This window comes from Papaver somniferum, chromosome 2 (assembly GCF_003573695.1).
Source record: "Papaver somniferum cultivar HN1 chromosome 2, ASM357369v1, whole genome shotgun sequence".
Classification (NCBI taxonomy): domain Eukaryota; kingdom Viridiplantae; phylum Streptophyta; class Magnoliopsida; order Ranunculales; family Papaveraceae; genus Papaver; species Papaver somniferum.
The window spans coordinates 39,149,295-39,221,383 of NC_039359.1; positions in this window are offsets into that span (position 1 = coordinate 39,149,295).

Genomic DNA, 72,089 nt, shown 5'->3' on the forward strand with positions numbered 1-72,089 from the left:
GTGGTGACTACGATCTTCCCGCCATCGATATTCGATCTAAATCTAAAAATTACCCGGTGTGGCCATATTAGGCGTCCCGCATACGCTCCAACCTCAGTCATGATGATACTCTCCGAAAGGCAGGCATCAATGAAGCTATATAATCGTCTCTTAAGCGGAAAGTAAATAGGTGCATTCGCGATATAACGCGGCTTTTCTGCCGCTGGGATCCTCCCGTGCATACTCTCCTCACGGTGTGCGGGGAAGCCACTGTCGTTTTAGAAGACGTTGTCGCTCTTACAGGGTTTCCGATTCATGACAGTCATTCATACGATGAGGTGGTCGTCTAAGGAGCGCTGAACGAAGAGGATAAATAACTGTGTACTTATTTGTTGAAGTGTAAAGATGATTCCCGTCGTGAACTAGTGCAGAAGAGTCAAGCGCCATTGGGGCGAGGCGGAGACAAGGAGGCCACTGGCGCAGGTAATAAGGGGGAATCTTCGTCCGCTCTGAAAGGAAAAAACAAGTGGGTGGAGAGGAAGGCTCCTCCTAAGCGCCCGTCTGAAGATCGCCTGTTATCTAGCTCCATCCGCGCTTATGAGCCGATTCACGGTTCATCAAATCCAACGGGAGCTGGCCCTGAATGGTTTTTTAAAGTCAAACATCGCGCTTCTTTTTCTCTTTGGTTGAAATATTGGGCTCCCCAGATAGTTGATGGGAAAGATCTCCCCCCCAAACGCAAGGAGAAGAATCCCCGTGTGGAGCTAGCTGCATTCATCTTGTTTTGGATTTGGCATGACGTATGTGGATATAGTCCCCAGGATACTATCAAGGGTAAGCTCGTGACAATGGCTGTGTTGTTGTCTCGCGGCGTCTCTTTTCCGCTGGCACCGATGTTCTTAGGTGGTTTGTACCGCCATCTTGATATGTTATGTCAGGATCTCCTCCTGCCAGTCTCCTAGGGTGGAAACCCCCCCTTATGTGATAGAGGAATACTTGAATATACCTGAGTGTAACTGGACTGAAAGTAGTATAAAGAAGAAAGTCAGGCGGGAGGCGAACCAATCGTCTACTCCGCGCCCTTGTTCCTCTGCTAGCACCGTGCCTTTGCAGCCTCGTTAAAGCCATCGGAGGAGCGCATCACAGCCTCTCGGGGACATGGGTTGCAGCCCGACTCCTTCGTTCGTGGATCAGCTAAGGAGCTTAGGGGTTAGCCTCCCCATAGGATCTGGTTGGGTGTCATTTCTCCTTCATATACGTGCCAGGGGGAACCTCCGGTATCTCGTAGTGCCATGATGCAATCAATGAGCCCTTCTGGGTCCAGCCGGTCAGTTTTTGGTGAGTCCCCATCCCACGTGGCGTAAGCCGTTAATGATCCTGCAACTAACTCCATATTTAATACGTGTATTTGTTTTTGTTATTCCTCTCTTTTTTCCTTTCTCTCCTCTTTTCTTATAAATTTAAGTTATTTTGCGATGGTGCTCATTTCTTATTTCTGAGGCTCCACTAGTGGCTCTGAATCGTCTTCTAGTTCCTCGGCGTCTTGTCCTAAAGTCGCTGATACTCCTCTAGGCTCGTCGGTTCCCAAGGTTGGTTTTCCCTTTCCGCTCTCTCCTCTTTTTTTTCTTTTTCTTTTCCCCCTCTTTTTTTTGACATGTTGTCGTTGGTATTAGGATATGGGTAAGAAGCGAAAAGAAACCACAAAGCCTGACATGGATGGTTGATGCGTGTCGTGAGTGCAACAAATTAATAATCTTATTTCCACACAATTGACTGGTAATATAATGGAAGTAAGGATCGTTCCCACAAAGAGAAGTGAGTTTTAATTGTCAAAGTGTCACAAAGGGGGGGGTGGTTGTTTTAGATTGTGAACAAAGTAAATAATCAAAGCAAATAAAGTTGTATTGTAATCAATAGAGAGAGATATGATCGAGGAATCCTTTGTAGCGCCCCCAAAGCTAGCAGCTGACTAATCCAACAGATTAACTAAATAAAGAAGCACTAAGAATCTAAATCATTTACTTAAATGTTCAATTAAGAAATCTGCTACAAAACTTAACCCAAAACTAGCCCCGCTCAAAATTATATATAGAAGAACTCCTCTCACATGATACATATACGATAGTTATTCGGTTTTCAAAAAGAATATACAACATAATAAATATAACAGAAGTAATCTAACAAACATACTCGATTCCTCGAAGCTTTCGCTGCGCAACTCTGATCTGTCTCTGAAACTGAAAGTGTGAATGGGTGAGCACATCATCCCTAAAAGGGATGTCCAACAGGAATAACATTTAACTTTAAAGAAATCATGATCAAAATTCGGAAAACAATACATGTTTTCCCTAACATCAAAGTGACTAAGTCACTGGAAATGCACAAACAATGTATATGGAAAAACTCCTTCTTCAAACAATGTACTATATTGAGTGTCGACCAATTCCTTACACACCCTATTAGTTTATATTAGTGCCAAATTCCACACCTCATAAGCATAAAAGTTGAATTCATGTAGATATAAATGAAGGAGTATATCCTATATACCACACGTGGAAATTCTCATTTCCCATAACAATTCATAGTGACAAACATTACAAGTCCTTTCCAATTCATGGAAAGAATCAACAGAACAATCATAATACAAACTAAACAATGTATGAAATGCACAAACAGACAATGCATGAGTTTGTAAAACATAAACCTTTGTAAATGAAACAACAATGGTTTCGAAAGAGTTAAAATAATCCCACCTCTTTTGATGACAAGCCACGCCTACCTCGAGATCAACGATCTACTGGTTCATCCTTTGAAGAAATTGTTGTTAATAATTAACTGTTAATCACACAAAAACTCTAAAAATCTAGCCAAAATGGCTCACACAAGAATCATACAAGTCTAACTAATGGTTCTAATCCCATTATGGTATCTCATTCTCTACCTTTAACATAACTAAGAGTTTACTAATCCAATTAGGTTGGTTCTATAGTCCATTAGCTAAGTCTTAAGAATGTCTACAACTTTGTAGAAGAATCCAAAGGCTAATTCGGACCATAAGGGGTCCAAAATATCAATTTAGGAAAATAGAGTCATCCTAGTCAACTAACAGTCACTAACGGTCAAACTGACAGTCCAAGGTCAAATTAAAATTCAACGTCTAAGTCTAGGTTAGAGTCTAGTCAAGGTCAGGTCAAGTCTGGTCAACTGAGTCCAAGGTTCACTGAGTCAAGTCGGGTCAACTGAGTTAAACTGTTTCAACTCAGTCAGATAACTAAATCATCTAAAAAGAAAACGAGTCTGACTGATTAATTTCAGTCAGACAAGCCAAAGGTTCTTACCATCTGCAATTCTTAACAACAGTTCAACTTCATTCTATTTCATTACAACATTTACAAGATAATATAGCTTGCCTGCTACATCAATTGCAAGCCTCACTGAAGCTACAAGATAATCTTTACATCCATCAATACTTGATACACATCTCAGGCCTAAGATCAGTCTTCAACTCTATCTCAACACTTTCAAAATCACTACCTTAATTTCTGCAACACCATATGTATCAACTTACTCTATACACAACCTTCTTACAAGAAGTTCACCTGCACAATTAGACTTCAACAACTACGACTCAGATTGCAGTACAAAATAATCTGCAACTCCCTGACTTAAACAACAACCTTGCAACTTCATTTCCACCATCTCTCCATGAACATCGACATCATTATCACCACCAAATCATAACCTCAACCATCTTCAGCTTATGCACATACCCATCATATCCGTTCCCCTATACAGTTCATACATTCTCTACCATCATGATTTCAACAACAACATATCCTATATTTCATCTCAATACCAGTTCTAACAATTCATTCATAAATCCTCCTTATAATTCATCTTAACAACAATTCCAGCATCATTATTGTTCTTTCCTTTAACTCCTAATAACACCAGTTCACTTCCAAATTCATACCCTTATCAATCTCAGTTCAATTCATACTTATCAACCATTTCATAATTTCAACAATTGAAATGAATAACTTATCTACAATCACATAGAAGAACAATTACATCAATTTAGGAATGCTCAGGCAATTGAGTTCAGGTTCTTCTCCACCTGATTCAATTCATCAACCTCAAAACAGCTCCACAAAATCTAATTAACTCCAACCATTTCCTCAATTATTCAAATCCAGTCCTTAATTCTTCTTGTTCATCGCCAATTCAAACTTAAAACCAAACTACTGAGAGATCCTAGTTTCAAAAACGACTTCAAATCCCTAACTTCATCAAACTCGAATTACTCCTGAACTCTAACCTTAATTCATTCAATCGATCAATACCCATCTCAAATCCCTTTCTTAAAACATCAATTTCATCTTCTAATTCATCTTTGAATTCTTGTAGAAACCCTAACTTTTCAATTCATCATTGAATCAGCTTCAGAACTTCACAAGAAGACCAAACCCCTTTGTTCTTCATCACCAACTACCCAAATCATTCTTCAATTAACCAATTCCTTCATATCTTGAACCTAAATCGAAACCCTAACTTCGATCTACAGCAACAACTTAATCTTCTTCTTCTTCAGAGTTGATCAACATCAACACCACCCTCATCTCATCATCAACATCTTCTAATTCATCTTCTCTAATTCATCGACCGTCTCTCTCTTTCAAGCCAACTCTGAATCACACGCAGAGAAAAGAAGAACATGAGAAGAAGGAAATAGAAGAAGAATGGAGAAAGAAAAAGAAAAGAAGAAAGAATAAGGGAAAATTAGGCTAAGGCCCAATCCATGGATAACCCATAATATGAGGCCCTTAATTAAAACAAATTTAAACTAGGCCCCGAGTTATTAAAGGACATCCATACCCTTTTATATATTGTCAAGCCCATAATTAAATAAAATTTAAAATTTAAGCCCAAAATTATTAAATGTAGGCCCAAAATTATTAAAATACAGTGTGAATGTGTAAACAGAAGTTACACATGCATATGGCATGTGTATCCAGAAGTTACACATCCTTATGCCATGTGTAATGCAAAGTTACACATCAAGAAAATAGACATCAAAAAGAACGCATACAAAAAATAAATGTAATACTTTAATATTCATTTATTAATTTCTTAGCATGTGTAACTAGAAGTTACACACGCATCTGTCTAGTTTAATTGAGAGTTACATATGCATCTATCTAGTGTAATTGAGAGTTACACATGCGTCTGATTTGTGCTTTTATGAAGTTTAAATCTGTGCCTTTCCTTCTTGTCTTCCTCCCTCCAAAATGCTTGCATATCTGCAACGAAATAAACATCCATGTATTAGGTTGGATGAACAAAAAGCAAAAAAAGAAAAAAAATATTAGAACGAATTGTAAGGCAAAATTATAGAACAAAGATCACAGAAAATACACATGATAACCTATCTTAGCATGTGTAACTGGGAGTTACACATGCATCCGTCATGTGTAATCATCAGTTACACATCCATATCGATGTGTATGCAGAAGTTACACATCCTCATGAGATCGGTTTCTTCACAACACAATAAAGAAACTTGAAAGCAAGTGAATGTATCTTGAGTCAGAACCTCATTCTGCATCCAGGTATGAGTAACAAGCTATAATATACGCAGAAAATGACAGAATAGGGTCAATGCATAAACAAATCATTATGTTGTCCATACACTACTTTTACTATGGACTTGTTATGGACTTAAACTGGTTAACATATCTCCACTAGTTAGTCCTACATTTACTTAAACAAACCATTTCCACTACTTACCTATAGACAGAGATATATAGGGGCATCTGGATTTGCTCGCAGTAGCATTAACTTATCACCTCGATCATCATTGACAACAAGCCGCTCATTTTTATTGCTTCAGGAACAATTGCTCTAAATTCTCAATCACTAACTGAACCTGAATCATTCAAAGCACAAGTAACTACTTAGGTTTAATCATACACAATACTACTACTTGTGAAAGACCTACTAATTTGGTAACCAATTGTGTAAATACTATATGTAAGTAAAATATATGTAACCTGAAGTTACACATTCAATCGGCATGTGTAACTAGAAATTACACATCAAATTAGCTTGTGTAACTAGAAGTTACACATCTAATTAGCATGTGTATCTATAAGTTTCACATACTTTTGCATACCAATAAATACAAAAGGAAAATCAAACACAATCAGCTAAAATTCCCAATAAAAATTTAATAGATGTATTATGTTACAAATAAGTCTCACAAGGTAGTAAATTCAGTGATTGTTAGAACAATCAATCTTAACTAATTAAACTACCGAATTGCACGCCATAATACTTTTAGTACTGCAATCAAGTAATCTAAAGAACACTGTCAGCTGTATTTTAATCTGATTTATTGACATAGCGCATACTACTGAGAAATGATGACAGAGTTAATCCATAAGTACAGGTCTAGTTAAGGGTTCAGTGCAGGCTGGAAGCCAAATAAACACTATGAATACTGAAAAGAAAAAAAAAATGTAAATTATTATGTATAACGTACCATATCCAGAGTGAAAACCCCTCAATCTGGCTTTTGTCATTCTCCGTGCATGATATGGAGAGTGAATGTGGTTTGGTTTGCAGCTGATGAATCCATCTTTAACCAACTTCATAATGTGTTTCCCTGCACAAGACAACACAAAACCAATAAACTCAACAAAAAAATAAGCATAACGTAGATAGAAACCAGTAGATCCGCATAGCATGTGCAACTAGCAGTTACACATTCGGTTAGCATGTGTAACTATAAGATACACATTCAATTAGCATGTGTAACTTGCAGATACACATGCATCTGAATTGTGTAACTAGGAGTTACACATGTATCATACTTATATATGTCAACATAAAATCAACAAATTCATACGATACATTAAGTGGTAAAGTAACTGAGTCCATAAGACCCTACATAATATACCAAAAAAAGTAATGTTCATCTATTATCCATGTAGCAAAGCTTGCAATTTATTCTATGCGGCTATGCCTCGTTTATAATAATGAACCTATATATCTTGGGGGAAAATGGTTACCATCAAAAAGTTCAGGTACTTGGGCAGAAGATCATCGAATCCATCTGAGATGAAGACACGTCTGACGTATAACTTCAAGTTGGACTTGTTAGCATTGTAGTAACTCCCATACAGATCATGAGGAGCCTTTGGAGGAACAAAAAGAACAGCCTTGAACTCAACATCACCTTCATCACTAACTTGACTTGTTCCAATCAGACCAAACACCAAAAATCCTGCCAAATGAGCTATAATTCATGTCTCATGCTTAGGTATATGAACAAGCAAAGTATGAAATTTTTCTTCTGAGCCAGCTGACTCAAATCCAGAAATGAAAACAAACAAAGAATCCTTCCAAATGAGCTAATCAGTATTAAGAACAAGTAAGATATGATCTCCTGAGAACAACAATTATTCCTTATGATACAAGAAGGAACACATGATTTGACGTGTAAATAACACACAACCCAAGCTCAGCAAGACCACAGACAAAGCAAAACAACTAAGCATTTTTAAGGTTTAACGTCAAACTCTATATAAGAAGTTGCGTAGAGGAAGATAGAGATGAAGTATTGTACTGTCACTACGAGTTACACATGCATTTTGTACTCAAACAAGAAAACACCCCAATAAAAAACTAAAATGCCCTCCTCATTTAATAAATTGAAACAGTGAAATCATTAAGATGGACCATATTTTCAGTTCCAAAGAGAACAACATACTTTTTTTTAATCTGATTCACTACATGTCTAATAGCCATTTTAAATTTTGCGTAATGTGACTGTCTGACTGAGAGGAGGTAAACATTTACTTACTATCCAATGCGCACTCTTTCAGTTACACATATCAGTTTCCTAAACCAAAAAGATCTGTCAGACTATAATTAGTAGTAATATCTTACAAAACATGAACAAATCGAGAGGCTACTCTAAGATATGAATGCATTAAGTTCATATATTGTTAACAGACATCAACCTAAGCCTTATTATCTCAAATTAAAAATTAAAATCAATCCTAATAACTAACTTACCTGATTTCAATCCCTATTTTTTCACTTTACCTAGCCTGCAGATCCTCTACATACCAAATATTCACCGCAAGCAACACAAACAAGTTATTATATACAAATTGACATTGAAAACACCGCCATCAGCACCAATATTGGCTCCAAATCCTCATCTATAACCTGCACTTCCTCCACCACAACCTCCTAGAATCACAAACTTAATGGAACAGTTGAAACACTCTGCAATTCCACCACCACTGCTGAACATGACACCTCCACTTACTTCTCCACCACTCAACAGGTCAAAAATCCCCCACTAAAACCTGCATCTGCGCCACCACCACCACCTCCTCATACTCAGCATGGCTAGAAGCCAACAAGTATCATTTCCAGTAAAGGTTTCTTCCAACATAATCAAACTATGGTAGAAGATTAAACTTCCAGTAAAATTGAAAGCATAATTTCGATTAGATATATAGTTTGTGTCATGAAACTGCATCTGTTGTTATTGTTTAAACAATTGAAAATAAATTTCGTAAAATTATCTATCAAGAATAAAATGAAATTGAAAATTAAGAGTGGTTGAAATTAAAATTAAAACTATGGGTAATAGAGACGATGATTTGCTGATATCAAATCTCAAATCAGTTTATAGATCGGAGCTACAATTATATTTACGTCGATTTTGATGAAGAACAGATCTGAAATATTTGTTCAAAATTCTTCAAAAAAATTACATCAAAACAACCAGAGTGAGTAGATGTTGTATATTAAAGATCCAAACTCTGATCAAGGATCAAACAACGAAATCGAGATTCGTTTTCATATTTTTTTCAAAACTTTTAAAATCAAACTTCAGAGATTTTGATTTCAACTCGAGATTGATAGATTAAAGCTCTTAATTAAATTAAAAAGGATATGAAAAGATTAAACTTACTTTGGTTCATTTTTCTAGATGTTTCTCTTCGATTGAATTGAATCGAGTTTCTTTATGCTCGGATTTAGGTTCGTATCATTTGGTTGATTCTTCTTCAGATCTTCTCATCACTGAAATCGCAAGAACACGAGTTGTTGGCGATGTTTAACTGTGTGAGAACTTGATTTCGAGAGAGAATAATTGTTTCAGATCTGGAAATGAAGAGAAACCATTTCTGCAGGAGATAAACTCGTCTGGAAGAGAGAGAGACGAAATCTGAAAATGAAAAGAATCTTCTGATATTCCTCTTGTTTATATACAAAAGGGTAGTGTTATCATTATTAAAATCTCTAATAATTAATTATGGGCCAGATCCGAAGAAAATTTGATATTTTCGGCCTAGTAATATCATTTTCTTAAAGCATGGAGTTGATAGTGGATGATCCATTTAGTGGGGCTTCTATATATTGAACCCGTATAGTAGGGTGATTCTAGTATTTTTCACTAAGAGAAAACTAATTCTCTTTGATCGATTTAAGGAGATAAGACCAAAAGGAAACACTAGGACACGCACTTGATTTGATAAGGGAAGCCACAACGTGTCAATTTTGCATCAATAGTTATTTTCCATGAAATAACGATTTTACCCTTCATACTAAATCAAGGATATCGTCTTCGTCTGATATCCGATTGACATATTCGAGTAGTCCATTCTGCGTAACTTTTCGAGACCTATTCAATGGTACTATTTTCGTAACTATATCATTGTTATATTAATTCCTATTAATTAACCTTCATGTTAAACTAATCGAGTTATTATCGGCTAATACGTCTCTTGACTAGTCTAATAGCGTTGACGAGCTTGAGGGTCCTTACATCCTTCTTTGTATATAAACCGTCAATGATTTATTATAGTTGCATACTCGTCGTTAATCATATATTATCATCAACCGTAGAATAACATCTAGATCAGTGCTATCCCCTAAATTCCTTATATCACTGGATACGGAAGTTCTCGCCAACCAGATTCTATTCAACGAACCACCAAGTAGTATATCACTCAAGGTGTAATCCAATCGAATGCTTTATCTTTTGTGAATTTATAGGTGTTGATAGTAATTTTTAGCTTAGGGTTAAAATCGTAAAACCTTAGTCAAACAGTGACCTCACACTTTAGTAATAATGTCGACCACTAGCACATTTATTGAACTATTCAACATGCCTACGTAAAAATTACTGGGGTACCTTCTTTTTTATACACTATATTCCACGGCAGAACCCTCAATAATGACTGGAAACATCTCCGCGCCAAGGCATGCCAACCATGCCAGCTGCACCACAGTGCCAATGGAATACCATGCCAGCCACATCTACGCGCCAAGGCATGGCAACCATGCCAGCCGCACCACTGTGCCAATGGAATACCATGCCAGCCACATATCCACGCCAAGGCATGCCAACCATGCCAGCCGCACCACGGTGCCAATGGCATGCCATGCCATCCACCCACAATTCCGCACGCAGCCGCACCACCGTGCCAATGGCATACCATGCCAACCACATCTCCACGCCAAGGCATGCCAACCATTCCAGCCGCACCACAGTGCCAGTGGCATACCATCCCGGCCACATCTCCGCGCCAAGGCATGCCAACCATGCCAGCCACACCAAGGTGCCGATGGCATGCCATGCCAGCCACATCTCCGCGCCAAGGCATGCCCACCATGCCAGCCGCACTACGGTGCCAATGGCATACCATGCCATCCACATCTCCACGCCAAGGCATGCCCACCATGCCAGCCGCACCAAAGTGCCAATGGCATACCATTCCAACCACATCTCCGCGCCAAAGCCATGCCGGCCCTACCACATCCCGATGGATGCCAAACGAAGGGTTGCAACAATCAACGGCTACACTTCCATCTGAAATGCAGATCTCAGCCGTCCAAGTTCGCCACCTAATGCATGGAAACTTCCGTCCCAAGGCCAAATCTCACGGTTTTGCCAAAACCCTAATTTTGGCCGCGCCTAAAATATGCCAAAGCCATGCCGGCCCTGCCACATGCTGCTGGCTGGAAAACGAAGGGTTGCAACAATTGACGACTACCCTTCCATCTGAGATGCAGATCTCAGCCGTCCAATTTCGCCACCTATCGCATGGCAACTTCCGGCCCAAGGCCAAACATCATGGTTTTTCCAAAACCCTAATTTTGGCCGCGCCTAAAATATGCCAAAGCCATGCCGGCCCTACTACATGCCGTTGGCTGCCAAACAAAGGGTTGCAACAACTAACGGCTACCCTTCCATCTGAGATGCAGATCTCATCTTTCCAAGTTCGCCACCTAACGCATGGAAACTTCCGGCCCAAGGCCAAACATCACAGTTTTGCCAAAACCCTAATTTTGGCCGCGCCTAAAATATGCCAAAGCCATGCCGGCCCTGCCACATGTCGCTGGCTGCCAAACGAAGGGTTGCAACAATCAAAGGCTACCCTTCCATCTGAGATGCAGATCTCAGCCGTCCAAGTTCGCCACCTAACGCATGGCAACTTCCGGTCCAAGACCAAACATCACGGTTTTGCCAAAACCCTAATTTTGGTCGCGCCTAAAATATGCCAAAGCCATGCCGGCCCTACCACATGTCGCTGGCTGCCAAAAAAAGGGTTTCAATAATCAACGACCACCCTTCCTCCTGAGATGCAAATCTCAGCCGTAGAAGCTTGCCACTGAACGCATGGGAACTTTTGGCCCAATGCCAAGCCCTAATTTTGGTCGCGCCTAAACTATGCCAAAACCTTAGTTTTGGCCGCGCCTAAACTACGCCAAAATCCTATATCGGTCGTGCCTAAGCCATGCCACTGGTTGCAAACGAAGGGTTGCAACGATCAACGGATACCCTTCCTCCTGAAATACGAATCTCAGCCATACAAACTTGCCACCAAACAATGTCACAATCTCTTGGCCGTGGTGCCAATTCTTGGCCACGACGCCAAAACCCTAATTTGGCCGTGCCAAGAGCATGCAAGCGCTGCAACCATGCCGCTGGTTGCCAAACGAAGGGTTGCAATAATCTACGGCTACCCTTCCTCCTGAGATGCAGATCTCATCCGTACAAACCTGCCAACAAATGACTCGTGGCAATGTCTTGGCTGCGATGCTAACTCTTGGTCACGGCACCAACTTGGCTGCGATGCTAACTCTCTGGTCACGGCACTAACCTGACTACGATGCTTATTCTTTGATCACGACACCAACTTGGCTAAAACGCCAAATCCTTTGGCCACGCCACACGTAGAAACATGCTACACGTTTTCCACGAAAACACTCGAGACATCAAAACATGTCACAAACTGGGGGATGCTCATCAGGGTATTGGTCTGGCGGTTTACAGCGTGCGGCGTACACTACGCCCGTTACAGGAAAGTGTCATAAGGGTGAGGCGGTTAGTAAATACAATAATTAATGGTGAAACGTTTCCTTCATTATGGAAACATCAATTCTAGGTGTTACCCCTTACCATTTTCTTCTATTTACTCAACCGTTTCCACTTCTTACGATACCAGGGTAAGTTTCGTTGCGACTTGTATAAATAGGTCTCATCTATTTCCACAAAAGACAAGTTTTGGTCAGGAGAATACAACACTCATAATTCACTTGTTAGCTTTCCCATCTGTTAGCTTTACAATTTCTGATACAAGTCGTCAAACAACTACTCTTCCCGAATCAACTATTCTGGTCTCAACACTCTCTTCGCTTCCCTCCCTAGACCAACCCTTCTCCTTCACTTTGTGACCGAAGCAAGTCTGGAACGGCTATTTCTTGGTTTAGGACGGATTTGTACAGATTGATCTCTCGAATCAAAGTACTCCCTTGTAGTATATTGTTTAGGGTTTAGACTCGTTTCTCACCCACACACTCGTTATTACCAAAATCAGCAGAAACTGTTTTCACCCTCAAATAATTGGCGACCACAGTGGGAGATTAATCTCTCGGTTACAATATAAATTTCCGATTACCGATTTCATTCTTCAACCCATATATCAAGGTGGTAGAAGCAAACGATCCGCTCGAGGATCAACGACTTAGTCACCAAACGACCCAGTTACCAGTTATCACACGACAAGGAGTGACTGGGGAATTTAAGATGGTAGAAGCAAACAATCCGCTCGGGGACCAATGGCTTGGTCACCAAACGGATCAGTTATCAATTATCATACGAAGGGGAATGACTGGGGACTTCTTTCGAGCAACACGACGTCGCCAATAAAACGCGGACTTACGCCCTCGGATCCATTTTGTTGGGGGGGGGGGGGGGGACCTTAAAAGCAAGTAAGTCTTGTCATGCAAAATACATAACCAATTACTTTAGGTCTCCGCATTGAAACCAAACACCATGTTATTTCCAAATTTACTTTCCACTGTCATGCAACATTCACGGTTCCATGAATCTCCTGGAATTTCTGTGCTACTTACAGTCATAATCAAAACAACATTATTCTAAAACAATTCATCCCAAAGAATAATCCAAAACCCTCATAGGCAACAATTATTTATCAACCCAAAAAATCCAGAAAACCAAACCATAAACTAGGATTTTCGTTTGCCTTTTAAAAAAAAAAACCTTAAGCAAAAGAAGTTTAGAAGACAGAAGTACATTCAAGGGAAGCCATTCAGCAATGGCTTGCTCTTCATAGAGAAAGCCTCCTTCGTGCTTTGGAGAGCCGCCCGTTTCAGCTTCAACCTTTTGGATAACCTTTCAATTTCCGCTTCCTGTTGTTTGATCACATCCGCGGAAGGGCCTTCGATCGCCTCTGCTTGCAACTTTTGGGTCTCGGTAAAACCCTCAACAAACCATGAAGCGTTTAACTTGTAGTCTACGCACGTGTCACGATGGAACTTCCATCTTGAGATTACATCCTCGGAGACGGTGTGGCCAGTCACATTGCACATGTCGTCAATCGAAGATAAGAATCCGCTTCAACTTTCGCTTCAGCAGCCGCTCCGCTTCAACGTCCTCCAGCAGCGGCTCCGCTTCAACGTTCGTTTCAGCAGTCGCTCCGCTTCAATGCCAGCTACAGCAGCCGCTCCGGTTCAGCGTTCCCCCCATAAGCTGCTCCGGGATCCGAAGACGAAGCTTCAATGTTTTGTTCTATAAGTTTCAACAAGAACCGAAGCCGCTACAACGCCTCCTTCCTGCCAAGGTTTGTGCCCGTGTACGCCGCTCCTCCTTCCAAGGATCATGTCGTAGCCGCCACTCATTATTTTAAGGATCGTGTCGTGGCCGCCACTCCTTCCTGCCAAGGATCGTTCCACCACACTCCCCATGTCAAGGATCATGATCACAGCTAGCCAATTTCCTTATTCGTGGCCGCCTTTTTATCCACCCCTTCAAAGCTCGTGGTCATGGACGGTTTGCCCGCTTACGCATCCAGCCAACCTACTTTGTTCCCACGACGATGTAGTGCCTTCTGGTCACATCTGCTGCCAAGAACTGTTGCCTCTCGTGATACCATCTAGAGATTCACCGTGGAAAAATTCACTACGAAGATGGAAACATGTAAACCACACTTTGGGACTGAGGATCTATACGGAGTCCCTTCACTGTCAAAGATCAGAAGACACGGTTAACCACGACAAGGTCATCTACTCTTCAAGGATGTAGCATAAGAGTACCATCACCTCTCTGTCTAGAAGACGCCTGCAACACTTTACGAGGCCGCGGTGGATCCCAAGCCTGCTTAAGAGGAAACAACTTCATAAACCGAAGAAAAGTGCGACTGGGGACTGCTCATCACATTCAATCCCGACGACCATCAAAGATTCATGAGAATATTTCGTCCATGTAATATTCTAAGCATCCCAGCGTCACATACAGAAGAGTACAATGAGCTTGTATCAAATCCCGTGGACATGGATTCAAGGCGATGCAATGAAAGTATGCTACACATGGGGACTACCAGCATGGGACGCTTTCACTCCCCTCAACAAGACTCCAAAATCACGCCACAAAGATATATTCACATATTCGGCCGTTCCATCAGATCTAACGGAAGTATAACTGGGGACTTCTCACCGCATCCCATTCCATACGATAGTCCAAGATTCAGAAGATAGTTCGAAGGATGTCGCTTGGAACAAAATCCTTGAAGACTTGATAGCAGCACATCGGCAACATAACGCCTCCTAACTCATCTATTTCATCCAGTGGCTCTGGAAATACAAACATCCACAACATATTGTCATCGCGATCAAAAGTTCCAAGCACTGAACAATCTAAAGTCAAGGATGGACCGACAACACAACCACGATCTCCAAGATTAGCCCTGACATGATCGTTTCCGAGCATATGTTTCAGCCATCCGTCCCAAGAATGCAATGGAGTTTAGTAAATTTTGGAATCCACTTGAGAAACACTACAGACGAAAGCACGGATCCGGACGGGCAACATAAAACAGAAGAGGTCGATACCTCTTTTCATATGGACGGAATTTCTAGAGTTTGCACAAAATAAAGATTCCTTCTTGCTCCATGAACGAGAATAGATGACCGGGTGCGACTATGCTACCTCGAGCCCGCAACATCCCTCCTGAATTCTTCCTGAGTTTTACTGTCGGGCTGTTTTCACCTCCTAAACGAGCCCAAAACCTAAATGTTACTACGTTGGGGAGATGGGAAATTCTTTTCCGATCGGAATGGAGGGGAGGACCATCAAAACCCGAGTTCGTACGATATTTCTACAACGATTTTAGTAAGTGGCGCCAATTAGGGTTTGGGCATGTCAAACCCTAATTTAGACAAATTGCCAGGCGCCATCACCACCGTTTGGTAGTTGAAGTTCCAGATCCATCACCACCGTTTGGTATCCGAAGTTCCGAAACCAGTTCCCATCCTTCCACGGAACTGAAGCTAGTCGTCATCCTTCCATGGAACTGAAGCCAGTCGTCATCCTTCCACGGAACTGAAGCCAGTCGTCATCCTTCCACGGAACCGAAGCCAGTTTCCATCTTTCCATGGAACTGAAGCCAGTCGTCATCCTTCCAAGGAACTGAAGCCAGTTGCCATCATTCTACGGGCCCGCAACATCCCTCCTGAATTCTTTCTGAATTTTACTGTCGGACTGTTTTCACCTCCTAAACGAGCTCAAAACCTAAATATTTTCGCGTAAGGAGATGGGAAATTCTTTTCCGATCAGAATGGAGGGGCGGACCATCAAAATACGAGTCCGTACGAGAATTCTACAACGAACTTAGACAAAGTTCGTACGAGAATATTCTCGCGTAGGGAGATGCCAAACCCTAATTTATACAAAGTCGCCAGGCGCCATCACCACCGTTTGATAGCCGAAGTTCCATAGCCAGCATCTTGCGTTCTTTCCAGTGATAGCAGCCTGCATCCATTCCAGCGCCGGCAACCTACATCCTTCCAGCGCCAACAACTTGCATCCTTTCCAGCGCTAGCAGCTTGCGTCCTTCTAGCATCAGCAGCTTGCATCGTTTCCAGCGCTAACAACTTGCGTTCGAACATCCTTCCAACACAAGTAGCTTGCATCCTTTCCAGCGCTAGCAGCTTGCGTCCTTCCAGCGCCAGCAACTTGCTTCCTTTCCAGCGCCAGCAGCTTGCATCATTTCCAGCGCTAGCATCTTGCGTCCTTCCAGCGCCAGCAGCTTGCATCCTTTCAAGCGCTAGCAGCTTGCGTCCTTCAAGCGCTAGCAGCTTGCATCCTTTCCAGCGCTAGCAACTTGCGTCCTTCCAGCGGTAGCATCTTACTCCTCCAAGTGTAACTTCTCCACCCATAGCCGATTACACCAACAGTCTGCATACTGAGAGGGAGCCAACAAAAGTTCAAGCCAAGCCTACGCCAGCGGCTCCATATCACGCCAAGCCTACGCCAGTGGCCCCATTCCAAGCCTACCAACGCCAGCGGCTCCGTTTTAAGCCACACCACGCCAACGGATTTCCAAGCCAAGCGAGAAACCACCTCTACCACTCCGCGGCCTAGCTAGCAGCACCACGAGTAGAGTCTACGCAAATCCACCAACACAAGAATCATGAATTCTCCTTACCTCCCGAAAAAGGTAAGACGGATCTTCCTGACCATATCTTCATAACTTGCCGTTTCGATTTTGTCCTTGTCTATCACCATCTTATGCCTACCTCGTAACAAAGCCCCTGTTCCGAGCTAAGAAGGGGACTTAAAGTTGATGGTGGTTTTTAGCTTAGGGTTAAAATCGTAAAACCTTCGTCAAACAATGACGTCACACTTGAGTAATACTATCGACCACTAGTACATTTATTGAATCATTCAACATGCCTACGTAAAAATTACCGGGGTACCTTGTTTTTATACGCTATATTCCACGGCAGAACCCTCCATACTGACTGGAAACATCTCCGCGCCAAGGCATGCCAACCATGACAACCACATCTCCGCGTCAAGGCATGCCAACCATGCCAGCCGCACCACAGTGCCAATGGCATACCATGCCAGCCACATCTCCGCTCCAAGGCATGCCAACCATGCCAGCCACACCACGGTGCCAACGACATGCCATGCCAGCCACATATTCGCGCCAAGGCATGCCCACCATGCCAGCCTCACCACAGTGCCAATGGAAAACCATATGTTTGAGGGTGAAAAGCGGTTTCTGCTGATTTCGGTAATTTCGAGTGTGTGAGGTGAGAAACGAGTCTAAACCCTAAACAATGTACTACAAGGGGGTACTTTGATTCGAGAGATCAATTTGTACGATCCGGCCTAAACCAAGAAATGGTCGTTCCAGACTTGCTTCGGTCACAGAGTGAAGGAGAATGGTTGGTCTAGAAAGGGAAGCGAAGAGAGTGTTGAGACCAGAATAGTTGATTCGGGAAGAGTGGTTGTTTGACGACTTGTATCTGAAAGTGGAAAGCTAACAGACGGGAAAACTAACCAGTGATTTATGAGTGTTGTATTCTCCTGACCAAAACTTGTCTTTGGTGGAATAGGTGAGACCTATTTATACAAGTCGCAACGAAACGTACCTGGTCTCGTAAGAAGTGGAAACGGTTGAGTAAATGGAATAAAATGGTAACGGGTAACGCCTGGAATTGATGTTTCCATAATGAAGGAAACGTTTCACCATTATTTCTTTTATTTACTAACCGCCTCACCCTTATGACACTTTCCTGTAACGGGCGTAGTGTACGCCGCACGCTGTAAACCGCCAGACCAATACCCTGATGAACATCCCCCAGTTTGTGACATGTTTTGATGTCTCGAGTGTTTTCGTGGAAAACGTGTCGCATGTTGCTATGTGTGGCGTGGCCAAAGGATTTGGCGTTTGTAGCCAAGTTGGTGAGTGACCAAAGAATAGGCATCGTAGCCAGGTTGGTGACGTGACCAGAGAGTTAGCATCGCAGCCAAGTTGGTGCCGTGACCAAGAGTTAGCATTGCAGCCAAGACATTTCCACGAGTCGTTTGGTGGCAGGTTTGTATGGATGAGATCTGCATCTCAGGAGGAAAGGTAGCCGTAGTTTGTTGCAACCCTGCGTTTAGCAACCAACGACATGGTTGCAGCGCTTTCATGCTCTTGGCACGGCCAAATTAGGGTTTTAGCGTCATGGCCAAGAATTGGTGCCATGGCCAAGAGATTGCTACAAATCATTTGGTGACAGGTTTGTACGGATGAGATCTGCGTCTCAGGAGGTAGGGTAGCCGTAGATTGTTGCAACCCTTCGTTTGGAAACCAGCGGCATGGTTGCAGCGCTTGCATGCTCTTGGCACGGCCAAATTAGGGTTTTGGCGTCGTGGCCAAGAGATTGCCATAAATAGTTTGGTGGCAAGTTTGTATGGCTAAGATTCGTATCCCAGGAGGAAGGGTGGTCGTTGATTGTTGCAACCCTTCGTTTGCAGCCAGTGGCATGGTTTAGGCACGGCCGAGCTAGGATTTTGGCGTAGTTTAGGCGCGACCAAAACTAGGGTTTTGGCAAAACCGTGATGGTTGGCCTTGGGCCGGAAGTTGCCATGCGTTAGGTGTCGAACTTGGACGGCTGAGATCTGCATCTCAGGTGGAAGGGTAGTCGTTGATTGTTGCAACCCTTCGTTTGGCAGCCAGCGGCATATGGTAGGGCCAGCATAGCATTGGCACGTTTTAGGCGCGGCCAAAATTAGGGTTTTGGCAAAAACCTGATGTTTGGCCTTGGGCCGGAAGTTGTCATGCGTTAGGTGGTGAACTTGGACGGCTGAGATCTGCATCTCAGGTGGAAGGGTAGTCGTTGATTGTTGCAACCCTTCGTTTGACAGCCAGCGGCATGTGGTAGGGCCGGCATAGCTTTGGCACGTTTTAGGCGCGGCCAAAATTAGGGTTTAGGCAAAACCGTGATGTTTGGCCTTGTGCCGGAAGTTGCCATGCGTTAGGTGGCGAACTTGGACGGCTGAGATCTGCATCTTAGATGGAAGGGTAGCCTTTGATTGTTGTGCAACCCTTCGTTTGGAAGCCAACGACATGGTGGTAGGGACGGCATGGCTTTGGCATGTTTTAGGCGCGGCCAAAATTAGGGTTTTGGCAAAACCGTGATGATTGGCCTTGGGCCGGAAGTTGCTATGCGTTTGGTGGCGAACTTGGACGGCTGAGATATGCATCTCAGATGGAAGGGTAGTCGTTGATTGTTGCAACCCTTCGTTTGGCAGCCAGCGGCATGGTGGTAGGGCCTGCATGGCTTTGGCATGTTTTAGGCGCGACCAAAATTAGGGTTTTGGCAAAACCGTGATGTTTGGCCTTATGCCGGAAGTTGCCATGCGTTAGGTGGAGAACTTGGACGACTGAGATATGCATCTCAGATGGAAGGGTAGTCGTTGATTGTTGCAACCCTTCGTTTGGCATCCAGCGGCATGGTGGTAGGGCCGGCATGGCTTTGGCATGTTTTAGGCGCGACCAAAATTAGGGTTTTGGCAAAACCGTGATGTTTGGCCTTGGGCCGGAAGTTGCCATGCGTTAGGTGGCGAACTTGGACGACTGAGATCTGCATCTCAGATGCAAGGGTAGCCGTTGATTGTTGCAACCCTTCGTTTGGCAACCAGCGGCATGGTGGTAGGGCCGCATGGCTTTGGCATGTTTTATGCGGGGCCAAAATTAGGGTTTTGGCAAAACCGTGATGTTTGGCCTTGGGTCGGAAGTTGCCATGCGTTAGGTGGCGAACTTGGACGGCTGAGATCTGCATCTGAGGTGGAAGGGTAGCTGTTGATTGTTGCAACCCTTCGTTTGGCATCTAGCGGCATGGTGTTAGGGCCGCATGGCTTTGGCGTGTTATAGGCGCGGCCAAAATTAGGTTTTTGGCATAAACCGTGATGTTTGGCCTTGGGCCGGAAGTTTCCATGTGTTAGGTGGCGAACTTTTACGGCTGAGATTTGCATCTCAGATGGAAGGGTAGCCGTTGATTATTGCAACCCTCCATTTGGAAGCCAGCGGCATGGTGGTAGGGACGCTTGGCATGCCATTGGCACTGTGGTGCGGCTGGCATGGTTGGCATGCCTTGGCGCGGAGATGTGGCTGGCATGGCATTCCATTGGCACTGTGGCACGGCTGGCATGGTTGGCATGCCTTGACGCGAAGATGTGGCTGGCATGGTATGCCATTGGCACTGCGGTGCATTTGTCATGGTTGGCATGCCTTGGCGCGGATACGTGGCTGGCATGGCATGCCATTGGCACTGTGGCACGACTGGCATGGTTGGCATGCCTTGGAACGGAGATGTGGCTGGCATGGTATGCCATTGGCATTGTGGTGCGGCTAGCATGGTTGGCATGACTTGGCGCGGAGATGTGGTTGGCATGGTATGCCATTGGCGTTGTGGTGCGGCTGGCATGGTTGGCATGCCTTGGAACGGAGATGTGGCTGGCATGGTATGCCATTGGAACCGTGGTGTGGCTGGCATGGTTGGCATGCCTTGGAACAGAGATGCGGCTGGCATAGTATGCCATTTGCACGTTTGGCTAGCATGCGTGGCTGGCATGTGTAGAGATGATGCCAGTCAGTACCGAGGGCTCTGCCGTGGAGCATGGCATATATGTAAAAAAGGTACCTGGTAATTTTATGCATACATGTTGGACGGTTCAATAAATGTGCTAGTGGCGACATTATTACTCAAGTGTGACATCAATTTTTGACTAAGGTTTTACGATTTTAACCCTAAGCTAAAAACCACCATCAACATTAAGTCCCCTGCTTAGCTTGGAACATGGGCTTTGTTGCGAGGTAAGCATAAGATGGTGACAGACAATGACAATATCGAAACGGCAAGTCATGAAGAGATGGTCATGACTAACCTTTTTCGGGAGGTAAGGAGAATTCGTAATTCTTGCGCTGGTGGCTTTGCGTAGATTCTGCTCGTGGTGCTGCTAGCTCATCAGCGGAGTGGTAGTGGTGGTTGCTTTCCGGGATGCAAACAGTTGGCGTCAGCTTGGATAGGCTGGGGAACGCGGAGTTGTTGGCGTTGCCGGCTTGGCTTGGCAAGTCGTGGCATGATGTGGCTTAAAACGGAGCCGCTGGCGTTAGTTGTCTTGGAATGGAGCCGTTAGCGTTGGATCGGCTTGGGATGAGCACTGATTTGGCACGGCGCTGGCTTGGCGTCGCTTGCAGGTCCGATTTCCTCTTTCCGTACGTGGCTCAGATAGGAAATCCTTTCCTTATTCATATCCCAAAGTACCACATCCATATGAAAGGTGTTAGGTCTCCTCCTCATGTTATACTGCTGGTTTCACTTCCAAGTTCCGGGGCTGGCAGTAGAGCAGAAGCGATAACGCAGGCCAGCGTGTTCCAAACACATATTTCTACGTTTTTTTATCAATCCATAATTGACAATTGACACGCATTGACAAATATCTTTTTCAGCCGATATCACGCCTTAATTCACGACTAGTAGAAATCTTTCCTTTTTCGGATTTCATCGCTCTGCTGAGTATAAGAGGCGATCTTGAATCCTTTGTTCGTACAGATCATCTTGAAATCACGTCTATCCTCTTTACAGGTATAGTCTCGTGCTTTCTCCCTGGTTCCTCACTCTGTTTTCTGTTCGTTGTAGATTACTAGTGCAATAGGGAGAAAACTATCCCATCTTTTGATTTTGTAGTACATAATGGGATATTCTAGTGACAATCGTACATCTGACTCTTCGGAGAGAAGCTTTGGGACCGACGAAAACTGGTCTTCTTCTCATGAGGAGCATTGGACAGAATTAATTCTGTTTCGTGAAGCTGGCGAAATTATTCAGGACATTCCTTCCACCTATTTATGTGGAGTGAGGATGCATGATCAGGCTTTCATGACTCTGGTGGACATAGAGGAAAAGCGGGGATATGGTGAAAGTATCCCAGCTTGTTGAGATACCTCAGGGAAGCGAAACTTCTTCACAGCCCAGTGCTAGCGATGAACGACTCGCCTCTCGGTTGAAACGACGGAAGATGAGTCTATGAAACTTCTAGGGGAGAGCCAGATTAATTTCCTTACCCGATATGGTGTCATAATCCTTGATTCTGGTGTGGATGAACCGGACATCCTCGAAAGTCTGCTAAGAAAGCTTCCAAGGAAACGCGTTGTGGTTGACGAAACTGAAGCAGCTTTTGGAGTGGACGCTAAAACTGCTGTCAGGGACGTTGGGGAAGCTGTGGTGGCATATGCTGAGACGGTTGTCGAAGTGGGCGTTTGACAGGAGGCGAAAACTGTTGCTGCTGAGGCGGTTTCCGGGTGGGATGTTGGAGTTGCTGTTACGGAGGCGGCTTCTGATTGGAACGTTTGTTGTCTGAAAATTGTTGGGGAATGTGCTTGAAAGGGCTTTGGCAGAGGAGTTGGAGATCCGGGCGTCTGCTTTCGATGACCAGTTTCCCTTTTTGCCGTTTCTCTAGGCGTGTAGCCGCTTTGATGTTTCACATACTCATTTTATTTCTTTGTATTCATGGCGAAGTTAGGGTTTCACCAAATAACATCCCGCTTATTTAGCTCCTTTGAATACAATATATTTTTCGAAAGGATTCAAACCTTTACCAAAATAGGTTGTTTGATATTCCATACCTTTCCTGTCGTCTGATGATTCCTTGTATATTCTTCCCTTCAAAGTTTCGAGTAAGGCATCTTTTGCAGGGTTTCGGCTTTTCTGGTCGTGATTTGATGGGTAATGGTTTCACGATGTTTCGGGATTTATTTGTTTATTTTTTTATCCAGAAAACTCATTTGAAAGGAAAATATCCTTCAAATAGAAATCGGAAACCTAATTAAGAATGCGAGCGGTGCATTCATCTTGGAGGTAATACAAATATTGAGTGGAAAGGGAAATCGCTGAAGAAAATACTAAAGGGAAACGCTGGAGGAGGAAGTAACATCGTGATTTAGGTATTGAAGGGCTTGAGCCATCGTGAGTGAATCGTCATGCCTTCCGACTTATCAGCATTGATGAGTTTGCAGTAACCACCTAAGAGGATGTCTGCCACCAGGTATGGCTCATCTTCCCTTTCTTCAGGCGAACCAGTTCGAATAGTCATCCTTACTGTTATGTTTTCGACTTGAAATGAGGTCGCATTGACTACCACATCTCCAATTTGAAACGAGTTTGAGTATTGTGTAACCGTTTGACTATTGGTCCCATCTTTGACTGCAGTTTCCAAATTCTTGGTGAAGCATTTAAGAGTCCAGCACCCCACTCACATCTCTTAAATGTGCCACGACGGGTTAAGAGAAGAAGTGACTGGTTGAAGAGAAGGTTGCTTGACCAGACTTACTTGCGTTTGGGATCTATGAGAGAGGGAGGACGGGCTTTCCTCGGGAAATAAAGTTCCATTGGTAAGTTGTTGGTACGGCAACAGGTTGGACGGCTTGTTGGATATTCTTTTGGTCGTTGTACACAATGGCAGAGGGGATGCTCCCAATTTGGCTTTGTTGTTGAATACCCAAGAACGCCCCAGGATCATGTCATAACTTTAAAGTTCTTTAACAATGTGGAATTTGCCACGCGTTATAGCATATCTCATCTTGAATTCGAGGCTAATGTATCCGTATGCGTTCATCGCTTCTCCTTCTGAATTCTTGACCACGGATGGGGAGTGGGTAGCATCTTGCTTCAAAATTCCCGCAGCTCTCGGGTCTTGATGGTAATGATATTGAAGTTAGAGGCTGCATTGATCAAAGTGTTGTCGATTTCAAGTGCCCCTTAGATCGGCCGTGGTTAGCAGTCCCCAGTTTTTTTCAGCGTGTCCCCTAAAAGCCGGGGTTTTTGGCGTAGCTTTCGTAACCGGAAAAAGTCGTTTGACTGACACAACACGATTGAGGGTCGTGAAGATGTCTTGACGCTGCGTCTTGGAAAGGTAGAGAATTTACACACATGATGCATCATTGATTGTACAGTTTCGTGTACGGAGTCCCAAGATTCCGCAATTTCTGACTGAAGGGGATCTCTATGCACTCCCTCATTTCCCAGCTGAAGTTCCCCGCCTCTACCTTCTCCTTGAAGATATACTTTAGTATGTTTCAGTCGCTGGTCGGGTGGTGAAAAACCGGTGAGCGGTAGTATTTGGGGTTCTCCATCTCTGCCTCGGTCGGTGGGCGTCTGGGAGGTGGTAGTCTGATGACATCGTCTTGGATCCATGCCTCTAAGAGTTCGATCACATCCTCGATCGGGAACGGGAAATCCATGGCGTTTTCTCCAGCTTCATGACGACGCATGGGAGCCTTAGCGGCCCTCCGTGGTGGAGCCTCCCATTGTGCTGGTGCCACGCGCTTAGGCTGTTGATCTGCCACTGGGGCCTTCCTTTTCCCTCCTTCGTCCACTACGCTCACAGAGGAGGGACCAGTGTTGTATTGCTTGGACGAGACGTCTACCTCCTAGAGTTTCGCGTACGTCCTCGCTTATAATTGGCCTGGTTATTTCTAACAACGCTGGTGCCGTCGTGGCCGATCTTTTGGCAGCCTCATGGAGTTCGAAAAACGTCTGGAACCGCAGGTTCTCTAGTAAGGCGCGATATGTGGGAGCCATACCATTGATGCAGGAATTCACCAATTGTTGTTCGGTCACGTTTGGGTCGTGACAGTCTAGTGCTTGAACCCTAAATCTCTTGACAAAATCATTTGGATGTTCGTTATCTCGTTGGAACATCCTTCCTAGATCCGAGAAGGTAACCTGCTCAGTCACGAAGAAGTACTTTTTGTAGAAAGCTGTAACTATGTCACCCCAGTTGGAGATGTTGTTTTGTGTGATGTTGTTGTACCACGTGTATGCTCTTCCGGTAAGCGACTTCGAAAACTCCCTCAGACGGAGGACGTGGTTGTATTCGTGTTCTCCTAGGGACTCCAGGAATCGGGAGATGTGTTCACGTGCAATCCCGGTGCCGTTATAAGGTGAATTGAGGAGAAGCATATCCTCTTGGAAGAGGAATTCTTTGTATTTCAGGCGGATAAGGGGGTTGATGCTGATGCATGTCTACATCATCACTTTTGATTCGATTCCGAGAAAATTGCTCTAAATCTTCTCGCATGACAAATTGAACAATTGATTTCGCTCTAATGGGGTTCTGGCGTGCGTTTCTTCGTCTACAAAGGTATGCCCTGTTGCTGGCGCCAGGGGTATTGGAGGTGTTCCTCATTGACTCTAGATAGCGCGTCTCCTGTGGTAGCCGCTCTGTTAGGGTCTTGAGAAAGACAAGTAATTCTTTCTTAGTCGAGGCCATGTCCGTCTAGGCTCTAGCAAGAACCTCCTGTCTTTCCATCAAATCAGCAATGGTGATGTAGGGGCGGCTTCCTCTGGCTCCTCCAGTTTTTCGTCCTGATGGTGGAGTAACTGTAGTCCTAGTGATGGTCGGAGGCACCATACCCGATGAAACATTAGGGGCGGCATCAGAAGCTCTGGCCCTAGTGACTGGTGGTGTAACACCTGAAGGATCACTTTCTGTGTTACTGCGATTGGTAGGCGGCGTAGAAGCGTTAGGGGTGGCAGCATCTCTGATCCTGGTGATTAGCGGTGTAAGACCTGAAGGAGCGCTTTCCGTGCTGCTGGGATTAGTAGGCAGCGTGTTAATGCCGCTGGGAAGATGTTAGCAACGGGGACGGTTTTCGTGCTGGTGTTCCTAGGGTTTGTTGTTGACCCGGATCTAAGTTCTACCATATTGAGTTTAGAATTGAAAGCTAGAAGTTGATATTGTAACCGAGAGACTGATCTCCCACTGTGGTCGCCAATTGTTTGAGGGTGAAAACGGTTTCTGCTGATTTCGGTAATTTCGAGTGTGTGGGTGAGAAACGAGTCTAAATCCTAAACAATGTACTGCAAGGCGGTACTTTGATTCGAGAGATCAATATATACAAATCCGGCCTAAACCAAGAAATTTCCATTCCATACTTGTTTCGGTTACAAAGTGAAGGAAAAGGGTTGGTCTAGGGAGGGAAGCGAGGAGAGTGTTGAGACCAGAATAGTTGATTCGGGAAGAGTAGTTGTTTGACGACTTGTACCAGAAAGTGGAAAGCTAACATACAAGAAAGCTAACAAGTTATTTCTGAGTGTTGTATTCTCCTGAACAAAACTTGTCTTTGGCGGAAATAGGTGAGACTTATTTATACAAGTCGCAACGAAACGTACCCTGGTCTCGTAAGAAGTGGAAACGGTTGAGTAAATGGAAGAAAATGGAAACGGGTAACGCCTGGAATTGATGTTTCCATAATGAAGGAAATGTTTCACCATTATTTTTGGTATTTACTAACCGCATCACCCTTATGACACTTTCCTGTAACGGGCGTAGTGTACGCTACACGCTGTAAACCGCCAGACCAATACCCTGATGAGCGTCCCCCAGTTTGTGACATGTTTTTACGTCTCGAGTGTTTTCGTGGAAAAGGTGTAGCATGTTGCTACTTGTGGCGTGGCCAAAGAATTTGGTGTTTGTAGCCAAGTTGGTGCCGTGACCAAAGAATAGGCATCGTAGCCAGGTTGGTATCGTGACCAGAGAGTTAGCATCGCAGCCAAATTGGTGTCGTGACCAATTAGCATTGCAGCCAAGACATTGCCACGAGTCGTTTGGGCCGGAAGTTTCCATGCGTTAGTTGGCGAACTTGGACGGCTGAGATCTGCATCTAATTGGTCACGGCACCAACTTGGCTGCGATGCTAACTCTCTGGTCACGACACCGACCTGGATACGATGCCTATTCTTTGGTCACGATACCAACTTGGCTACAAACGCCAAATACTTTGGCCACACCAAACGTAGCAACACGCTACACGTTTTCGACGAAAACACTCGAGACATCAAAACATGTCACAAACTGGGGGATGCTCATCAGGGTATTGGTCTGGAGGTTTACAGCGTGCGGCGTACATTACGCCTATTACAGGAAAGTTCCATAAGGGTGAGGAGGTTAGTAAATACAAGAAGTAATGGTGAAACGTTTCCTTCATTATGGAAACATCAATTCCAGGCGTTACCCGTTACCATTTACTTCCATTTACTCAACCGTTTCCGCTCTTACGAGACCAGGGTACGTTTCGTTGCGACTTGTATAAATAGGTCTCACCTATTTCCACAAAAAACAAGTTTTGGTCAGGAGAATACAACACTCAGAAATCACTTGTTAGCTTTCCCATCTATTAGCTTTCCACTTTCTGATACAAGTCGTCAAACAACTACTCTTCCCGAATCAACTATTATGGTCTCGACACTCTCTTCGCTTCCCTTCCTAGACCAACCCTACTCCTTCACTTTGTGAGCGAAGCAAGTCTGGAATGGCCATTTCTTGGTTTAGGCCGGTGGTAGGCTTCTAAAAGGTCCTACAAATTATAACCGCAAGTGCACGGTGTCGAAAGTGGCAAATGTGCAAGTACGGGTCGAACCACAGAGACTTGGGTGTGTATTGAAGTGAAGAAACAAGTAACAGTAAACCAAAGAAGCAATGAATGACAGTGGCAAAGGAACAAAGAAAAATCAGTGGCAATGAATAAGAAAAACTTAACCAAAACAGAACATGGGAGAGAAACTGTGGATGGGAATGAAGTGTATGGAGATGGATGAGAATTATCCTTCACCTAGCTAGTTCACCTTGGTTACATCCCTGTCATGTGGCTAGTTAACTACCTAAAGTCCTTGGATAACCCCTAGCATTGCCTATCTGATTAAAGCATAGGCAATCACAGGTCATTTAGGGTCTAGGTCTCTAACTAATATGGCTTTGTGAATCCCTTAGATTATCACTAACTCCTAGCATTAATGGTCTGTTTAAAGCACCACTAATCACAAGCCAGTGAACCTTTGGAATGTTACTAACCTAAATGTTTTGAGCTCAACAGGGTCTAACCCAAATGGCTAACCAACAAAGTTCAGTTGTCTTCTCTAAGATTTAAACAGGGAAATTACAGGATCATGTGAAGAAACATTACATACATAGAACTTAACACAAACATAACATGAAAAATACATTCACATGATGAAACTGATATTTGATTGAAGAAACTAACATTTAAACAAAACCTAAGAACTAAACAGTGAAGCATAAGTTGAAATTGGAAAACAAAGAAATCTAAAACTAAACCTAATTGACACACTGGCTAGTCCAGGCATACCTTCTACAACACCCACACATCCCTATTTATAGTTTACCTAAACACTGATAGCAATCAAATTCGTCGACCCATGCTTCTTATTCGTCTTCTCCTGCTCTTCCCATGCTCCTGTGATGTGAGATGTAGTGTCGAATCATCCATACTCAATTCCTACTCCACTGTCTTCGACCTAATCGTTCACAGCGCTAGAGAACAACGGATTAGGTTGATAAAAGTGGAGATAGGGATGATTGTGATGATGGGTTCTCGGATTTGTTAGAGAAAGTGGTTGGGAAAAGGTGGTGGTGATGATGGCGGACATGGGTTCTGCAGATGGAGAGGGGAAGAAGGTGGAGTCGATGGTTTTGGGAGAAGGGTGTGTTTGTTTCGATTAGGTGAAGGTGGGTTTGGTGTTGTAGTGTTAGGCGGGTGTAGCAAATGTTGATGAACAACGAGGATAAGCGTTGGATTGTCACTTCTGAAATGGATCTAACGGAAAGATGGAAGCAAGCTTGGAGCGACCGTTGGATGTATGATACATCAAAACTGACGGCTTATATTGGAGTTAGGTACTATGATGTTTGACAGGAACTTCAGAGTTTGATGCACGATGATGAGGCGACCGTAGGATGATGTGATGGATCCTATCTGACGGTTCTCATGGAAATGGGTATGGATATTGGAAATGGATTTGGGTAAGGGTTTTGGGCCTTGGGTATGCCAAGCCCATATCTTCTTTAAGAATAATTCTTCCTCTTCAAGCCCACTTCTAGTTTATCCGGCTCTTGCAAGCATCATTCTTCGCTGCCTTCCTGCGGGAGTCTTGACCGTTTCTTTGCTCTTTTCGCTCAACAATTCATCCAAGCTTTATTTAGTACCTAAAAATACAAAATTAATCAATAAAAATATTTATTCTTGAAAACAATGAAAATACAGAATATGGGATAAAATGTAGAATTAATGCACAAAAGATGAGTTAAATGCCAAGAAAAATATATAGAAATATGCACTTTTTAGCACTCATCAGCCGGATTTGTACAGACTGATCTCTCGAATTAAAGTACTCCCTTGCAGTACATTGTTTAGGGTTTAGACTCGTTTATCACCCACACACTCGAAATTACCAAAATCAGCAGAAATTGTTTTCACCTTCAAACAATAGGTTGATCCTACTAGTTAGACTCTTAGATAAAGGTCCACTTTTTAGTGTTGTTTATACACACAATCTCTCCATAGAATCCCTCTGTAAGGTTTTGTGTTATCTACTTGTGTACAAGTTATTGGACGATTACTTATCTCGTAACTTAATACTAGCAATAGATTGAATCAACAAATCAATTTAGTTGGCCACCTAAATAATCTATCAGTCAATCATAAATATTCAAATAGTATAAACAAACGATAACCATATGAAGAACTTCAAAGTAGATTAATATAATAACTCAAATCTTGTTTACAACTTGGAATTCATCCACAATCAATAGGTGTTTAGCTACTCATGGATGTAGAAACATCCATGATATACATATGAGAAAAGTAAAGAGATAACGTTACAATTGATAATCGCTCTGTATGATGTTTCTTCTCTCCAAACCCTAACAATTTCGTGACCTAATGATGTGATGATATTTCACATAACCTAATACATTTTTATAGGATCTGCATCTGAGGTGGCGAAGTTGCCATGCGTTAGGTGGCGAACTTGGACGGCTGAGATCTGCATCTGAGGTGGAAGGGTAGCTGTTGATTGTTGCAACCCTTCGTTTGGCATCTAGCGGCATGGTGTTAGGGCCGCATGGCTTTGGCGTGTTATAGGCGCGGCCAAAATTAGGTTTTTGGAATAAACCGTGATGTTTGGCCTTGGGCCGGAAGTTTCCATGTGTTAGGTGGCGAACTTTTACGGCTGAGATTTGCATCTCAGATGGAAGGGTAGCCGTTGATTATTGCAACCCTCCATTTGGAAGCCAGCGGCATGGTGGTAGGGACGCTTGGCATACCATTGGCACTGTGGTGCGGCTGGCATGGTTGGCATGCCTTGGCGCGGAGATGTGGCTGGCATGGCATTCCATTGGCACTGTGGCACGGCTGGCATGGTTGGCATGCCTTGGCGCGGAGATGTGGCTGGCATGGCATTCCATGGCCATGGTGGCACTGCGGTGCATTATGCCTGGTTGGCATGCATGTTGGCCCGGCGGGATACGTGGCTGGCATGGCATGCCATTGGCACTGTGGCACGACTGGCATGGTTGGCATGCCTTGGAACGGAGATGTGGCTGGCATGGTATGCCATTGGCATTGTGGTGCGGCTAGCATGGTTGGCATGACTTGGCGCGGAGATGTGGTTGGCATGGTATGCCATTGGCGTTGTGGTGCGGCTGGCATGGTTGGCATGCCTTGGACGGAGATGTGGCTGGCATGGTATGCCATTGGAACCGTGGTGTGGCTGGCATGGTTGGCATGCCTTGGAACAGAGATGCGGCTGGCATAGTATGCCATTTGCACGTTTGGCTAGCATGCGTGGCTGGCATGTGTAGAGATGATGCCAGTCAGTACCGAGGGCTCTGCCGTGGAGCATGGCATATATGTAAAAAAGGTACCTGGTAATTTTATGCATACATGTTGGACGGTTCAATAAATGTGCTAGTGGCGACATTATTACTCAAGTGTGACATCAATTTTTGACTAAGGTTTTACGATTTTAACCCTAAGCTAAAAACCACCATCAACATTAAGTCCCCTGCTTAGCTTGGAACATGGGCTTTGTTGCGAGGTAAGCAAAGATGGTGACAGACAATGACAATATCGAAACGGCAAGTCATGAAGAGATGGTCATGACTAACCTTTTTCGGGAGGTAAGGAGAATTCGTAATTCTTGCGCTGGTGGCTTTGCGTAGATTTCTGCTCGTGGTGCTGCTAGCTCATCAGCGGAGTGGTAGTGGTGGTTGCTTTCCGCGGGATGCAAACAGTTGGCGTCAGCTTGGATAGGCTGGGGAACGCGGAGTTGTTGGCGTTGCGTTGCCGGCTTGGCTTGGCAAGTCGTGGCATGATGTGGCTTAAAACGGAGCCGCTGGCGTTAGTTGTCTTGGAATGGAGCCGTTAGCGTTGGATCGGCTTGGGATGAGCACTGATTTGGCACGGCGCTGGCTTGGCGTCGCTTGCAGGTCCGATTTCCTCTTTCCGTACGTGGCTCAGATAGGAAATCCTTTCCTTATTCATATCCCAAAGTACCACATCCATATGAAAGGTGTTAGGTCTCCTCCTCATGTTATACTGCTGGTTTCACTTCCAAGTTCCGGGCTGGCAGTAGAGCAGAAGCGATAACGCAGGCCAGCGTGTTCCAAACACATATTTCTACGTTTTTTTATCAATCCATAATTGACAATTGACACGCATTGACAAATATCTTTTCAGCCGATATCACGCCTTAATTCACGACTAGTAGAAATCTTTCCTTTTTCGGATTTCATCGCTCTGCTGAGTATAAGAGGCGATCTTGAATCCTTTGTTCGTACAGATCATCTTGAAATCACGTCTATCCTCTTTACAGGTATAGTCTCGTGCTTTCTCTCTGGTTTCCTCACTCTGTTTTCTTGTTCGTGTAGATTACTAGTGCAGATAGGGAGAAAACTTATCCCATCTTTTGATTTTGTAGTACATAATGGGATATTCTAGTGACAATCGTACATCTGACTCTTCGGAGAGAAGCTTTGGGACCGACGAAAACTGGTCTTCTTCTCATGAGGAGGCATTGGACAGAATTAATTTTCTGTTTCGTGAAGCTGGCGAAATTATTCAGGACATTCCTTCCACCTATTTATGTGGAGTGAGGATGCATGATCAGGCTTTCATGACTCTGGTGGACATAGAGGAAAAGCGGGGATATGGTGAAAGTATCCCAGCTTGTTGAGATACCTCAGGGAAGCGAAACTTCTTCACAGCCCAGTGCTAGCGATGAACGACTCGCCTCTCGGTTGAAACGACGGAAGATTGAGTCTATGAAACTTCTAGGGGAGAGCCAGATTAATTTCCTTACCCGATATGGTGTCATAATCCTTGATTCTGGTGTGGATGAACCGGGACATCCTCGAAAGTCTGCTAAGAAAGCTTCCAAGGAAGACGTCGTTGTGGTTGACGAAAATGAAGCAGCTTTTGGAGTGGACGCTAAAACTGCTGTCAGGGACGTTGGGGAAGCTGTGGTGGCATATGCTGAGACGGTTGTCGAAGTGGGCGTTTGACAGGAGGCGAAAACTGTTGCTGCTGAGGCGGTTTCCGGGTGGGATGTTGGAGTTGCTGTTACGGAGGCGGCTTCTGATTGGAACGTTTGTTGTCTGAAAAATTGTTGGGGAATGTGCTTGAAAGGGCTTTGGCAGAGGAGTTGGAGATCCGGGCGTCTGCTTTCGATGACCAGTTTCCCTTTTTGCCGTTTCTCTTAGGCGTGTAGCCGCTTTGATGTTTCACATACTCATTTTTTATTTTCTTTGTATTCATGGCGAAGTTAGGGTTTCACCAAATAACATCCCGCTTATTTAGCTCCTTTGAATACAATATATTTTTCGAAAGGATTCAAAACCTTTACCAAAATAGGTTGTTTGATATTCCATACCTTTCCTGTCGTCTGATGATTCCTTGTATATTCTTCCCTTCAAAGTTTCGAGTAAGGCATCTTTTGCAGGGTTTCGGCTTTTCTGGTCGTGATTTGATGGGTAATGGTTTCACGATGTTTCGGGATTTATTTGTTTATTTTTTTTATCCAGAAAACTCATTTGAAAGGAAAATTATCCTTCAAATAGAAATCGGAAACCTAATTAAGAATGCGAGCGGTGCATTCATCTTGGAGGTAATACAAATATTGAGTGGAAAGGGAAATCGCTGAAGAAAATACTAAAGGGAGAACGCTGGAGGAGGAAGTAACATCGTGATTTAGGTATTGAAGGGCTTGAGCCATCGTGAGTGAATCGTCATGCCTTCCGACTTATCAGCATTGATGAGTTTGCAGTAACCACCTAAGAGGATGTCTGCCACCAGGTATGGCTCATCTTCCCTTTCTTCAGGCGAACCAGTTCGAATAGTCATCCTTACTGTTATGTTTTCGACTTGAAATGAGGTCGCATTGACTACCACATCTCCAATTTGAAACGAGTTTGAGTATTGTGTAACCGTTTGACTATTGGTCCCATCATCTTTGACTGCAGTTTCCAAATTCTTGGTGAAGCATTTAAAGAGTCCAGCACCCCACTCACATCTCTTAAATGTGCCACGACGGGTTAAGAGAAGAAGTGACTGGTTGAAGAGAAGGTTGCTTGACCAGACTTACTTGCGTTTGGGATCTATGAGAGAGGGAGGACGGGCTTTCCTCGGGAAATAAAGTTCCATTGGTAAGTTGTTGGTACGGCAACAGGTTGGACGGCTTGTTGGATATTCTTTTGGTCGTTGTACACAATGGCAGAGGGGATGCTCCCAATTTGGCTTTGTTGTTGAATACCCAAGAACGCCCCAGGATCATGTCATAACTTTAAAGTTCTTTAACAATGTGGAATTTGCCACGCGTTATAGCATATCTCATCTTGATTCGAGGCTAATGTATCCGTATGCGTTCATCGCTTCTCCTTCTGAATTCTTGACCACGGATGGGGAGTGGGTAGCATCTTGCTTCAAAATTCCCGCAGCTCTCGGGGTCTTGATGGTAATGATATTGAAGTTAGAGGCTGCATTGATCAAAGTGTTGTCGATTTCAAGTGCCCCTTAGATCGGCCGTGGTTAGCAGTCCCCAGTTTTTTTCAGCGTTGTCCCCTAAAAGAGCCGGGGTTTTTGGCGTAGCTTTCGTAACCGGAAAAAGTCGTTTGACTGACACAACACGATTGAGGGTCGTGAAGATGTCTTGACGCTGCGTCTTGGAAAGGTAGAGAATTTTACACACATGATGCATCATTGATTGTACAGTTTCGTGTACGGAGTCCACAAAGATTCCGCAATTTCTGACTGAAAGGGGATCTCTATGCACTCCCTCATTTCCCAGCTGAAGTTCCCCGCCTCTACCTTCTCCTTGAAGATATACTTTAGTATGTTTCAGTCGCTGGTCGGGTGGTGAAAAAACCGGTGAGCGGTAGTATTTGGGGTTCTCCATCTCTGCCTCGGTCGGTGGGCGTCTGGGAGGTGGTAGTCTGATGACATCGTCTTGGATCCATGCCTCTAAGAGTTCGATCACATCCTCGATCGGGAACGGGAAATCCATGGCGTTTTCTCCAGCTTCATGACGACGCATGGGAGCCTTAGCGTAGGCCCTCCGTGGTGGAGCCTCCCATTGTGCTGGTGCCACGCGCTTAGGCTGTTGATCTGCCACTGGGGCCTTCCTTTTCCCTCCTTCGTCCACTACGCTCACAGAGGAGGGACCAGTGTTGTATTGCTTGGACGAGACGTCTACCTCCTAGAGTTTCGCGTACGTCCTCGCTTATAATTGGCCTGGTTATTTCTAACAACGCTGGTGCCGTCGTGGCCGATCTTTTGGCAGCCTCATGGAGTTCGAAAAACGTCTGGAACCGCAGGTTCTCTAGTAAGGCGCGATATGTGGGAGCCATACCATTGATGCAGGAATTCACCAATTGTTGTTCGGTCACGTTTGGGTCGTGACAGTCTAGTGCTTGAACCCTAAATCTCTTGACAAAATCATTTGGATGTTCGTTATCTCGTTGGAACATCCTTCCTAGATCCGAGAAGGTAACCTGCTCAGTCACGAAGAAGTACTTTTTGTAGAAAGCTGTAACTATGTCACCCAGTTGGAGATGTTGTTTTGTGTGATGTTGTTGTACCACGTGTATGCTCTTCCGGTAAGCGACTTCGAAAACTCCCTCAGACGGAGGACGTGGTTGTATTCGTGTTCTCCTAGGGACTCCAGGAATCGGGAGATGTGTTCACGTGCAATCCCGGTGCCGTTGTATAAGGTGAATTGAGGAGAAGCATATCCTCTTGGAAGATGAATTCTTTGTATTTCAGGCGGATAAGGGGGTTGATGCTGATGCATGTCTACATCATCACTTTTGATTCGATTCCGAGAAAATTGCTCTAAATCTTCTCGCATGACAAAATTGAACAATTGATTTCGCTCTAATGGGGTTCTGGCGTGCGTTTCTTCGTCTACAAAGGTATGCCCTGTTGAGGTGCTGGCGCCAGGGGTATTGGAGGTGTTCCTCATTGACTCTAGATAGCGCGTCTCCTGTGGTAGCCGCTCTGTTAGGGTCTTGAGAAAGACAAGTAATTCTTTCTTAGTCGAGGCCATGTCCGTCTAGGCTCTAGCAAGAACCTCCTGTCTTTCCATCAAATCAGCAATGGTGATGTAGGGGCGGCTTCCTCTGGCTCCTCCAGTTTTTCGTCCTGATGGTGGAGTGGAGTAACTGTAGTCCTAGTGATGGTCGGAGGCACCATACCCGATGAAACATTAGGGGCGGCATCAGAAGCTCTGGCCCTAGTGACTGGTGGTGTAACACCTGAAGGATCACTTTCTGTGTTACTGCGATTGGTAGGCGGCGTAGAAGCGTTAGGGGTGGCAGCATCTCTGATCCTGGTGATTGGCGGTGTAAGACCTGAAGGAGCGCTTTCCGTGCTGCTGGGATTAGTAGGCAGCGTGTTAATGCCGCTGGGAAGAGTGTTAGCAACGGGGACGGTTTTCGTGCTGGTGTTCCTAGGGTTTGTTGTTGACCCGGATCTAAGTTCTACCATATTGAGTTTAGAATTGAAAGCTAGAAGTTGATATTGTAACCGAGAGACTGATCTCCCACTGTGGTCGCCAATTGTTTGAGGGTGAAAACGGTTTCTGCTGATTTCGGTAATTTCGAGTGTGTGGGTGAGAAACGAGTCTAAATCCTAAACAATGTACTGCAAGGCGGTACTTTGATTCGAGAGATCAATATATACAAATCCGGCCTAAACCAAGAAATTTCCATTCCATACTTGTTTCGGTTACAAAGTGAAGGAAAAGGGTTGGTCTAGGGAGGGAAGCGAGGAGAGTGTTGAGACCAGAATAGTTGATTCGGGAAGAGTAGTTGTTTGACGACTTGTACCAGAAAGTGGAAAGCTAACATACAAGAAAGCTAACAAGTTATTTCTGAGTGTTGTATTCTCCTGAACAAAACTTGTCTTTGGCGGAAATAGGTGAGACTTATTTATACAAGTCGCAACGAAACGTACCCTGGTCTCGTAAGAAGTGGAAACGGTTGAGTAAATGGAAGAAAATGGAAACGGGTAACGCCTGGAATTGATGTTTCCATAATGAAGGAAATGTTTCACCATTATTTTTGGTATTTACTAACCGCATCACCCTTATGACACTTTCCTGTAACGGGCGTAGTGTACGCTACACGCTGTAAACCGCCAGACCAATACCCTGATGAGCGCCCCCAGTTTGTGACATGTTTTTACGTCTCGAGTGTTTTCGTGGAAAAGGTGTAGCATGTTGCTACTTGTGGCGTGGCCAAAGAATTTGGTGTTTGTAGCCAAGTTGGTGCCGTGACCAAAGAATAGGCATCGTAGCCAGGTTGGTATCGTGACCAGAGAGTTAGCATCGCAGCCAAATTGGTGTCGTGACCAATTAGCATTGCAGCCAAGACATTGCCACGAGTCGTTTGGGCCGGAAGTTTCCATGCGTTAGTTGGCGAACTTGGACGGCTGAGATCTGCATCTAATTGGTCACGGCACCAACTTGGCTGCGATGCTAACTCTCTGGTCACGACACCGACCTGGATACGATGCCTATTCTTTGGTCACGATACCAACTTGGCTACAAACGCCAAATACTTTGGCCACACCAAACGTAGCAACACGCTACACGTTTTCGACGAAAACACTCGAGACATCAAAACATGTCACAAACTGGGGGATGCTCATCAGGGTATTGGTCTGGAGGTTTACAGCGTGCGGCGTACATTACGCCTATTACAGGAAAGTTCCATAAGGGTGAGGAGGTTAGTAAATACAAGAAGTAATGGTGAAACGTTTCCTTCATTATGGAAACATCAATTCCAGGCGTTACCCGTTACCATTTACTTCCATTTACTCAACCGTTTCCGCTCTTACGAGACCAGGGTACGTTTCGTTGCGACTTGTATAAATAGGTCTCACCTATTTCCACAAAAAACAAGTTTTGGTCAGGAGAATACAACACTCAGAAATCACTTGTTAGCTTTCCCATCTATTAGCTTTCCACTTTCTGATACAAGTCGTCAAACAACTACTCTTCCCGAATCAACTATTATGGTCTCGACACTCTCTTCGCTTCCCTTCCTAGACCAACCCTACTCCTTCACTTTGTGAGCGAAGCAAGTCTGGAATGGCCATTTCTTGGTTTAGGCGGTGGTAGGCTTCTACAAAGGTCCTACAAAATAACCGCAAGTGCCGGTGTCGAAAGTGGCAAATGTGCAAGTACGGGTCGAACCACAGAGACTTGGGTGTGTATTGAAGTGAAGAAACAAGTAACAGTAAACCAAAGAAGCAATGAATGACAGTGGCAAAGGAACAAAGAAAAATCAGTGGCAATGAATAAGAAAAACTTAACCAAAACAGAACATGGGAGAGAAACTGTGGATGGGAATGAAGTGTATGGAGATGGATGAGAATTATCCTTCACCTAGCTAGTTCACCTTGGTTACATCCCTGTCATGTGGCTAGTTAACTACCTAAAGTCCTTGGATAACCCCTAGCATTGCCTATCTGATTAAAGCATAGGCAATCACAGGTCATTTAGGGTCTAGGTCTCTAACTAATATGGTTGTGAATCCCTTAGATTATCACTAACTCCTAGCATTAATGGTCTGTTTAAAGCACCACTAATCACAAGCCAGTGAACCTTTGGAATGTTACTAACCTAAATGTTTTGAGCTCAACAGGGTCTAACCCAAATGGCTAACCAACAAAGTTCAGTTGTCTTCTCTAAGATTTAAACAGGGAAATTACAGGATCATGTGAAGAAACATTACATACATAGAACTTAACACAAACATAACATGAAAAATACATTCACATGATGAAACTGATATTTGATTGAAGAAACTAACATTTAAACAAAACCTAAGAACTAAACAGTGAAGCATAAGTTGAAATTGGAAAACAAAGAAATCTAAAACTAAACCTAATTGACACACTGGCTAGTCCAGGCATACCTTCTACAACACCCACACATCCCTATTATAGTTTACCTAAACACTGATAGCAATCAAATTCGTCGACCCATGCTTCTTATTCGTCTTCTCCTGCTCTTCCCATGCTCCTGTGATGTGAGATGTAGTGTCGAATCATCCATACTCAATTCCTACTCCACTGTCTTCGACCTAATCGTTCACAGCGCTAGAGAACAACGGATTAGGTTGATAAAAGTGGAGATAGGGATGATTGTGATGAGGGTTCTCGGATTTGTTAGAGAAAGTGGTTGGGAAAAGGTGGTGGTGATGATGGCGGACATGGGTTCTGCAGATGGAGAGGGGAAGAAGGTGGAGTCGATGGTTTGGGAGAAGGGTGTGTTTGTTCGATTAGGTGAAGGTGGGTTTGGTGTTGTAGTGTTAGGCGGGTGTAGCAAATGTTGATGAACAACGAGGATAAGCGTTGGATTGTCACTTCTGAAATGGATCTAACGGAAAGATGGAAGCAAGCTTGGAGCGACCGTTGGATGTATGATACATCAAAACTGACGGCTTATATTGGAGTTAGGTACTATGATGTTTGACAGGAACTTCAGAGTTTGATGCACGATGATGAGGCGACCGTAGGATGATGTGATGGATCCTATCTGACGGTTCTCATGGAAATGGGTATGGATATTGGAAATGGATTTGGGTAAGGGTTTTGGGCCTTGGGTATGCCAAGCCCATATCTTTAAGAATAATTCTTCCTCTTCAAGCCCACTTCTAGTTTATCCGGCTCTTGCAAGCATCATTCTTCGCTGCCTTCCTGCGGGAGTCTTGACCGTTTCTTTGCTCTTTTCGCTCAACAATTCATCCAAGCTTTATTTAGTACCTAAAAATAAAATTAATCAATAAAATATTTATTCTTGAAAACAATGAAAATACAGAATATGGGATAAAATGTAGAATTAATGCACAAAAGATGAGTTAAATGCCAAGAAAAATATATAGAAATATGCACTTTTTAGCACTCATCAGCCGGATTTGTACAGACTGATCTCTCGAATTAAAGTACTCCCTTGCAGTACATTGTTTAGGGTTTAGACTCGTTTATCACCCACACACTCGAAATTACCAAAATCAGCAGAAATTGTTTTCACCTTCAAACAATAGGTTGATCCTACTAGTTAGACTCTTAGATAAAGGTCCACTTTTTAGTGTTGTTTATACACACAATCTCTCCATAGAATCCCTCTGTAAGGTTTTGTGTTATCTACTTGTGTACAAGTTATTGGACGATTACTTATCTCGTAACTTAATACTAGCAATAGATTGAATCAACAAATCAATTTAGTTGGCCACCTAAATAATCTATCAGTCAATCATAAATATTCAAATAGTATAAACAAACGATAACCATATGAAGAACTTCAAAGTAGATTAATATAATAACTCAAATCTTGTTTACAACTTGGAATTCATCCACAATCAATAGGTGTTTAGCTACTCATGGATGTAGAAACATCCATGATATACATATGAGAAAAGTAAAGAGATAACGTTACAATTGATAATCGCTCTGTATGATGTTTCTTCTCTCCAAACCCTAACAATTTCGTGACCTAATGATGTGATGATATTTCACATAACCTAATACATTTTTATAGGATCTGCATCTGAGGTGGCGAAGTTGCCATGCGTTAGGTGGCGAACTTGGACGGCTGAGATCTGCATCTGAGGTGGAAGGGTAGCTGTTGATTGTTGCAACCCTTCGTTTGGCATCTAGCGGCATGGTGTTAGGGCCGCATGGCTTTGGCGTGTTATAGGCGCGGCCAAAATTAGGTTTTTGGAATAAACCGTGATGTTTGGCCTTGGGCCGGAAGTTTCCATGTGTTAGGTGGCGAACTTTTACGGCTGAGATTTGCATCTCAGATGGAAGGGTAGCCGTTGATTATTGCAACCCTCCATTTGGAAGCCAGCGGCATGGTGGTAGGGACGCTTGGCATACCATTGGCACTGTGGTGCGGCTGGCATGGTTGGCATGCCTTGGCGCGGAGATGTGGCTGGCATGGCATTCCATTGGCACTGTGGCACGGCTGGCATGGTTGGCATGCCTTGACGCGAAGATGTGGCTGGCATGGTATGCCATTGGCACTGCGGTGCATTTGTCATGGTTGGCATGCCTTGGCGCGGATACGTGGCTGGCATGGCATGCCATTGGCACTGTGGCACGGCTGGCATGGTTGGCATGCCTTGGAACGGAGATGTGGCTGGCATGGTATGCCATTGGCATTGTGGTGCGGCTAGCATGGTTGGCATGACTTGGCGCGGAGATGTGGTTGGCATGGTATGCCATTGGCGTTGTGGTGCGGCTGGCATGGTTGGCATGCCTTGGCACGGAGATGTGGCTGGCATGGTATGCCATTGGAACCGTGGTGTGGCTGGCATGGTTGGCATGCCTTGGAACAGAGATGCGGCTGGCATAGTATGCCATTTGCACGTTTGGCTAGCATGCGTGGCTGGCATGTGTAGAGATGATGCCAGTCAGTACCGAGGGCTCTGCCGTGGAGCATGGCATATATGTAAAAAAGGTACCTGGTAATTTTATGCATACATGTTGGACGGTTCAATAAATGTGCTAGTGGCGACATTATTACTCAAGTGTGACATCAATTTTTGACTAAGGTTTTACGATTTTAACCCTAAGCTAAAAACCACCATCAACATTAAGTCCCCTGCTTAGCTTGGAACATGGGCTTTGTTGCGAGGTAAGCATAAGATGGTGACAGACAATGACAATATCGAAACGGCAAGTCATGAAGAGATGGTCATGACTAACCTTTTTCGGGAGGTAAGGAGAATTCGTAATTCTTGCGCTGGTGGCTTTGCGTAGATTCTGCTCGTGGTGCTGCTAGCTCATCAGCGGAGTGGTAGTGGTGGTTGCTTTCCGGGATGCAAACAGTTGGCGTCAGCTTGGATAGGCTGGGGAACGCGGAGTTGTTGGCGTTGCCGGCTTGGCTTGGCAAGTCGTGGCATGATGTGGCTTAAAACGGAGCCGCTGGCGTTAGTTGTCTTGGAATGGAGCCGTTAGCGTTGGATCGGCTTGGGATGAGCACTGATTTGGCACGGCGCTGGCTTGGCGTCGCTTGCAGGTCCGATTTCCTCTTTCCGTACGTGGCTCAGATAGGAAATCCTTTCCTTATTCATATCCCAAAGTACCACATCCATATGAAAGGTGTTAGGTCTCCTCCTCATGTTATACTGCTGGTTTCGCTTCCAAGTTCCGGGGCTGGCAGTAGAGCAGAAGCGATAACGCAGGCCAGCGTGTTCCAAACACATATTTCTACGTTTTTTTATCAATCCATAATTGACAATTGACACGCATTGACAAATATCTTTTTCAGCCGATATCACGCCTTAATTCACGACTAGTAGAAATCTTTCCTTTTTCGGATTTCATCGCTCTGCTGAGTATAAGAGGCGATCTTGAATCCTTTGTTCGTACAGATCATCTTGAAATCACGTCTATCCTCTTTACAGGTATAGTCTCGTGCTTTCTCCTGGTTCCTCACTCTGTTTTCTTGTTCGTGTAGATTACTAGTGCAGATAGGGAGAAAACTTATCCCATCTTTTGATTTTGTAGTACATAATGGGATATTCTAGTGACAATCGTACATCTGACTCTTCGGAGAGAAGCTTTGGGACCGACGAAAACTGGTCTTCTTCTCATGAGGAGGCATTGGACAGAATTAATTTTCTGTTTCGTGAAGCTGGCGAAATTATTCAGGACATTCCTTCCACCTATTTATGTGGAGTGAGGATGCATGATCAGGCTTTCATGACTCTGGTGGACATAGAGGAAAAGCGGGGATATGGTGAAAGTATCCCAGCTTGTTGAGATACCTCAGGGAAGCGAAACTTCTTCACAGCCCAGTGCTAGCGATGAACGACTCGCCTCTCGGTTGAAACGACGGAAGACTGAGTCTGTGAAACTTCTAGGGGAGAGCCAGATTAATTTCCTTACCCGATATGGTGTCATAATCCTTGATTCTGGTGTGGATGAACCGGGACATCCTCGAAAGTCTGCTAAGAAAGCTTCCAAGGAAGACGCCGTTGTGGTTAACGAAACTGAAGCAGCTTTTGGAGTGGACGCTAAAACTGATGTCAGGGACGTTGGGGAAGCTGTGGTGGCATATGCTGAGACGGTTGTCGAAGTGGGCGTTTGACAGGAGGCGAAAACTGTTGCTGCTGAGGCGGTTTCCGGGTGGGATGTTGGAGTTGCTGTTACGGAGGCGGCTTCTGATTGGAACGTTTGTTGTCTGAAAGATTGTTGGGGAATGTGCTTGAAAGGGCTTTGGCAGAGGAGTTGGAGATCCGGGCGTCTGCTTTCGATGAACAGTTTCCCTTTTTGCCGTTTCTCTTAGGCGTGTAGCCGCTTTGATGTTTCACATACTCATTTTTTATTTTCTTTGTATTCATGGCGAAGTTAGGGTTTCACCAAATAACATCCCGCTTATTTAGCTCCTTTGAATACAATATATTTTTCGAAAGGATTCAAAACCTTTACCAAAATAGGTTGTTTGATATTCCATACCTTTCCTGTCGTCTGATGATTCCTTGTATATTCTTCCCTTCAAAGTTTCGAGTAAGGCATCTTTTGCAGGGTTTCGGCTTTTCTGGTCGTGATTTGATGGGTAATGGTTTCACGATGTTTCGGGATTTATTTGTTTATTTTTTTTATCCAGAAAACTCATTTGAAAGGAAAAGTATCCTTCAAATAGAAATCGGAAACCTAATTAAGAATGCGAGCGGTGCATTCATCTTGGAGGTAATACAAATATTGAGTGGAAAGGGAAATCGCTGAAGAAAATACTAAAGGGAGAACGCTGGAGGAGGAAGTAACATCGTGATTTAGGTATTGAAGGGCTTGAGCCATCGTGAGTGAATCGTCATGCCTTCCGACTTATCAGCATTGATGAGTTTGCAGTAACCACCTAAGAGGATGTCTGCCACCAGGTATGGCTCATCTTCCCTTTCTTCAGGCGAACCAGTTCGAATAGTCATCCTTACTGTTATGTTTTCGACTTGAAATGAGGTCGCATTGACTACCACATCTCCAATTTGAAACGAGTTTGAGTATTGTGTAACCGTTTGACTATTGGTCCCATCATCTTTGACTGCAGTTTCCAAATTCTTGGTGAAGGATTTAAAGAGTCCAGCACCCCACTCACATCTCTTAAATGTGCCACGACGGGTTAAGAGAAGAAGTGACTGGTTGAAGAGAAGGTTGCTTGACCAGACTTACTTGCGTTTGGGATCTATGAGAGAGGGAGGACGGGCTTTCCTCGGGAAATAAAGTTCCATTGGTAAGTTGTTGGTACGGCAACAGGTTGGACGGCTTGTTGGATATTCTTTTGGTCGTTGTACACAATGGCAGAGGGGATGCTCCCAATTTGGCTTTGTTGTTGAATACCCAAGAACGCCCCAGGATCATGTCATAACTTTAAAGTTCTTTAACAATGTGGAATTTGCCACGCGTTATAGCATATCTCATCTTGATTTCGAGGCTAATGTATCCGTATGCGTTCATCGCTTCTCCTTCTGAATTCTTGACCACGGATGGGGAGTGGGTAGCATCTTGCTTCAAAATTCCCGCAGCTCTCGGGGTCTTGATGGTAATGATATTGAAGTTAGAGGCTGCATTGATCAAAGTGTTGTCGATTTCAAGTGCCCCTTAGATCGGCCGTGGTTAGCAGTCCCCAGTTTTTTTCAGCGTTGTCCCCTAAAAGAGCCGGGGTTTTTGGCGTAGCTTTCGTAACCGGAAAAAGTCGTTTGACTGACACAACACGATTGAGGGTCGTGAAGATGTCTTGACGCTGCGTCTTGGAAAGGTAGAGAATTTTACACACATGATGCATCATTGATTGTACAGTTTCGTGTACGGAGTCCACAAAGATTCCGCAATTTCTGACTGGAAGGGGATCTCTATGCACTCCCTCATTTCCCAGCTGAAGTTCCCCGCCTCTACCTTCTCCTTGAAGATATACTTTAGTATGTTTCAGTCGCTGGTCGGGTGGTGAAAAAACCGGTGAGCGGTAGTATTTGGGGTTCTCCATCTCTGCCTCGGTCGGTGGGCGTCTGGGAGGTGGTAGTCTGATGACATCGTCTTGGATCCATGCCTCTAAGAGTTCGATCACATCCTCGATCGGGAACGGGAAATCCATGGCGTTTTCTCCAGCTTCATAACGACGCATGGGAGCCTTAGCGGAGGCCCTCCGTGGTGGAGCCTCCCATTGTGCTGGTGCCACGCGCTTAGGCTGTTGATCTGCCACTGGGGCCTTCCTTTTCCCTCCTTCGTCCACTACGCTCACAGAGGAGGGACCAGTGTTGTATTGCTTGGACGAGACGTCTACCTCCTAGAGTTTCGCGTACGTCCTCGCTTATAATTGGCCTGGTTATTTCTAACAACGCTGGTGCCGTCGTGGCCGATCTTTTGGCAGCCTCATGGAGTTCGAAAAACGTCTGGAACCGCAGGTTCTCTAGTAAGGCGCGATATGTGGGAGCCATACCATTGATGCAGGAATTCACCAATTGTTGTTCGGTCACGTTTGGGTCGTGACAGTCTAGTGCTTGAACCCTAAATCTCTTGACAAAATCATTTGGATGTTCGTTATCTCGTTGGAACATCCTTCCTAGATCCGAGAAGGTAACCTGCTCAGTCACGAAGAAGTACTTTTTGTAGAAAGCTGTAACTATGTCACCCTAGTTGGAGATGTTGTTTTGTGTGATGTTGTTGTACCACGTGTATGCTCTTCCGGTAAGCGACTTCGAAAACTCCCTCAGACGGAGGACGTGGTTGTATTCGTGTTCTCCTAGGGACTCCAGGAATCGGGAGATGTGTTCACGTGCAATCCCGGTGCCGTTGTATAAGGTGAATTGAGGAGAAGCATATCCTCTTGGAAGAGGAATTCTTTGTATTTCAGGCGGATAAGGGGGTTGATGCTGATGCATGTCTACATCATCACTTTTGATTCGATTCCGAGAAAATTGCTCTAAATCTTCTCGCATGACAAAATTGAACAATTGATTTCGCTCTAATGGGGTTCTGGCGTGCGTTTCTTCGTCTACAAAGGTATGCCCTGTTGAGGTGCTGGCGCCAGGGGTATTGGAGGTGTTCCTCATTGACTCTAGATAGCGCGTCTCCTGTGGTAGCCGCTCTGTTAGGGTCTTGAGAAAGACAAGTAATTCTTTCTTAGTCGAGGCCATGTCCGTCTAGGCTCTAGCAAGAACCTCCTGTCTTTCCATCAAATCAGCAATGGTGATGTAGGGGCGGCTTCCTCTGGCTCCTCCAGTTTTTCGTCCTGATGGTGGAGTAACTGTAGTCCTAGTGATGGTCGGAGGCACCATACCCGATGAAACATTAGGGGCGGCATCAGAAGCTCTGGCCCTAGTGACTGGTGGTGTAACACCTGAAGGATCACTTTCTGTGTTACTGCGATTGGTAGGCGGCGTAGAAGCGTTAGGGGTGGCAGCATCTCTGATCCTGGTGATTGGCGGTGTAAGACCTGAAGGAGCGCTTTCCGTGCTGCTGGGATTAGTAGGCAGCGTGTTAATGCCGCTGGGAAGAGTGTTAGCAACGGGGACGGTTTTCGTGCTGGTGTTCCTAGGGTTTGTTGTTGACCCGGATCTAAGTTCTACCATATTGAGTTTAGAATTGAAAGCTAGAAGTTGATATTGTAACCGAGAGACTGATCTCCCACTGTGGTCGCCAATTGTTTGAGGGTGAAAACGGTTTCTGCTGATTTCGGTAATTTCGAGTGTGTGGGTGAGAAACGAGTCTAAATCCTAAACAATGTACTGCAAGGCGGTACTTTGATTCGAGAGATCAATATATACAAATCCGGCCTAAACCAAGAAATTTCCATTCCATACTTGTTTCGGTTACAAAGTGAAGGAAAAGGGTTGGTCTAGGGAGGGAAGCGAGGAGAGTGTTGAGACCAGAATAGTTGATTCGGGAAGAGTAGTTGTTTGACGACTTGTACCAGAAAGTGGAAAGCTAACATACAGGAAAGCTAACAAGTTATTTCTGAGTGTTGTATTCTCCTGAACAAAACTTGTCTTTGGCGGAAATAGGTGAGACTTATTTATACAAGTCGCAACGAAACGTACCCTGGTCTCGTAAGAAGTGGAAACGGTTGAGTAAATGGAAGAAAATGGAAACGGGTAACGCCTGGAATTGATGTTTCCATAATGAAGGAAATGTTTCACCATTATTTTTGGTATTTACTAACCGCATCACCCTTATGACACTTTCCTGTAACGGGCGTAGTGTACGCTGCACGCTGTAAACCGCCAGACCAATACCCTGATGAGCGTCCCCCAGTTTGTGACATGTTTTTACGTCTCGAGTGTTTTCGTGGAAAAGGTGTAGCATGTTGCTACTTGTGGCGTGGCCAAAGAATTTGGTGTTTGTAGCCAAGTTGGTGTCGTGACCAAAGAATAGGCATCGTAGCCAGGTTGGTATCGTGACCAGAGAGTTAGCATCGCAGCCAAATTGGTGTCGTGACCAATTAGCATTGCAGGCAAGACATTGCCACGAGTCGTTTGGGCCGGAAGTTTCCATGCGTTAGTTGGCGAACTTGGACGGCTGAGATCTGCATCTAATTGGTCACGGCACCAACTTGGCTGCGATGCTAACTCTCTGGTCACGACACCGACCTGGATACGATGCCTATTCTTTGGTCACGATACCAACTTGGCTACAAACGCCAAATACTTTGGCCACACCAAACGTAGCAACACGCTACACGTTTTCGACGAAAACACTCGAGACATCAAAACATGTCACAAACTGGGGGATGCTCATCAGGGTATTGGTCTGGCGGTTTACAGCGTGCGGCGTACATTACGCCTATTACAGGAAAGTTCCATAAGGGTGAGGAGGTTAGTAAATACAAGAAGTAATGGTGAAACGTTTCCTTCATTATGGAAACACAATTCCAGGCGTTACCCGTTACCATTTACTTCCATTTACTCAACTGTTTCCGCTCTTACGAGACCAGGGTACGTTTCGTTGCGACTTGTATAATAGGTCTCACCTATTTTCCACAAAAAACAAGTTTTGGTCAGGAGAATACAACACTCAGAAATCACTTGTTAGCTTTCCCATCTATTAGCTTTGCCACTTTCTGATACAAGTCGTCAAACAACTACTCTTCCCGAATCAACTATTATGGTTCTCGACACTCTCTTCTCTTCCCTTCCTTCCAACCCTACTCCTTCACTTTGTGAGCGAAGCAAGTCCTGGAATGGCATTCTTTCTTGGTTTAGGCCGGTGGTAGGCTTCTAAAAGGTCCTACAAATTATAACCGCAAGTGCACGGTGTCGAAAGTGGCAAATGTGCAAGTACGGGTCGAACCACAGAGACTTGGGTGTGTATTGAAGTGAAGAAACAAGTAACAGTAAACCAATGAATGACAGTGGCAAGGACAAAGAAAACAGTGGCAATGAATAAGAAAAACTTAACCAAAACAGAACATGGGAGAGAAATTGTGGATGGGAATGAAGTGTATGGAGATGGATGAGAATTATCCTTCACCTAGCTAGTTCACCTTGGTTACATCTCCCGTCATGTGGCTAGTTAACTACCTAAAGTCCTTGGATAACCCCTAGCATTGCCTATCTGATTAAAGCATAGGCAATCACAGGTCATTTAGGGTCTAGGTCTCTAACTAATATGGCTTTGTGAATCCCTTAGATTATCACTAACTCCTAGCATTAATGGTCTGTTTAAAGCACCACTAATCACAAGCCAGTGAACCTTTGGAATGTTACTAACCTAAATGTTTTGAGCTCAACAGGGTCTAACCCAAATGGCTAACCAACAAGTTCAGTTGTCTTCTCTAAGATTTAAACAGGGAAATTACAGGATCATGTGAAGAAACATTACATACATAGAACTTAACACAAATAACATGAAAAATACATTCACATGATGAAACTGATATTTAATTGAAGAAACTAACATTTAAACAAACCTAAGAACTAAACAGTGAAGCATAAGTTGAAATTGGAAAACAAAGAAATCTAAAACTAAACCTAATTGACACACTGGCTAGTCCAGGCATACCTTCTACAACACCCACACATCCCTATTTATAGTTTACCTAAACACTGATAGCAATCAAATTCGTCGACCCATGCTTCTTATTCGTCTTCTCCTGCTCTTCCCATGCTCCTGTGATGTGAGATGTAGTGTCGAATCATCCATACTCAATTCCTACTCCACTGTCTTCGACCTAATCGTTCACAGCGCTAGAGAACAACGGATTAGGTTGATAAAAGTGGAGATAGGGATGATTGTGATGATGGGTTCTCGGATTTGTTAGAGAAAGTGGTTGGGAAAAGGTGGTGGTGATGATGGCGGACATGGGTTCTGCAGATGGAGAGGGGAAGAAGGTGGAGTCGATGGTTTTGGGAGAAGGGTGTGTTTGTTTCGATTAGGTGAAGGTGGGTTTGGTGTTGTAGTGTTAGGCGGGTGTAGCAAATGTTGATGAACAACGAGGATAAGCGTTGGATTTTCACTTCTGAAATGGATCTAACGGAAAGATGGAAGCAAGCTTGGAGCGACCGTTGGATGTATGATACATCAAAACTGACGGCTTAGATTGGAGTTAGGTACTATGATGTTTGACAGGAACTTCAGAGTTTGATGCACGATGATGAGGCGACCGTAGGATGATGTGATGGATCCTATCTGACGGTTCTCATGGAAATGGGTATGGATATTGGAAATGGATTTGGGTAAGGGTTTTGGGCCTTGGGTATGCCAAGCCCATATCTTCTTTAAGAATAATTCTTCCTCTTCAAGCCCACTTCTAGTTTATCCGGCTCTTGCAAACATCATTCTTCGCTGCCTTCCTGCGGGAGTCTTGACCGTTTCTTTGCTCTTTTCGCTCAACAATTCATCCAAGCTTTATTTAGTACCTAAAAATACAAAATTAATCAATAAAAATATTTATTCTTGAAAACAATGAAAATACAGAATATGGGATAAAATGTAGAATTAATGCACAAAAGATGAGTTAAATGCCAAGAAAAATATATAGAAATATGCACTTTTTAGCACTCATCAGCCGGATTTGTACAGACTGATCTCTCGAATTAAAGTACTCCCTTGCAGTACATTGTTTAGGGTTTAGACTCGTTTATCACCCACACACTCGAAATTACCAAAATCAGCAGAAATTGTTTTCACCTTCAAACAATAGGTTGATCCTACTAGTTAGACTCTTAGATAAAGGTCCACTTTTTAGTGTTGTTTATACACACAATCTCTCCATAGAATCCCTCTGTAAGGTTTTGTGTTATCTACTTGTGTACAAGTTATTGGACGATTACTTATCTCGTAACTTAATACTAGCAATAGATTGAATCAACAAATCAATTTAGTTGGCCACCTAAATAATCTATCAGTCAATCATAAATATTCAAATAGTATAAACAAACGATAACCATATGAAGAACTTCAAAGTAGATTAATATAATAACTCAAATCTTGTTTACAACTTGGAATTCATCCACAATCAATAGGTGTTTAGCTACTCATGGATGTAGAAACATCCATGATATACATATGAGAAAAGTAAAGAGATAACGTTACAATTGATAATCGCTCTGTATGATGTTTCTTCTCTCCAAACCCTAACAATTTCGTGACCTAATGATGTGATGATATTTCACATAACCTAATACATTTTTATAGGATTACATTGCTTGGTCTTCACGTATTTAGTTTGGTTTAAGAACCTAACCCGAAATAACGAATCCAAACGTGCCCGTAGGACTTCCAAGGTGTGAATACACGTTTCCCATTTGCTAAGTGTGCGAACCTAGTCCGCAAATCCAGCAGAAATTTTCGGAATTAAGTCCGCGAACCTAGTTCGCAGACTTCACTGTCCTTGGTATTTGATAAAAACTGTTTTGGCCACAACTTCTTCATCCTAACTCGGAAGGACCTCATTCTTTTTTGAATTCTTTTTATATTTCAATTCCCTTCAATATGGTGATGATAAATCCTTAATTTGAATGAGTTAATATCGGTCTTTGGACCTTCTCTTGATTTTGAGCATTTTGCTCCTTTTTGTCGCACTTTTTCAACTTCTCTTGGACTTGGGCACTTGGATACTTGAAATACTTCTCTTCATAGATCTTTTAATCACTTTGTATCTCCTTTTTGGATGATTCACTTATTAGATGCAAATGAGAGAAAACAAGAGTAATCATACGAAAATATGCAAGAATAATAGCTAAAGCAAGTATGGAATGGATACTAAAATCATATGAATTATACACTTATCAAATTCCCCCACACTTAGATTTTTCTAGTCCTCGAGAAAACTAAATAAAACTAATCCTAAATACAACAACTCCATGTTATGAGGATACAATTACTCTTAGCATGAATAACAGGCATTTAAACCCCTAGGTGTCTCTAGTGGACGAGTTATAGTCTCGTGAGGGATTACAAGAGGTATACCCACAAAACCTACTCAAATCTCTCGCCTTGGAAGAACTAATAAGGATAGAAACAAAGCAAAAATCCAAATAATTAGCTTGCATATATTCTTTAGCTGCAAACATCCCACATACATTCCAATCCGCACACATAAGCAATTACTTACGTGTGACATTCAACCTAATTGCAAAACTCTACTAAGATAGCCATCGTACTTGTTGCAACGTTTGTCACAACATTCACATACTGAAATCACATGCATAGATAAGAAAATGGAAATAGAAAAGTGAAGTATGCAAATGTTGACTAAAGTGAAAGATGTTACCCATAATACTTGCATGAATGTGTCAAAGGATTCTTATTTATAGCGCAATAGTTAAGGAAAGCACCCATTTAACTTGACCACATGATTAGATGATATAAGCGCATGTTTCCTTTTCAACAAGTATGTGATAGTTGCCTTGGATCCTGCGTTCCACGCTTGCTTAGGCAACGGAGACAGGGACAACGTTTCACACATACTTCCATCAATAGTCTTTTTGACTTGCTATATAATGATGATAGGTTTTTATTTTCATCGACTAAATGATTAGATACTCTAAGAGCATGTTACTTTTCAACAAGTACGTGATAGTTGCCTTGGATCCTGCGTTCTACGCTTGCTTAGGCGGCGGAGACAGGGACAACGTTTCACACGTATTGCTATCCAAGTGTCCTCCTAATTAGATCATAATTAACTCCAAAAGATGAAGTCTCAAGAATGCAAGAAATCAAAGAGTATTATTTATTTATATGTATATGCAAATAGTAGATACTAAATTCTCCCCCACACTTAAACTCAACATTGTCCTCAATGTTCAAAACCAAAAATTCTGATTTCTGACATAACATCCCTGAAAAACTCGAAAATTGTACAAATGGTTAGGGAACTAGGAAAAACATCCTAAACAAAAGTTGTTCGCCTACTTATTCTTTATAAGGTGTCAAAAGGACTCAGTGTTTCGATAAATGTTCTGACTTTTATGGCCTCCGGAATGTCTGACATGCAATCTGAAAAAGTTCTGGAAAAATACCGAAACTCAAATGTCCAGGCCTATCGCTCCAACTTAACAGACTTCGAATTCAGATTTTATTTTTGGAAAATAAAGGTGAGTCTGTCATATTTAAAACTTGGGGTCAACCACTCAAATCGAACTCCGTATGAAGTCTCCAGAGCTATTTTCGTGACAAGTACGCAGTCAGAATATTTCTGAAGAGAATTCGTCAAAACTTTCATTATAGAAATAGGACTTGTAAAATCTAAGATGGGAATGCAAGGTATGATATGCAAAACTAAGAAAATTAAAAACAAAAGGGATAAAGATACAAAAACCGATGGGTTGCCTCCCATTTAGCGCTTAGTTTAATGTCCTCAGCCCGACTTGGCATCCTTTTAATTACTCCTCCAGAGGGAGATAATCATGAAATTCTTGCACATCCATATCCACATAAGTAATCCTTTCATAATATGGATTCAATCTATGGCCTTTCACCTTTAAATTTGTTCCATCTCTAAGACTAGAAATTTCAACTACGCCATGAGAATAAACATTAGTAACAACATACGGTCCAATCCATCTGGACCTTAGCTTACCAGGAAATAGTTTAAGACGAGAATAAAATAAAAGAACTTTTTGACCCACAACAAAACTCTTTCGATAAATCATCTTGTCATGGAAAAGTTTCGTCTTTTCCTTGTAAATACGAGAACTCTCGTAAGCATCATTACGTATCTCCTCTAACTCATTAAGTTGTAACTTCCTTTGTTTCCCCGCATTGTCATAATCCATGTTGCACATCTTTATCGCCCAATATGCCTTGTGTTCAAGTTCAACCGGAAGATGACAAGCCAAAGTGCATCATTAAGCCTATAACTCCAATATTTCCGTGTAGTGTACACGGTTTTCTCAAGAATGGATTTAATTTCACGGTTCGAGATTTCGGCTTGCCCACTAGTTTGTGGGTGATACGGTGTACCAACCTTGTGTGTTATTTTGTACTTTTTTAGTAGAGCATGGAAGGATTTCTGAAAATGAGAACCTCCATCACTGATAACCACTCTTGGTGTACCATATCTGGAGAAAATATATTCCTTCACAAATTCACAAACAACTTGAGAATCATTAGTAGCTGTGGCTTTAGCGTCCACCCATTTCGAAACATAATCCACAAAAATAAGTGTGTAAAATTTTCCATTAGAATTGACAAAAGGACCCATAAAATCAATTCCCCACACATCAAATACTTCAACAGGAAGAATTGGTGTGAGTGGCATTTGATTTCGAGCACCTAGATTGCTCGTGCTTTGACATCTATCACAAGATTTGCAAAAAATATATGCATCCTCAAATAAGGTAGGCCAATAAAATCCACTTTCAAGTACTTTGAAAGCGGTACGTTTAGAACCAAAGTGACCACCACATGCATAAGTATGACAAAAAGTAAGAATAGATTGAAATTCAGAATTAGGTACGCACCTGCGAATGATTTGATCAGAATCGTATTTCCACAAGTAAGGCTCATCCCACACATACTGCTTGGCTATTTTCTTAAGCTTAAGCTTTTTAAAATTAGACATTGTACTAGGTACTTGTCTTGTAACCAAATAGTTCACTGTATCCGCGTACCAAGGTGTTGAATCTTCAATTGAGAAAAGTTGTTCGTCTGGAAAACGATCTTGTAAAGGAAGTTCTTCTTCGGAAACAACAAGTCTACTAAGATGATCCGTTCAATGGTATTTTCAACACCTCTTTTATCCTTAATTTAATAATCAAATTCTTGCAATAGTAGAATCCACCGTATCAGTCTTGGCTTAGCTTCTTTCTTTTCTAATAGGTACCTAAGGGCTGCATGATCAGAATACAAAACCACTTTTGAACCCACCAAATATGATCTAAATTTTTCTAGTGCAAACACTATAGCCAAAAATTCTTTCTCGATGGTAGAATAGTTGATTTGTGCATCGTTTAGGGTCCTAGATTCATAATAAATCACATGAGACAGCTTGTCTACTCTTTGAACCAAAACGGATCCAACTGCATAGTCACTTGCATCACATAATTCAAATGGAAAACTCCAATCCGGTGACTTGATAATTGGTGCAGTTGTCAACAATTCTTTCAATTTATCAAAGGCATCCTTGGACTCTTTGTTGAAGTAAAAAATAACCTCTTTTTGTAATAATTTGCACATAGGCATTGAAATTTTGGAGAAATCCTTGTTAAACCGCCTGTAAAAACCCGCATGACCAAGAAAAGAACGAATTTCCCTCACCGAAGTGGGATATTGTAAGTTTCTTATCAAATCTATCTTTGCTTTGTCAACTTCAAGCCCTCGAGAGGACACAATGTGACCGAGCACTATTCCATGGTTTACCATAAAGTGGCATTTCTCCCAATTAAGAACAAGATTAGTGTCTATGCATCTTTTAAGCACAAGTTCAAGATTTTGAAAACAAAAATCAAATGAATCACCATAAACACTAAAATCATCCATAAATACCTCAATTATGCATTTCACGTAGTTAGAAAATATACTGACCATACATCTTTGAAAAGTGGCAGGCGCATTGCAAAGACCAAACGACATCCGTCTATAGGCAAACGTACCAAAAGGACAAGTAAAAGTAGTCTTCTCTTGATCCTCTGGTGCAATAACAATCTGATTGTACCCCGAATAGCCGTCCAAAAAGCAATAATGTGAGTGTCCCGCTAATCTTTCTAATATCTGATCAATGAAAGAAAAAGGAAAGTGATCCTTTCGGGTTGCGACATTAAGCTTTCTGTAGTCTACGCACACTCTCCATCCAGTTTGAAACCTTGTAGGCACGAGTTTATCATCTTGATTTATAACAACAGTGACACCTGCTTTCTTAGGTATCACTTGTACCGGGCTAACCCATTTGCTGTTAGAAATTGGGTAAATCACCCCCACACTTAGTAATTTGAGGATATCTTTCTTCACGAACTCCATCATTGAGGGGTTAAGCCTATGTTGAGCATCACGTACAGTCTTAAAATCATCTTCCATTAGGATTCTATGCATGCACATGGATGGACTAATGCCTTTAATATCAACAATTGTCCAACCAATAGCCGTTTTGTGCTCTTTCAGAACCCTAAGGAGACGTTATTCTTTTATTGGGGTGAGGTTCTTTGCAATAATCACCAGAAGTTCTTCTTTATCACCCAAGTACACATACTTTAGGTGGTTGGGAAGCGGCTTCAATTCTAGTTTCGGTGCCTGCACAATGGAAGGTAAAGGAACCTCATTAGTTATGGGTAAAGAAATATAAGAAATATTATCCGGTTTAGCTTCTTGTAAAGCTGTTAAGGAACCACACATCTCCACTAGCTCTTTGGCTAAGTCAACGTCCATGTTCGGCTGTCCGTGAACGTCTAAATCAATTCTATTTCGTAACACAGCTCCAAGTTCATCCTCATTATTCAAATCAAACATTTGTTGCGCTAACGAACCAATAATATCAATAGAAAAATATGAGTGGACATCACTAGGATAACACATGGTTTCAAAAATATTGAACCGTATGATCTCCTTATCAAATTCCATAGTGAGTGCACCACTATCAACATCAATTTTCGTCTTTGAAGTTTTCATGAATGGTCTTCCAAGAAGTAACGAAGTAGATGAACAATTATCTCCATTGTGCATATCCACGATGTAGAAATCAACCAGAAAGATTAACTGATTCACTTGAACTAACACGTCCTCCATGACTCCCTTAGGATATATATTGGACTTGTTAGCCAATTGAATAATGATCTTTGCCTCTTTTAAAGGTCCGAGATTCAAAGAATCATAAACATCGACTGACATAACACTTATGGATGCTCCCAAATCAAGTAAAGCATGCTCAAATCTTCGGTTACCAATGGTAACGGGAACTGTGAAGCCACCAGGATCTTCACACTTTGTAGGAATATTCTTTAGAAACATAGTTGTAGCACTTTATCCCACTTGAGTAATCTCATTAGTAATCAACCTATCCTTCCTTGTACACAAATCCTTCAAAACCTTGGCGTACCTGGGTACGGTTCTGATGGCCTCAATAAATGGAATGTTGATATGTATCTTGCTGAAAATATCCATGATCTCCTTGTCTTGAGCTTGTTTCTTCGACTTGGCAAAACGACTAGAAAAGGAGGTGGTATGGTAAAAGTGGGAACCGTGTCCTTAGGTTGGACGTTTGAGGTTGGATTTTCCTTTGGGACGGTTTCCTATTCTACTTCCTTTTCGATGTCGTTACTAACCTATTTTTGTTGATGTGGCTCTTCAGTTTGTCTTCCACTCCTTAACGTAACCGCATTAATGTGCTCTCTTGGATTCATGAACGGTTGAGATGGTAACTTTGTTGATGCTTGTGCCTCCAACTTACCCACGGTTGTATCCAATTGCCCCATTTGAGTTTGCAAATCTTTAATTGCTGCATCATTCTTTAACTGATTTTGATCGGATTTCTGTTGGCTTTGTTGGAACATAGAAATGAGCATGTCAATCTTAGATTCTTCAACTGAAGGTTTTTGTTGTGGTTGGAATTTTTGTTGAAGACCACCCTGTCTTGCATATGGATTAGGAGTTGTAGATTGCTTGTTAGCATAACTAAAATTTAGGGGTGGTGGTGGATGTTTGTTTTAGATTGTGAACAAAGTAAATAATCAAAGCAAATAAAGTTGTATTGTAATCAATAGAGAGAGATATGATCGAGGAATCCTTCTTCGTATATAAACCGTCAGTGAGTTATTATAGTTGCCTACTCGTCGTTAATCAAAGATTATCACCAACCGTAGAATAACGGCTAGATCAGTGTTATCCCCTAAATTCCTTATATCACTGGATACGGAAGTTCTCGCCTACCAGATTCTATTCAACGAACCACCAAGTAGTAGATCACTCAAGGTGTAATCCAATCGAATGATTTATCTTTTTTGAATTTATAGGTTGATCCGACTAGTTAGACTCTTAGATCAAGGTCCACTTTTTAGTATTGTTTATACACAAAATCGCTCCACAAAATCCCTCTGTAAGGTTTTGTGTTCTATACTTATGTACAAGTTATTCGACGATTACTTATCTCCTAACTTAATACTAGCAATAGATTGAATAAACAAATCAATTTAGTTGGCCACCTAAACAATCTATCAATCAATTATAAATATTCAAATAGTATAAACAAACGATAATCATATGAAGAACTTCAAAGTAGATTAATATAATAACTCAAATCTTGTTTACAACTTAGAATTCATCCTCAATCAATAGGTGTTTAGCTACTCATGGATGTAGAAACATCCATGATATACATATGAGAAAAGTAAAGAGATAACGTTACGATTGATAATCGCTCCGTATGATGTTTATTCTCTCCAAACCCTGACAATTTCGTGACCTAATGATGTGATGATATTTCACATAAACATATACCTTTTTATGGGTTTACATTGCTTGGTCTTCACGTATTTAGTTTGGTTTAAGAACCTAACCCGAAATAACGAATCCAAACATGCCCTTAGGCCTTCCAAGGTGAATACACGTTTCCCATCTGCTAAGTGCGCGGACCCAGTCCGCAAACTTCAAAATCCAGCATAAATTTTTGGAATTAAGTCTGCTAACCAAGTCAGCGAACCTAGTTCGCGGACTTCACTGTCCTCGGTATTTGATAAAAACTGTTTTGGCCACAACTTCTTCATCTGAACTCGGAATGACCTCATTATGTTTTGCATTCTTTTTATCTTTCAATTCCCTTCAATATGGTGATGAGAAATCCTTAATTGGAATGAGTTAAGTTCGGTCTTTGGCCCTTCTCTTGATTTTGAGTGTTTTGCTCCTTTTCTTCGCACTTCTTCAACTTCTCTTGGACTTGGGCGCTTTGATACTTGAAATACTTCTCTTCATAGCTCTTTTAATCAGTTTGTAGCTCTTTTTTGGATAATTCACCTATTAGAGGCAAATGAGAGAAAACAAGAGTAATAATACGAAAATATGCAAGAATAATAGCTAAAGCAAGTATGGAATGGATACTAAAATCATACTCCCTCCGTTTCTGAAAAAGAGATACTTTCACTTTTTCAATTTGGCTTATTTTTAGGCTAAAATGAAAAAGTGAAAGTATATCTTTTCCAGAAACGGAGGGAGTATGAATTATGCACTTATCAATGGTACCAGGCGCGTGGTCCCTAAGGGCGATGGATCCTAATCAGACTAAAATGGATGGAGGCGGCTCGTCTGTTCTTCCGGAGAAGCAGGCTGATACTCCTACGGATGATATGCCAACCACCCCTGTTGTAACAGAAGATTCCGAGGATGCACGGTTTCGTTTCCCTTTGGTGGTGAGCGCTGCTGAGGCTGGAGTAGATCCTGCTACCCATACTCTTGTCCACGGCTTCTGGGTGCCGACAGTTTTTGCTGCTGCCTACAAGGATATTGTTGAGCATGTTGGCGGTCATATGGAAAAACAGGGCCTCTTGGTCGTTCCTTTTTTGTGTTACATGACTAAAAACCTCTTGGAGATCGCAGACCTCCTTACGCACGTGGGGAATGATCATATTGACGCGGAAACTCTATGCGGTTGGGAAGCTGATGTGCAATATGCGCTTAATATTAAGTTCCCAGTGCAGTGGTTGGAGGAGCTGCTGGCGAAGGTGAAGGGCCTGAATGACCCTCGTAGTCGGCTTACGAGTCAAATTTCTCAGCTGGAGGAGGAGTTCAAGAAGCGCTCAGAGACAACTTCTAGCAAAAAGGAGGTGCTGGATTCATTGCTTGCTGATATTGGAGTGGCTACTGATGAGGTGTTGCGGCGGAGGTCGCCGAGGCAACTGTTCGAGCTGAGCTTGAGGAGAAACGGAAGGAGCTGGAGAGGCTTTAACTGGCTTAGAGCGCTTTGTCCCTGTGCCAAGTTTTCTTTTATTTCCCTTTGTTGGGCTTGCCCTTAAGGCGCCGTGATTGTTGTTTGTTTGTTTTTATGTTGTGGGATATTCTGTGGTGTTTGATAGTCTTTCTGTTATTAGTATTTTATTATCTTTTAACTAACTACTTTGGTTGCTTATAATTGTACTTATTGGGTATGCCGGTTGTCGGATGAGTATACTCTTCATTTCCTTTACAATTCCTTTCATGTATAATCTTATTTATTGGGTTGCTTATAATCGTTGTCGACCGCACCTACTCCCCCCCCCCCTTTTTTTTTACAAGGGTGTTGTCCGTGGTAGGAAGAGGTGATTATACGCCTGTTTCGTCGGTGAGACGCGTCTGGTATCTCCGGGATCCGGGCGTGCTTTATCAGTCAATTAGGTGCCTTTAGCATTTCTGAGAGCTGCTTCCAAGTTTGATAGTTAATCAGGCACCTTTGGCATAGTCAGGGCCTTTATATGTCTATTGGTCAATCAGTCGCCTTCTGCGAGACGGGCGAGGATAAGGCGTACCTACACCCTTATTTTAGTCCAGAAAGGTGTTGGGTTGAGTAGGTGTTTGAGAAAACTTACGAGCGCTTTTAGTTTCTCTTGGTTCCTTTGTAAAACGTCGGTCGACTAGGCGCCTTTGGCGTCCTTGAGATTACTTATGGATGTCAGTCAATCAGGCGCCTGTGACTTTCCTGAGACCTTTTGCCGGTCGACCGGGCGCCTTTGGCATTCCCGAGACCTTTTGTGAATTTGTCAATCAATCAGGCGCCTTTGGCATTCCCAGGACCTTTTGTGAATTTGTCAGTCAATCAGGTGCCTTCGGCTTTCCTGAGACCTTTTGCCAGTCGACCGGGCGCCTTTGGCATTCCCAGGACCTTTTGTGAATTTGTCAGTTAATCGGGTGCCTTTGGCTTTCCCAAGACCTTTTGCCAGTCGACCGGGCGCTTTGGCATTCCCAGGACCTTTTGTGAATTGGTCAGTCAATCAGGCGCCTTTGGCTTTCCGGAGACCTTTTGTCAGTCAACCGGGCGCCTTTGGCGTTTCCGGGACCTTTTGTGAATTTTTCAGTCAATCAGGCGCCTTTGGCTTTCCTGTGACCTTTTTCCAGTCGACCGGGCGCCTTCTGCATTCCCAAGACATTTTGTGAATTTGTCAGTCAATCGGGCGCCTTTTGCTTTCCCGAGACCTTTTGCCAGTCAACCGGGAGCCTTTGGCATTCCTATGACCTTTTGTGAATTTGTCAGTCAATCGGGCGCCTTTGGGTTTCCCGAGACCTTTTGCCAGTCGACCGGGCGCCTTTGGTATTCCTAGGACCTTTTGTGAGTTTGTCAGTCAATCGGGCGCCTTTGGCTTTCCCGAGACCTTTTTCCAGTCGACCGGGCGCCTTTGGCATTCTCAGGACCTTTTGTGAATTTGTCAGTCAATCAGGCGCCTTTGGCTTTCCCGAGACCTTTTGTCAGTCAACCTGGTGCCTTTGGCGTTTCCGGGACCTTTTGTGAATTTGTCAGTCAATAAGGCGCCTTTGGATTTCCTGAGACCTTTTTCCAGCCGACCGGGCGCCTTTGGCGTTCTCAGGACCTTTTGTGAATTTTTCGATCAATCAGGCGCCTTTGGCTTTCCTGAGACCTTTTGATATACTTGCCTGTCAAACATGAGAGAAAAATTTTCTTACCAAACGAAAGTGTTTACAACTTGCGGGCCTATGCTCCGCATTCTATCTTCTTCTTTTTTGGGTTAGTGGCGAGTGAACGGGTCATGTGCAATCGTATGTCTTGTCGTCTCTAGTTCCCCAGCTTCCCGTTTGCGTTCAAATATGCTCTGAATGGCAAAACATTCCTCCGTTGGGTGCCCCATACTTCGGTGGTAGTAGCAGTATCTGGACGCGTTTTTATCCATTTTGTTGATATCCACCGTGGTCGGGGGTAGCTGAATTTCTCCTTCGGCGATCCATTGGAAAAAGAGTCTAATTGTGCGTTCTTTTCTGCAGGGGAGAGTGGGTGACGTTTTATAATCGCGCCCACTTCCTCCATTTCTCCCTCAGCTTCTGCCATCAATCTGGGGTTGGTCTCTATTTTCCTTACTAATGCTAGTTCTTACGTTGCGTGGGGTTCCTGACACAACACTAACCGTAGTTCGCCAAACAGAATCTGTAGGTGCCCCTTCTATGCATTCGGCGATCCTCTCAGCTGCTTCTTCTAGTTCCACGAAGGTCTGGAATCTGAAATTGAATAAACTCCTTCTACAAGTTGGGACCATTCCTTGCACGCAGATTTCGACAAGCGCTTCCTCGTTGATTTCTTCGTGACAGTCCAATGTCAGGCGCCAGAACCGCAAGATGTATTTTCCTACTTCCTCGCCTATTCGGTTTCCGCTCTTGCTCAGATATAACACCGTGATATTCCTTTTGACCGAGTAAAACTTCCCAAGAAAGAGCGTGGACAAAGTTTTCCAGGAGTCCACGCTTTCTTCCTTTAGGTTATCATACCAAGTGAACGTTGTGTCCGTGAGTGACTTGGGGAATTCTTTTAAACACAACTTTCCATCGGTATCCTTGTCGTTCATTGCTGACAAGAATCGGTTGAGATGCTCTCGCGCGTTTCCTTGGCCCTCATATACTTTGAACTTTGGAGAGATGTAGTCTTTGGGATACGAATATTCCCGGATGTGCGCGGGGTATGGGTTATTCACCCGATAATGATTATCTTGTTTTACCACGTGATAGTTATGCTCTAGGTACTTGGTTATTTCTTTTTGTGACGTTACCATCGTTTTGTCACCTTTGTGTTGTGCGCTCCCCATTGTCTCTTCGGAAGTACGTTATTCTGTCATTACTGCCCGTGCTATCCAGTTTTCAAGCTCTTGTCTCCTTCGTGTGCGCTCATCTAATTCTTTCTGCATGTTTTGTAATGTGTATGGTATGGGTTTCGCTAGCTGGGCTACCTGCTTGCTCTTATCCTATGACGTTGTCACCTCTTTATCTTGGGGGCCACGTTTAACGATTTCTTGATAACGCCCAGGATCGGTGTTTCTTCCTCACTGTCATCATCTTCTATTATCACTTCGTCGGGGTTAAGGGGTTGACCGGCCACTTGGTTTCCTGTCGCGCCCGAGGTAGCGCTTTCTAGGTGTGTCATGGTGAGCTAGGCACGAGTCTCCGGGTGTGGTCGCCAAATGTTGAGGGGTGAATTTAGGTTTGAGGTTCTACCCGTCCTAGCTAGCCAAACGACCTCACTTTTCTAAGAATAATAAGAGAGAGAGAGTTGCCTTTCCATTGTACTTTGTCCTTCTTTATATAAACTTTCCAAAAGCCCATTCCTTTTATGACGTCATGCCATGTGTCCTTTCTTATTTAGTTACTACTAATGCCATTCCTTCCCTAGTAAAACCTCCTTCTTTCCTATTAATTCCTGCCTTGTCCTTTCCATCTAATGGATATCCTCTTAGTGGACTTGGGATTTAGTCCCCAAGTCCCCATGTCTCATATTGGGTTTTCCTCCCTTTTAGGGGCACACTAACCCGGCTAAGGGGTAATATTTTTCATGTATCAATACTCTTCGTAGGAAGTTTGATGGCATGTTGAGTTGGACCCCATAAATTTATCTTTGAAGCTCGTGATATGGTTTCTCGGCTTGAGTCTGAAATGAGATCTCTTAAAACAGAAATTCGTGAAGCCCGCTCTTACTGCGATTCCAACGTCGAAGATTATATTCAGAGATTGGTTCGTGAGCGTGATGATACCAGGTCCGATGCACATGCCTTGACTAAAGCTTTGACTGCTTCTCGTGCCGATGTTGCTTGGTTGGTTGAGGCGGAGAAAAATCATCCATGATATACATATAATAAAAGTGAAGAGATATCGTTACGATTGATGAAAACTGCTCTGAAACACTATCTTTTACTCTTTTGTGGTTTTTCTCCGCTTAAAAATTGTAAAATAATGTAAAATGTTTCCTCTTATTGTTATGGAAGTCATCTTATACAGTCTTCTAGATATTTAGGGCTTAGAAACGGGTTTCCTTGATTTATAAGTCAAAACTCGAAAAAATAAGTGACCTAATATCTTCACCGCTGTCGGCATGGTCGATTCCCATTGAACTGTGCCGACTTTAAGACCAAAATCGCTCAAAATTCTGTCAAAAAACTTGCTTGTGCGGGCATGGTCGATTCCGTATGAATTGTCGACTGGTAGAGCATTGCTCGGTTGAACCCACCAAGCGTTGGTATGTCAAGGTTGGTTGTCATATTTTAGTATCAAAACTCAATTAGAATCGCTTGATTAAGATTACTAGAGACAACTTCGTTTAGGTTAGACTATAAAGTCCAGGAATGTTGAGACATATAAGTATTACTCTGAAGACCTGAAGAACATGAAGACGTAACTACAACGAAGACATCATCCTTCCACTTGAGGTTAGTAATACTGACTTGGCATTTTTCCATTCTTATCATTTCTTTCAAGTCATTTAAGATTGAAAACTTAACATGCGAGGTTATGTATATGATGCTCTAGTATTATACTTGGTCATATTAGTATGATCAAAGTGTCAAGGAAGTATATTGAATTACGAAGTATAACGTTTATCTTTTGAACTTCGTAAATGCGACATTTACATAATATATGTAACTTGTTACTTGATTATGTATTGGATATAGGTGTGATTTCATCGTAAGAAACTATTATTACATTGGTTTAAGGAAGTCGATATACGAACTTGTTTCATAATCGAAAGGAAACCAATAGGCGTTTTGGTCCGGTTTTCTATGAAGATATATTGGATAACCAATTCGAACCTAAGGATGGAATTCAAGTAGAAACAATCCTAACTTATGTTTAGAGTCAAGGTAGAACTGATCCCTACCTATCTTGGATACTTGGTAGAACCAATCCTAGATTTTGTTGGGAGTCAAGATAGAACCGATTCCTACCTATATGGTAGACTTGGTAGAACCGACCCTAGATTTTGTTGGGAGTCAAGGTAGAACCAATCCCTACCTATATTGGGAGACTTGGTAGAACCGATCCTAGCCTATGTTGGGAGTCATGTTAGAACTGGTCCCAAGAGCAAAACATATTTTCAATATTCACATATACTTTAGGGTTTGTGTGAATTTGGAATTAGGGTTTGCTAAGATAGGAAAGATCTAGATGCCGACATAAATTTGAACATGTGCATAATTCTTATCACTGATTGTTCAGACATATTCCTTGATACTAAAGGTGATTCCAAACCGAAATATTGGAGAATCTTTTAAATAAGATTTTCGAATTATATGTTTTTTATTTTCCAACAATCAGAACAATCTATTGAAAAACTATATTAGTTAAGTGCTAAACTAATATTAGCTATTTTCTAAAGAGAGTTTCGAAATTACAGGTTGGATATTATTTGGAAATATGAAAATCGAAATAGGTACTTTTTTGCATATCTTGATAATCTTTCGGTTTTCGAATTTCCTTATTGTTCAAACAACCTTGGTCTATAAATAGTGAAGTTTGTTATTCTTGCAAACTATAGTCATGCAAACTTCATTTTTTGTTGTTTCTGGTGGAGCCAACTACTAGTATCATTTGTAATACTATACCGGAAAGGAAAGTACCCTAATGGCGAAATCTCTTATGTACGCTCGTTTAAAGACTTCTTTGGGATCGCGAAAATCTAGAAAGCAACGTTGGTGGAGAACTAATAATTGCATTGTTATTTCAGTTTTTAATTATTGATTTGATTGACTAACGGTTGTTGAAACTTTGATTGGACCTAGTTTGATTATTCCTTGAGAGCCTTTTATTCTGACATAAGTTCACTCAAATCAAACTAGATAAAAGTATCTACGGCATCTTCAGAACTATTTTTATTTCTGAAGACAACTTGTGATCATCCATCGTTAACAGACTCTGTTTTGTGCGTGATCGATCATAAGTGGAATCAATTTTTGTGTGCAGGTACAATTAAAGACAATTAAATATTTAAAGACAAGAAGATTTTTCTGATTGGTTTCGCATCTTGTGACACTACTTTGGGCACACATCTTGATCGGCTGGGATCCGACTAAGATCTAATTTATCTTTGGTTGATTTGATCAAGTAGTCGTATAGATCGGCAACTATCATTTGGTGGTATTCTTCAATATCTGATCTGATAGCTTGTGAATCTAAATCTGATTATTTCAGATCTTGAATGATCTTACCCGACAAAGGAGTTTACTTGTTAAACGGAAGAGCCTTTGTCAAGACTCAACATATCTTTATTCTTAAATATTAATAGAGTAGTTACCAAACAACTTTGTTCTTTTACTGTTTGGAAGATAATCAAAATGAGTTGAGTGCTTAAGACTTTACATCGGTAAAGCAACTCAATATAATGATTTCTGTCTTTGGATTCACGTGCGTTGGCCAGACGGTTGTAGAAGCAGGGATAATGAGGGAACTAAGTAACTATGGGTGGATTACTTGGCCTCAACTATACTAAGTTGGCTTTATTCTTTGTATATATAGAGGCTTAATTCCAAGAGTATTCAAAAATGGACTAGGTCCCGGGGGTTTTCTGCATTTACGGTTTCCTCGTTAATAAAATCTTGTTGTGTCATTTACCTTACTTCCGCATTATAAATGTTTAGTTATAATAAAGTAAATAATACTTGTACGTTAATCGAAGACACTTGATAGCGATCTTTTTTATACCGTAACTATTATTAAGTGTATACATTGTCGTCGTATTGTCTCGACTTTTTTATAAACGATCACTCAAGGTATCAGACTTATAGGTTGATACGAAAAGATTGTGGTGTACTTGGATATCCTCGTCATTTTACCGACTTTGGAGACTTAAAAGCCCAAGTTTTCAGTCTGAAAAAGTAATACTTACGAGATTGTTGATTTAGTGAACTATGCCGACTTTGAGACAGAAAGATACATAAAATCTGATTAAAATAGAGTAATTTCCGGCATGGTTGTGTTGTAGATCGTTTTCTTTCGCTTCGACTGTTTTGCCCATAACAATTTCGTCCGAACTTAGATTGACCTCATTCTTTCTTAGTTCACTTCGTATTTTCTTTCCCTTCAAAGTGGTATTAAGAACTCCTGGATTTGAATGACTTGAACTTGGTGTTTGGATCTTCTCATATTTTTGAGCATTATTTGCTTCATTTCGTCGCACTTCTTCGACTTGTCTTTGACTTGGACACTTAGATACTTTGAATACTTCATTTCTTAGATCTTTTGTGGCCATTTTCACTCTTCTTTAGATGATTCACCTTATAACACCAATAAAAGAAAACAAGAGTAATAACAAGCTAAAATGCAAGAATTATAGCTAAAATAAATATGAAATGGACAATAAAATCATGTAAATTATGTACTTATCACTTAATTAACATAAACTCCCAAATCTGATAGTACAAACTATTTGTGGTGGAAAATTACAATCTGATCGTTTTCGCAACCCCAAGACCTTAAATTTGGGATTTATTCGTTAATAAATATGAACTTCCAACAATACTTATAAACGACTCAACCACCAAGTTTAGGTTATGGAAATGGGAGCGCACAGTTCAATGATAATGCCACTTCCTATGGGTGTGGAAAACCAAAGAGTTTGCCATTTATGCACCCACTATGGAGCTGGCAAAGTGGCAAATATGCCACTTAGCCAGGCCAGGTCAAGTGTCTACCGAGCGGTTGAGGGTGTAGCCAACACCGGTAGAGTTAATCTCCACTGGCATCAGTCGATACTCGACCGCTAGTATCATCTCATCCAACGGTCACAATCTTTTCATCCTATAAATACGATATCAAATTTCATTTCAACTCACACCATTTATTCAATCTCCATTCTTTCACTCAACAAATCCAACATGTCAGTTCGAGTTCGAGCTCGCAAATTTAGGGCTATCTAAACCGACAAAATGGCCAAAACGCATTTGATGTGGAGCAAAAGTGTCGGCTCGAATGGCGCAACAGAGTGGGAAAAGATTTTCAATTTGATGGTTGTTATCTTATCTTGAGGGTGTTCCCCGAATATGATCAGTTTAGATTAGCTGCCCAAATATGATGCATCTATCATTTGTATCAAATTTTAATTTTAAGATATTATTAAAACTAGTGCATCTTTCATTAAAAGTTTAGAATTTTAATTTACATTAGTGCCTCTTTCGTTCATCTAGATAATGACATAACTTACAATAAAGACTCTAAAAGTAAAATTTGGGACGATGTTCTTCATCTTGTTTATCTTCTTCATTTCACCAAACTTCCAATCAATGCGCTCATGAACGGAGTCTCCTTTGTTTATCTTCTTCTTTGCCTTCAAATTTTCCTTCCCTTGAACTTTTCTTGGTCTTCTCTTAGTTGGAGGTTTGATTTGGGTAATATCCAAAACTTTTTTTATCTATTTGTTTATAACCTTCACATATCTTATTAAGGGCGGATTCAAGCACCACTCTAGAAAAATCGAGTTGGGTAGCCAAGTCAAGTTGGGATTCAAAATTTGCCATTTTGAAAAATAATAAAAGATAGAAAGATAGAAATTTTTTTGTGTAAAAATTTGGTTGGTGTGAATTTTTGATGTTTTTATAAGCGGTGGAGAAAGAGTCGTTGAAGGTTTGAAAACAACCGAAACCGCTAGCGATTTAGTCTAGACCTCTAGCGGTGTAGTGTCGACCGGTCGGTGTAGACTCGGTCGCTTGTGTTTTTTCCCATAATGGCGCTGCCAGTTTGCCAGGCCAGCTGGCATGACAAATGGAGGGTTTAGCCATTCACCATAGGGACCTTCCTAAGAGAATGTTGCTAGCAAACCAAAATTTTGATGGTTTTATTTCTAGCGACTCATGCACATTTACACAAAAAATCAGAAAAATTCGTCATTTTGCTGGAAAAAATAAAAGTTCTCACAAAAGAAAAAATAATGGTTATGTGCATGTCTTTTAAGGTTTGGTTGTTGGGTTCCAATGCTGAATCAAATCTTATAAGCCCAATATAGATCAAGTTGAAGCTCAATACTCAGCTTTTGACATAACGACTTCCCAACGCTCTCATCATACCAGTGTGTGCTATCTGTGGTGGAACGGCACCAACTTAACCATACTATGGTGAAACATGTTGCAAATCAAACCACTAGAATGAAGATCCCACCGAGTGAATTGGATAAGCGAAGTCTTTGAATGGGCTATCCATTTCAACACAATCCCCAGTTGATATAAAATATAAAAGAAGCAGAATATAGTGGTATCATGCTGCAACTTACGATGCTAACTAGAGGATGATATGGTTTGTTGGCATCTTCAATCATATCCATAGTGAAGTATTTGGGGATTCACACGAACACTACTTGAATAGCATGTACGATCCAAGGTGGGAGGAGTTTTAATTTCATGTTAAGACAAGCTTAATAAATTTTGATACAAGCCGCGCAAAATTGAACTTCAAATTCACTCATAGATCGTGTATTAAGCAAGGAAACTAGTACAGACATTCACCTAATTCCCCTACTGTCGTTACTAAAAAAAGAAGAAGAAGAAAGTTATATGATCATATCATAATGGTTGCTTATGTTGAGTCATCGTACATGTATTGCAAACTACTCTTCGACATGGCGGTCAGATTGTCGGAATAGGTTTTCGGTCGTCCAAGGTAGATGTACTTCACTAAAATGTTGGTTTACATCGAGCAAAGGGAAAGTCGCTACAAAAATGGATTTTATCACCTGGATAAGTTAAAAATAGATGGCCGAACAAATAATTCTGGGATATATTTGTACAGCAAACCATGAAAACAAAAAAAGAAAGAAAAAAAATATGAGCATGGCTTGTGTCCACGCAAACCCACCACATTTTCAAACTTGTGGCGGAGATACACAAAAAATCCAGGGGAGCAATCTCAGTCACACACACGCCCCTGAATCAGATTAGATGACATGTTTGGAAACCACCTTATCTCTTTCATGGCATCCCTCATGCTGTACCTAAAGTTAGTAAGTTACTAAGAGCGTCCACAATGGTACGATCATAATCAAAGATCAAAGACCAAAACAAACGATCAAATTTGAGAGTAGTCTGGAGTGTGACGTTAAGGCAGTGGAGTATTTTTAGTTGAGCGGATGTATAATGAATGCTTGCATGTGGAGCGTTCATATAATCTTCGTCCCGAAGAGGCGTTGATATAGTTTACGCTCGTTGTGGGGCGTTGTTAAAAAATACGCTCGTTGTGGGGCGTTCATATAGTTAACGCTCGGAGAAGGGACGTAGATATAATCTACGCCTGGTGTGGCGGACGGGTGAATCAACGCCTCATTCAGGCGTTAAGAATATCAACGCCTCATTCAGGCGGACATATAATCAACGCCTCATTCGGGCGAACTTATAATCAACGCCTCACTCAGGCGGACATATAATCAACGCCTCACTCAGGCGTACGTATAATCAACGCCTCATTTAGGCGGACCTATAATCAACGCCTCATTCGGGCGAACTTATAATCAACGCCCGTTGTCTGGTGAATGTATAATCAACGCCCCCTTGTCAGGCGTACGTATAGTGTTGGACCCAAATTAACACACGTATCGAGCACGTGTGGACAAAGAGAAACCACCACGTATAACACACGTGTTCACTTGGTGTTTACCCTAATCTTCTCCGTCTTCTTCTTTTCTTTTCTTTTCTTTTCTTTTCTTCTTTTCTTTTCTACCTCCTGTTTACCTCCTGTTTGTTTCTACCGCCCACAAACACAACACATCACAGTAACTAGCAGGAAAAGAGAATAGAAAAAAAAACCAGATACTTGATGAATCCCGGTTAGAAAAGAGGTATGTTTCTTTTTTCTTAATCACCTTTTTTTTATCCGTATTGTTGTATAATTTATTTAGGGTTTTATTTGTTAAAATTAGTTTATATTAAGATGGGTTTTAAAGAACAAATATGAATATGAAATTGATTAAATATAATTGGGTATGTGTGTTTTATGATTTTAGAGAATAATATGTATTTGAAGAAAACCAGTTTTGATGCTTATGTAAATTTGGTTAAAAGAAGTTTTAAAATAATTATAGAAGATCTAATTTGTGGGTGGAATAGATTTAAAAAATTTGGCTACTGTAAAAATTGGTAGTTATGTAGATTATGTGTGTTATATATGTAGAAGAGATGATTTGTACATATGTGAATACGGTTAAAAATAATTGAATTTGTATTGTTTTTTATTGAATTTGGAGGTGATTAATTTTAGTTGTTTTTTGGTTTATTTTTGATGTTCATGTGAATTAGGCTAAAAGATTTTATGAAATTTTGTCAAATATGTACAACACTTAATTTGTGGGTTATATAGATTAATATGTGTTTTTACAATTCACGTGGTTATGCCAAAAATTGTAGTTATGTACATTTTGTGTGTTACATATGTAGAAGAGCTAATTTATATGTATGGAATTGATTTTTTAGTGATTTTTATGGAATCTTGAAGTGATTAAATTGGGTTGTGGAATGTTGAAAGGATTTTCAAAATGCATCGGTGACGATTTAATTTGTATTCGTAGAATTATAGATTTTGGAATTGATATAGTTTGTGTTAAGGATTTTTATAGTATTTGGAATATAAATGGTGGTGGACTAATAAAAATAAGAAATGGCGCGGGTTGGTCTAATTGCATCTATCTTGTGTGTGCATAGATGTTGAACAAATTCACATCGCGGTTCAATGGTCGCATGAAGACGAACAAGAAACAAAAATTTGTAGCCGAAGAGGATTATAACTTAATCGCTACTGGTACAATTAAGGAGGTTGATATTCCCCGGTTAGGGAGGTTTCCTATACTGCAAGATGATAAACCGCACGCTACTACGGACATCACATTTACAGGGGAGCACAAATTGAAGTATCAACATCGTGGATCTTTGGCATCGGTAATTCATCACTATCAAACTATTTCACAACACTGTCCTAGAGCTAAATATATTATTGAAAAAGCGGGATGGCAAAATTTACTGGACATACAATGTAGCGAAACCAACCATTCAATGGTTGATTATATTGCTGAGCGGTTTTGGGATACAACAAACACTTTTCACTTCCCATTTGGTGAGATGGGATTCACCCCCCTAGATTGGCTCATGTTGACTGGACTGAGTATCGGTGATGGGCCTGATGTTCCTTATGATTCGGGGAAGTACCAATTTGAACATGTTCGTGAGCATATCTTTCCGGATATCCAAGATGTCACGCTCTCTCCGAAAGCACCGTCGTGGGTTTCAAATTCAATTACAATTAAATATTTAAGGTCATATTTCTTCGAAGACAAGTTGGTTGCGGCTGAAAATGATAGCACCCTTGCTCATAGAGTAGCAATTGCCTTTTTCATGTATGTTTTGGGACATTTTTTCTTTTCTAATGCAAAGACTTATATTGATGCTGGATGGTTAGCTGCTTTTGAAAATCTTGATGTAGTATCCACGTTGACTGGGGTGGTGCTGCGTTTTCGAAATTGTATGCGGCACTCCGTTTATCTGGGAGGAGACAGAAGGCACTATGTGGTCCATTCCAAGTATTAGAGGTATTCTTTCAATCTAGTTATTTTTCCTCTCATTGTTTATTTTGTTGCTAAGTTATTAAATTGGCTAATTATTTGGAATTGAGTAGTTTTGGGGGTATGAATACCTGGGCATATGTCGACCAGAAATCCCAGAGGCGAGTACAGAACAAAAATGGCCCGTATCTTCTAAATGGAATGTACCGAAGAATACAAATGATATTTTCCGTTGTAGGGATTTACTAAGTAAGCTTACTGCTGAACAAGTGACATGGCGACCATGGGAATCATACAGAGAAGTTCTTGCATCTGATATGGGATGCACGGCTACGCGGCTATCAGACTCGAGATATATATTTTCTTACATGGGCATTGTGAGTTAATTTGTAAATTTTATTATATAACATACTTTTTTTCTATATAACATACTACTATAACATACTTTTTTCCTATATAACATACTTACTAAATTCTTATTCCCTTTCTAACTGTACAGCACAACATGTATC